Source organism: Eumetopias jubatus, unplaced genomic scaffold (genome assembly GCF_037043125.1).
Source record: "Eumetopias jubatus isolate StellerSeaLion01/CBP00866 unplaced genomic scaffold, mEumJub1_p1.0 scaffold_3, whole genome shotgun sequence".
Classification (NCBI taxonomy): Eukaryota; Metazoa; Chordata; class Mammalia; order Carnivora; family Otariidae; genus Eumetopias; species Eumetopias jubatus.
Window position 1 is genome coordinate 21,339,328 of NW_028274809.1, and position 70,713 is coordinate 21,410,040.

The following is a 70,713-nucleotide window of genomic DNA, read 5'->3' on the forward strand; positions in this document are numbered from 1 at the left end:
CACTCCAGTCCCATCTTCCCCATGCAGTCTGTCCTGCCCACTCACTCCAGCCCCTGGGGTCACACACTCATCAGAACTCTCCCTCGTGGTAACTTGCATTGACATTTAACTCTTAAGTTGATGTTTAGGTTTTGGTGGACACATGCTTTACCACCTTCCAAAAGCTCCTTCAGGACCTGTCATAATTGAGTAACATCTGCCACAAGACCTAGGGCAGGGCTCTGCACTCACTGAGTACTCAACAAAGAACTGTTGACTCATTAGCCCACCTCCTCTAGCGGGTGCTATGCAAGAGCTTCCCCTTTGTCAGCTTTGGAGAAGCTTAGCTTTCTGGGTTGCAAGATGGAGGATCCAACCAAATAATGTTAAAAATTGGCCAGTGAAGGGGAGGTTCCAGGGACTTCTTGAAGTAGGAGGGACAAGACACCTGTACTTTGTGCCAACTTTAGACAAGATCCAAAAGAATGGCATTCTACCCCAGCTGGAGATATTTGAGTTAGGTACTGAGAAGAAGTTTCTCTCTCTACTGGGGCTCTGATACACCTTCAAAGAAGGCTATGGTGTTTTCTGGACACTTCTAGAAAAGGGGGACACCCATTTCTAGTACGGTTGGTGTGAGGTGCTCACTGTGGATGAGTGGACGGATGTTCTTTTCCAGGCCTGGGGTGGAAAGAGAGCAAAGACAGCAGAGCCTTGGGACCCGAGGCCCAGAGGTCAAGACTAACTATCCAGCAGTCCCACCGCATTGCCATGCCAGCCCCAAAAGCTGTACCCAGGGCCCCACCTCTCTCTCCAGGGTGCACTGCAAGGGAGTGGTCTGGGGGAAAACCAGTGTGAGGCAGGGATGAGGCTGTGAGGAATGAGGGACATAATTCCCCTCCAGCAATCTGAGCTCATGGGAGAAAGGTATGGCATAAATACCAGGTCTTATGAATCAGAAGTTTTTCTCTTTAAATCCCTTCTTCACTTAATACTCTCAATGACGAACTATTTCTAGGAAAAGGGCATCGGAGACTGGAGAGGTGGTTTTCCAACTGAGTGGAGGGTTTTGGATGCTTTCAACCAGGCTTCCCAGATGTTTTTTTTTTTTTTTTGACTCTTGGGATCAGATGTCGTTGACTGACCGGACACCATCTTGTCTAAACAGGGAACTCCATATCCCCGACCCCTCCCCAACCCCAGCCTGCTCCCCCTACTTCTCCCCTTCTTTTATTTACTCTTTGACCTGAACACAATATAAATATTTAATCTCCTTTATTACCTGAAAATTATCTGCATTTATTCTGTTTATTTAGTGATGGTTACTTAAAAACAAAACGAAAACTATAGGATCAGGTCAGACAACCAGTCTGTCTGATTTTTCCACTGAGGTAATCCCTGCTGGTATTTAATTTCAATTATTGACCGGTTGCTCCCCAAACACAGCTCAGATTTTCCTAATCCCCTTGCTTTCGGCCTCCCCCTTCATGCCGCCACATCCCTTCTCTGCCTGGCAAAATCCCACTCACCTCTCAAAAACCTATTTCCAGCACCCCCTCATCTGTGAAGACGCCCCTGATTGTCTGCCCGCCTCTGCAGCTGGACCACGCTGCCCCCTCTGTGTTCCCAGGGCCTTGGGTATCATCACAGCCAGCCACTCCCTGGTGCCCACTGGGAGACAACACAATGGATCTGTCTCAGTAGGGTTCCAGAGCACACCTCCTCACGTCAGATACAGAGCCTACAACTTTCTAGTTCTGAGACCCATCGCAAGTGTCCTAACTTTTCTATGGACCAGTGAGTCCATCTTACTAGGTTTGCTTGGTATGCTCCTGGCTTCAAAGAGATGGGTATAATCCTCAGGGGTGGCATAGATAAGGAAGAAAAGGGAACTAACCAGAGGAATAAAGATGGGGATGGGGGAAGTTATAACAAAGGAAGAGGTGGGAAAAGGGGAGGGTTTTTCTAGAAAGGAAAGAACAGATCAATTGGAAGTGGCTGAAGCACCAAACATCTAACCCCTAAGTATCCACACCTCAACCTAGCAGCTGCTGTGGCCTATGGTTTGGGAGGCATGGGTTAATTTGTCAGCTAGCTCTGTGTTTCTGCACACCGGTGAGGTCTGGGGCTGAGGCTCAGGTGCAGTGACAGGATGAGACCTGAGCAGGCAGGTCCCAGCAGTCTGTCCTGGCATAGCTCACAAAGTCTGCCTCCCAGGAAGGACCTAGCTTTGGGACTATCCCAGCCCACCCCTGCCAAGTCAGATCTGCTTAGCTTAGCACTAGGAGAAGCCCATGGCTGTACAACTCAGGGATCAATGTACCCTCTTAACACGCAAGTCAGCCCATGCCAGTCTCTTGCTCTCAGTGCCCTGATGGCTTCCCCAGTCGCTCGGGTTATAGTCCCAAGTACTTAACATGGTCTGGCCCCCTGGCTACTTCTCTGCATTCGGTTCCCACCTGGCCTCCTTGCGGTTTCTTAAACACACCAGACCGGTTCCTTTCTAAAGGCCTTTGCACTTGCTCTTCCTTTTCTGCGTATTCACCCCTCCAGGTACATGCATGGGTTGCCCCCTCCTTTTGTCCAGGTCTCTGCTCAAATGGCAGCTCTTGGGGGATGGCTGCCACACTGACCTTATCTAAGGGAGGCCCCATCATTCGCTCCCCACTTACCTGCTATACTCACCTGCATCACACTCACTTCACCTGCATTACATCTGCTATCTACTTGCTTGCTGCTTTACTTGGTTTTTTCAGCCCCTCTCCCTGCACACACTCCGTGATTACAGAGACTGTATTTTGTTCACTGTTGTATCATTGAAGTACCTGGCACATCATAGATGGTCAAGAACAGTGGTTAAGTGGATAACAGAATGCAAAACTCCAACCCTCTCATTCACAGAGAGGAACCCAGGGCCCAGAGCAGGAAGATGCTGTTGGAGGTCACACTCACCAGCTGGCATGTCGCAGATCCTGAATTCATCCCATGTCTCCTGGCTCCCAGATGGAGGCTTTGGTGCCACTCCACGCTGTGATCTGAGGACTGGTCCTCGCACCCTCACTGTTCATAAATACACACGGCAGCCTGGACTATGAAAGGGAGGCTGAGTGTGCAAGGCACCCAGGTTGCTTGCTCTGCTGTACTCATTGAGTCTCTTCGCATCTCTTACTCCAAGTAAGTTCTGAACCTGAATGAAAAGGTGTTTCAAAAACCCAGATCAAGCTCTCTCAGGTCTTCCCTTCCAAGATGACCAAGAAAAAAAGGAATAACAGTTGTACCACAAAGAGACGAGCCATGGACAGCCTATTCGCTACACCTGCTGTGTCTATCACATGCCCAGAGACAAGGCCATGAAGAAGTCCATTATTCAAAACATAGTAGAGGCCACCACCATCAGGGACATTTCTGAGGTTAGTGTCTTCAACACCCGTGTGCTTCCCAAGCTGTATGTGAAACTCCATTTCTGTGTAAACCATGCCATTCACAGCAAGGTACTTTTGTGAGGCACAGAGGACCAAACACCCCCCACCGCAAATTAAACCCGCAGGTGCTGAAGAAAAACTGTTCTCTGGAAAAAAAAAAAAAAAGAAAAGAAAAGAAAAAAGAACCCAGGGGTTGAGACGATCATATGGCTCGGGGAGCCAGTCATGAACTAGTTCCACAGAGGGCAGGACAAGAGTCTACTGGGTTTGGTTGGACTGGAGTTTGGTTGGGTTTGGTTCCCAACAAGGTCAAGTGGAACTGGAATGGGTATCCAAGACAGAGTGTAATGGAATCAGAGCCCTATAGAGACAGGAAAAAGTCACAGCTATCCTTTCAGTCATTTAGCAAATATTTCTTGAGCACCTACTGGAGTATTTTGGTATATCTAAGGACAGGCGTATGGACAGGATGACCTGGGAGGCCTCATAGCCCATGGAACTTCATCCTGTATGACTTTGTCTTCAAAGGACCTCTTTGTAGAACAGCTTCTTCATTAACTCAAGCCCTGAGTACTAGGGACAAGAAGTATCCAACAAAAAAAGAGACACAAGCTTCTTCCTCCTCTTTGCTCTGCTTCAGCAACTTGGATACCAATGATAACCATTTCATGGAGGTGTGGATGTTGGGCTACCCAGACCCTCCATGGCTCATTTTGTCCATCCTCCTGCCCCTAAGAATGAACTGTACTTTCTTGGACCCAGGCAAGGGTGGCTTTTTTAGAGATTCCCATTATAGTTAATTCCATAGCGTCCCTTGGTCCACTTTTCTTGACTATCGACCTTTTATACATCTCTGCTATACCCATTTAAGTTCTTCTGTAAAGTTAGTCTCAGTTATCATAGGTAATTCCATAGATACCAGACCCCCCTTTGGCACCACTTACTCAAGACTACATTAAAATTTTAATCAATCAGCAGCCAGCAAACAAGCACTGGACATCAATTATATACAAAAATCTGTGGTAGATTTAGGCAGAGGTACGAAAGGAAGGCAGAAGAAAGAGCAGTGGGTCTGGAGACAGATAGTAAGTTGGAATCACAGCTCTGACACTTGTCCCCATGAGGACAAATCCTCTTCCTCATGTCAGGTTTATCATCTGTGAAATGGGGTAACCAATTCTTGCCCCATCTAACACACTGGATTGTTGTGAAGCTCAATAGAAAAAAAAATACAATAAGCAGGGGCTTTATAAACTGTAAAATTCCATAAAACTATGAGTCAGATGCAAGATGGTACAGTGGAAAAACACTGAACTTCCAGCCACAAGGCTGAGTGGGCCTGACTCTGTCACTTACTTCCCTTGGGATTTCGGCAGGTCATTTCCTGCTTTGTAAAAAATGGCTTGTTGTGCAGATGGAGACACTGAATGTAGAAACATCCATCATTAGCCCCTGGTACTTAGCAGATTCCCATCTGTATTTGTTCATTCATCTGCAGGTGACAAGGGTCTAGAAGTACATGCAAGCTGACTGAGAAGAGATTGCAATAGTGGTGAACACCTCAGTCCCACCAGGCTTGAAGGGTCAGCCTGGCAGCAATAGGAAACTAGACCATAAGGGCCATGAAGGGGAGAGGGAGGGTGAATGCCAGACTAAGGAGTCTGGGCTTGGAAGAGCCATTTATAGGCATTAAGGAGCCATTGATGGTTTTAGGACAGCAGGGTAATAGATGAAAGGTATTTCTGTTCTTTGTGGAAAGTGGTTCAGAAAGGGGGAATATTCTGGAACTGTTGGGTTCTCCTCTCCAGGGCTGGGTGGCTCACCTGCTGGAATGGAACATGGGCTTCGGAGGGGCAAGGCCTGACCAGCGCCTCTTCTGACATAGCTAGATCTCAGAGCAAAACCTGCCCAGATTACTAGAACTTGGGCCTTGTATTCATCATATATAGCTGTGTAACAAATTACTTCAAGAAGTACTGGTTAAAACTAGTAAGAAATGTTTATCATCTCACAGTTTCTGTGGGTTAGAAATTTAAGAGTGTGCTACCTGGGTGGTGTAGACTCTGGGTCTCTCATGAAGCTATAGTCAAGACATCGGCCCAGCCTGCAGTCATCTGAGGGCCTGACTGTAACTGGGCCATCCACTTCCAAGATGGCACCCATATGGCTGACAAGTTGGTGCTGGTTGTTGGCAGGAGGCCTCTGTTACTCAACCGATGAACCTCTTTACAGGGCTGCCTGGAAGGGGTCATGACGTGGTGATTAGCTCCCCAGAACAAGTGTCCAAGACAGAGCAAGGCAAAGGCTACAAAGTCTCTGATGCACTAGCCTCAGAAGACATACACACTCACTTTCATGGAATTCTGTTGGTCACACTGGCTAATTCTGGTACAGTGTGGGACGGGGCCTACACAGGGAGTGATCAAGGATCATTGGGGCCTTCTTCAGGGCTGGCTACGATAGCAGGGAGAGTGGAATGTCAAAGGGAATGATCTCGGAATCGAACAGACCTGGATTCAAATTTCAGGTCCTTGACTTACTCCGTGTGTGACTTCAAGCAAATCGCTTAAATCTCAGGCTTGAGTTTCTTCTCTGCAAAATGATAATAAAATTAAAAGTCACAGCATCACAGAGGGTCGTGAGGAGTCAGCAAGGTGGAGCACACAGGGCGCTTGGTCCAGCTCCAAGCCCAGAGTCCACATTTGGTAAATAGTAGCTTTATTTACTGGTATAACGCACAGGCAGGTAAGTAGAGAGCTGTTCTAGAAGCACAAGCCATCCCTGTGGTAGGCTGAATAATGCCTTCTCAGGGTGTCCCTGTCCTAATTCCCAGAATCTATGAATGTTACCATAGATGGCAAAAGGGATTTTACAGATGTAAGCCAGTGATCTTGGGATGGGGAGATTGTCCTGGATTATTAGCTGAGTGGAGGCAATGATGTCATCACATGGGTCCTGAGGAGAGCCAGGCAGTGGTGATACAGAAGTGAGAGGGGGAAGTGATGACAGAAGCAGAAACTGGAGTCAGGCAGCCAAAGGCCAAGAGGCCAAAGTATGCTGGCAGCTTGAAACTGGAAAAAGCAAGGAACGGATTCTCCTCTGGAGCTTCCACAAGGAACCACCCCTCTTGTCACCCTAACTTTAACCCCTTAAGGTTCATTTCTGACTTCTGACCGTGAGAACTAGAAGACAATAAATTTGTGTGGCTTGAATCCACTAAATTTTCAGTCTTTTGTTATAGCAGCAATAGGGAGCTGATAGGATCCTTTGAGGGCCTGGGGAGGACGATGGACAGGGAGAGAAAAGATAAAGGGAGCCGGAAGGAAGGGTGCATCTTCTGGAAACCATCGCTCCCTCACAAGACAGAGTGACAGCCCTGATCCTGGGGGCTCGGAGAGCTATCTGAGCAAGAGGCATGGATTTAGGACCCAAACAGGGATGGTGGCAATAGGGAGAAAGCAAGAGTAATAGAGCAGTACCGAAGATGACTGGCCTGGCCTGTCGACGAAAGTGCCTTTTGCTTAATGACGTGTCTGAGAAAGAATTAGTATCCAAAATATATAAAGAACTGACATAGCTCAACCCTCCAAAAAACAAATAACCCAATTTAAAAATGGGCAGAAGACATGAACAGACATTTCTCCAAAGAAGATACATAGCTGGCCAACAGACGCATGGAAAGATGCTCAACATCACTCAAACATCAGGGAAATGCAAATCAAAACCACAATGAGATAGTATCTCACACCCATCAGAATGACTAAAATCAAAAACACAAGGAACAAGTGTTGGCGAGGATGTGAAGAGAAAGGAACCCTCGTGCACTGTTGGTGGGAGTGCAAACTGGTGCAGCCACTGTGGAAAAGAGTATGGAGGTTCCTCAAAAAGTTAAAAATAAAACTACCCTATGATCCAGTAATCGCACTACTGGGTCTTTGCCCAAAGAAAATAAGAACACTAATTCAAAGGGATACATGCACCCGATGTTCATTGCAGCATTATTTATAATAGCCAAGGTATAGAAGCACCCAAGTGTCCATCGATAGATGAATAGATAAAGAACAGGTGGTAGATATGGAATATTATTCAGCCATAAAAAAGAATGAAAATTTGCAACAACATGGACGGAGCTAGAGAGTATAATGCTAAGCAAAATAATTCAGTCAGAGAAAGACAAATACCATATGATCTCACTCATATGTGGAATTTAAGAAACAAAACAAATGAACAAAGGGAAAAAAGAAAGAGGGAGGTAAACCCAGAAATAGACTTAACTATAGAGAACAAACTGCTGGTTACCAGAGTGGGGCGGGGGCGTGGGGATGGGGAAAATAGAGGAGGGGCATTAAGAGTACACTTATCACAATGACCTTGGAGTAATGTATGGAAGTGTTGAATCACTATACTGTACATGTGACACTAATATAATACTGTACGTTAACTACACTGGAATTAAAATTAAAAACTTAATAATAAAAATAAGTAAACAAATAAAGTACCTTTTGCCTGACAAGAAGTAAAATTGTGTTGGCCGGTTCCTGATGACTTCCGAGGACCTGCTCCAAGATGGGCATTCTACAAACTTCTTTCTCCCCTGAGAAAGGGGACAGAGAAAGGGACTAGGAAAAACTATCTCCTGAAGCCTTGGGGAGATGAGAGGAAAGGGGGAAGGAAGGAAGCCCTAATGAGGGGCTTGCCACAGACGGACAAGCACAGGATTTGGAACCCCAAACTCTTCCACTTGCTGCTTAGTGACACTGAGAAAGTCAGTTTCACTTCGAGCCTCACTTGCATCATCTGTCATATGAGGTTGTTATGAGGACCGCACAGGTGAGGCCATGTATTCTATTCTACACAACAGGCATATAGTAAGCGATCAATAAATGTCAGCTATTATTACAGAGATCCACTCCATTTAGAAAGGATTTATTAAGTTTTACTATGTATCAGGCAGTGCAGACAGTGGACAAGAAGCAGCGGGGCTCTTAATGAGTTTGTGGTCTGCTGGGCGCCCCAGGCAGGTTCCTGTGGGGCATGTGGGATGGGCCAGAGAGTCCTGGGACTCCCTGGGCTCTCTGAGTGATAAACAAAGGGTTTCTGGGGAGCACACAGACTTGCCCTGCAGGCCACTTGGAGGGGGCTAGTCAGTGCCAAAGAAGGTGATCAAAAAAGTCTGGTCTGACCTCCCCACCCACAAGGTCCCCATCTATAAGAGACACACTGCCCTGTGGTTGATGTAAAATCATCAGTAAAATAACCCATATAGCAGCTGCCCCATTCACATCAGTTCCTCTTACTATATTAAGAACTCAAGCTTTGGAATCCTACGATTCATTCCAACCCTTACAGAGCACCCCCCACGCAGTCTGTCTTTGGGTATGTAGCTTAAATTCACTCAGTATCAGCTGGTCGTCCCTGACACAGGAATGATTATCCCTTCTTGTAGGGTAGCTGTGAAGACAAGGGACATCCATCGATCGCAGTGCGCTGGGCGCCACATAGGCTCTCAGTGGTAGTATGGCTCTGGTTACTGGCCAGGCCTCTCACACCAAATGCAAGTCGATGACATCGAAGAATCTTTCTGTTCCCCTGTGACCCTTGCTGCTCACCTGGCTGACGCCGCTCACCTGGCTGACACTGCTCAGGAGCGACGGTTAGGGCTCTGCGCTCTGGCTTGCGCCAGACACGGCCAACCAGATAAGCCGGAGAGGAGTGATTCCCCAGCCAGGAGCAGTGCCAGCCGGAATCCCCACAGGGCCCTCTGCTTCCTGCCTGTGCAGCCGCCTCCAGGCAGCCTCGTCAGCAGCACCGCCCTGGTCTAATGCGGAGCAGGCAGTGCCATGGCTTCCAGGGGCCCCACCAGCCGGGTACAGCTGGAAGTTCTCACTGGCACGGAACCTCAGTCCTTGCTCTGGCAACCGGGCTCTGGGTGGGGCCGGAAGGCAGGTGTGCCCTGTCCATCAGCAAGAGCCATGCAGTTTCCTGCAAGAGTAGTAATAATAGAAGCTTATATCTCTGCTCATGACGCGCCAGGGGCTATCCTGGGCAACCTCCTGAAGGCAGTATATTACCTTATACCCATTTGACAGATGAGGAAACTGAGACACAGACTAAGTAAATGGCTGCAAGTTACTCCAGTGGGAAGCAGAGCATCAGGATTGACATCCAGCCCTCTGACTTTGGAGGCCCTGCTCTCCCCATCAGGCCATTCAGGCACGCTACCCTGTGGACCCACAGTCATAGAAGTCACCCTCTTGCTGGCCACGGACCTTGCAATGCGGCCAGTAGGCAGACGTTTGCGCGGCGCTCCCTGGGGCCACGAGAGGATCCCTGCCTGGGAGGAACGGACCAGACTGCACCTGGCCTACTGGAGCCCACCTCCCCCGCCAGGACCCTCTCTGCACTGGTCCCCCAAGACTTCTGAGGAGTTGGCTCCCAAATCACTGTTGGAGGGAATCCTGCTTCAACCAGGTCCTCCCCTGCACCTCCAGGCCAGCCGAAGGCAGAAGGCTTCTTGGCCAAGACACTAGAAAGTTTTCAACCCTTCACAAAGGCCCTCTGGGTGGGGAGTTGAAATAAAAAGACAGACAGAGAGGAGGAGCCATCTGAGAAATGAGCTTTCCCCAAACACTGAGCCAGCCTTAAACATCCTGAGGACTGGAGTCCAACAAGTTGCAACTCACCAAAACGTCTTCCCCTCCAGCGGCACTGGCTAATTACAAGAGAAAGGTTGAAAGGAAAGGTTCAAGCTCTCCATGACAGTGCGGTTTGCTCTCTCACTCTCCTTTTTCCCCTCCTCTGTTCCTCCTTCCCCACTCTCTTGCTCTCTCTCCTCTTCCTCCTCTGGCTCAGGCTCCTGGCAACATGTTCCTGCAGAGAGGTATGACTTGGCTGTGTGCACTGAGCACAGACTCATCTGCTGGACGGGCCTTCCAGAGGTCATCAATTGAATCCCTGCCTCCTTACAAAAACAAAAATCTGCTCACCTGTCAGCATAGTTCAGAAAAGGGGTAACAAAGGAGAGCCTGTACTGCTCCCCCTTAAGACAGCCTTCAAAAGTAATGTTTATTTCTCCCTGTACAAGTGATACATCCTCATGCAAAAGATATAAACACTTAAGATCATCCATCCCAGCAGCCAGAGATAACACATTATCCATATTTTGCTGTACAGTAAACCCTTGACATTCCCAAGAATTATATCTCAAGATCTTCACGAATCTCCAAATTTAAGAAAATGGATATGTGAAGGGCAATCCCCAGAGCCTTGGCAAAGAGATTCTTACTCTACATCATCGTAGGCTTCAGGAAGAGAGGCCCTAGTTTGAGACTAGGGGATGGATGAGGTACCACCACTTTACAGATGAAGAAACTGCCAAAGGGATGTATCAGTTTTTCTGTGGCCCTCAGTTAAATGGGAGTCAAAGATGTGGCAAAGAGAAGGGAACTTCTTGGCAGGGTCTGCAGAAAACTGACTGGTGCCTGCTTTGGCCAGGAACTCGGAGGTGCAGGGAAGCCAGCAGGAATCTTGTCATTCACCTGCACTAAGAGGTTGAGTCTCCAGCTTGACCAAACCCAAGTTTTCCAGGATCTGCAGCCAGGTGTGTTGGTCTGGGTCCGGGAAGTGAGACACTGGTGGGCCTGAACAGCCACCCTGTGACCTAGGCAGCTCCATGCTGAGACAGGCTGTGTGCTCCCAGGTAGTAGAGCTGGGACCATGTATCCCCAGAGAAGGTCACCAAGGAGAGAACCAGATGCCCCCATAGGATGTCACAGGAACAACTGGTTTCAGAGAGCATGTCCTACCCAGGCATTCAGGGACAACTTGCCAGGACTAGAAACCTGGGACCAGCCCGCCTCCTCACCCATCCCGCACTTAACACCACTTAACCCTGGCCAAGTCATCTGACAGCTAGCAACAAACAGTGGCAAATCTCTCTTGAACAGAAAGATCCAGACACCCCAGACTGGTGATTGAGCTTACCCCTCCATTCCAGGGCAACCAAAAAGCTCTGGGCAATGCTTTGGAGTTGGTTGCAATGTGTAATGCTGCCTGCCCCTCCCCTTCCTCCTCCAGGATCGAGCCTGGAGCTAAAAGCCCTCACTTGCCACTCCCTTTGCACAGCCCAGAGCCAGCTGTGTAGACTCTTCCATTCCTAGACCTGCCGCAGACTGACTCATCCCCTGCCAGTTTCCCTGAGTCCTAGCCCAGAGTCTGTTCTCACCGCACCCACAAAGCCCTTGCTGGATGCCCCTCTTTCTTGTGCTGGAACCTCTAAGAACAGTCCATTTATTTTTCCCCAATTGTGCCTAAGCTCCTACAGCTTCTGTCTTCATATTTCATCTCCCCAGTGGCTCATTGAGAAGAAAGAGGAGTTTAATGAGAACAATTCTAAATAATGATAAAATGAGGAAGGAAAGATCCACACACTACTCTAAGAATCCCAGCTAACTCATTCTTCCAAATGACCTAGTGGGGAAATTTAACATAGGAGACCAATTGCCCAAGTTTCACGAAGGCCTTTGGAACACTCCAAGGATCTTCAAGTTCTTGGGAAATGTTTGGAAATAGAAAATTAATAATTTTGGACTCATTCAAAAGCCAAAAACTAAAACCACTGAGATGACTTCTGCCCTAGATAGTGTTTCCTCCTGAGATACAGACACACCCTTCCTATTTGCTTTGGTACCCATGCCTTCTACATACAAACATATGTGCATACCCCCTTTACACAAACCCAGAGATGCCAGGAATTTGGCCCACCCCAGATAGAGTGGTCAGGTAAAAATAAAAACATAGGCCACCCAGTTAAATTTGAATTTCAGAGAAACAACAAATTTTAATGTAAGGATGTCTCAAATATTGCATGGGACATATACTAAAATCTATTCATTGTTTAACTGAAACTCTAATTTAACTGGCCATCCTATATTTCATCTAACATCCCTAACCCTAAGGCACCTACCTCTAGGTCCCCCACAGAAGCACTCTTACTTAGCCCCACACAGAACCTCTACCATAAACATCAACTTTGATCTGTTGTGAATTCTCCCTATTTTCATATAATCACCTGAAAATTGCCAGGGCTGAGGATCCAGGGAAGAGCAGGTTATTTTAAGGCCTTTTACCATCTACCTTCCTCCTGATCTCACTCAGGAATATGGTCAGTGACTCAAAGATTAGAGATGTGGGGGTGCTCAAGCTCGCCAAATGTGAGTTTGTTATCCCAAAAGATTAGTATCTCTCTCATTCTAAACTTTCCCTCCCTGACAGTACTGGTTTGGATTAAGAAAAGGCTGAAAGTCTTGGTTCATGTGAAGAGTTTAATTCCCAGGTGCTGGAGAAAATCAAAGAAGTGGCTTGGCTGGTTTCTAAGGTAACATCACAGAGATGTCCAGGACAACAGTGGAGCTGTCTTAGCAGATCTATTGTTAAAGGGCTAGATGTGTTTTGTGCCTATTATGAAGGGCCCCTAACCCTAAACTCCATAAGCGTGACCATGGTCTATCTCTAAATCCTTCCCCTGCTCATCACTTGGACAGCTATGCATCCTCCAATTTGATGAGCTCTCTCTCCTTGTGGAGAAGAGCAAAGATCTCCCAAATCCCTGATAGGGCTCCTTGAAACAGCTCTGTTGGGGGCCTTCCTCTTGCTGGGCACGTGTGGACAAGACTCCCTCGCGTTTTTGACTCACCCTGCAATGAGCTCTGCCCAAGGCTTAGATCTCTAGCTGGCAGCTTGGCAGTGAGCCTGTGATTGTTGGGGAAGGAAGCATTCTACCAGGGTTTCTAATGCTGACTTGCCTCAGAGATCCATACTACCAACCAGTCTTCCTCTGAGCTTCTACTTCCAGGTTGGTAGAATGGGTTTAACCTAACTAACTAGATATTGTCAGAGGGACCAAAGAGATGATATCTGTGAATATATGGTGAATTCTCAGAAGGATAGGGTCAAGTTCTAAAACATCAGTCATCTTTCAAGGATAAGATATGGCTTAAAGCTTTCAAACAGATTTTATACCTCCAGGACTTCTCCCCTGAGAAAGTCAGAGTCTTTAGGATGCAGAAAGAAGATCTCTGAGAACCCACATAATTTGTAGGAAAAAGAAAGAACTATAAGGCTCCCAGAGGGAATAAGAAGAATGATGGAAGATGGGTTCAACCTTCAGCAAGAGGACCAGTGTTGGGACTCTTCAGGAGTTTCCTAAGAGTGGAAGATTTCTGCTTATGAAAATTGACTAAATAATGAACACTGATCATGGAGCATCTTGCAGAGTCAACATGCCATAAAAATACACAATCCCAACACTCTTCAAGATGGCAGAAGAGGACTTCTGTGACAGCCCAGGAGACCCCAAAATCAGAAAATCCATGAAGATGTTTTAGTGAAAGCTCTTTTGATGCAAAAAATGGAAACCCTCTCTAACTAGTTTAAGGGGAGAGAGGGGCTGTTGAAAGGATATTAGGAATGTCACGGAATCACGGGGAAAACATCATAGGATCCTGGAACAAGAAACCCAAAAGGCTTTGTGACTTTGGGCCATTCTTACATGTCTCTGGCCTGTTGGTTGCAAATCGTCCTCACTTGCCACTGAGCATTTGTTCATCTTATTGCCTCAATAGCCTAGTCTCCTAAGACTTCTCAGCTCCCATGACCACGACTGACTGATCCTTCCTTCTGTGCCTTTCACTCACATTTATGAGAGATGATCTAATGAGCCCAGCTCACTGATGAATGAATCCTGATGGGGTCAGGTGTCCTTCCCCGAACCAATCGCTGTGATGGGGCAGGGAGGGTTCAAGGCCCTGAGTCTTGCTACCCATGAGCAGAGGCAAAACAATCATCACAATACCTGGTAAGAAGGGAAAGAGGAATACATTGACAGGGGGAGCTAAGGCTATCTTTAAAAGAGGACACACTCTCCCTTATCCACAATGAGTATGACAAATTGGGACTTCAGGTCAGAAGGCCATCCATTTAGTGGGCGGTATGCTAAGAGTTTTACATATGTTATCCTGTTTAGTATTCCCACTAACCCTGCACAGTGGGCTAATTATTCCCATTTTACAGGTAAGGAAAACTGAAGCTCGGAAAGGTCACTCACCAGGTCCCTCAGCTAATGGGTGGAGGTGCTATGGTCCAACTCAGGCCTGTAGGACTCCTGACTAGTGCATTTGTAGATACAGTTGACCACAGAACAAGGTTCTCCCTCTGTACATGGACTCAAATAAAATGTAGACAATATGAGGGATTTTTCACCCAAAATCAGCCCAAGTGAGGAAGAATGGGAAGGGACAGGAAGGCCAAGAGAAAAAAAATGACATGTTTTTCCTGAGTAAATAAGGACAAAAAAGTGGAAGAAGCCTGGCCTATCTGAGGATCTTGAGAGTGAGGCAAAGGGCAGCAGAGAAAAATGAAATCCAAGGCCATAGAAAAGTACTTACTTTAAAGGAGTGATTTTTGTTGTTCTTTGTTCCTGTGCCAGAAGTGCCTATTAAAAAAAAAAAAAAAAAAAAAAAAACACCTGCCGTTGCTTCAGCAACAGACAGAACCAGAGCCCTGCAAGGCCTTTGCCAGGTTGAGAGCTTTTTCTATTCCCCTGACCCCCAACTTTTCCATTGTCAAGATGAGGGGCAGAGGCTTGCTGAGACACAGCACTTGGAAGATATGCCAGAAACCCAGACTTCACTTGAACTGGAAAGGAAGCTAAAGAGGCCTTGGGGGGTCAGGGGAGGCCACACAAAGAGCTCTGCCCAATCCTACCTGAAGACAATGACAGAGGTTGAGGTCAAAATCAAGTCCTAAAGCTGATCCACACAGAAAGTAAGAGGAAGCGGAACAGAGAGAAATGATGAAAGCTAAAGCACACGCACCTACCCCTAAAGACCCCGAAACAGACACATAGACATTCTTAAAGAAACAGGGAAAGAGAGACCAGAGAGAGAGAGAGGAGGACTGCCCTGCTTATTCTCCTGAAAGGCATCTGGATTTCTCAGTGAGATCCTGATTTGGGTCTTTTCCTCATTTTCCATCTGGACTAAATGGTGAAATGCCTGGCATGAGAGGTGCCGTGAGTCAGCGGCAGATTCAGGCTTGGTCCCTCTGCCCCTTTTCTCTGCTCTTTGCCAGACCACACAGCCTCCTTCCCCTCCTGCCAAGCATTGGCTTAGCTCACCATCCAGGTAGCACACTTCAGAGACTTAGGGGTGAGGTGGGCTGGGCTGGGCCAGCCTCAGGATGGGAGCAGATACCACTCCCAGTCCAAACACTCCTCGTCAGTTCTCTTGAATGCCTTCTGCTCCACTCACACCCCTGACACTTTGAATAACCCCTGGAAGTTAGAGCTGGAAAACCCAACGGTTCACTGGAGCGGTCTGTCTCTCCTGCAATGCAGGTCTGTGCAGCTTTGTGACTGTGGGGTTGACCAGATGTCAGCCAATGCCCAAGCACAGCTTGGCATTAACAGTCTTTGTGTGTTTTTCCCCCGAGTTGGCCATACTCCCCAGGGCAATCAGAAAGACAGGCGGTGCTTACATGACCAGAAACCACAGGACCTCTATCAAGGTGTGTGGATTATGGTCACTATTATCAAGATGTGGTCTACTTCCTGCACCTCCTAAGATGTGGCCTTTAGACCACTTTTTATCAATTATATGTGTCTGATCCCCCAAAGAAAACTATAAAGAGCTCCGCGATTAGGAAACACACTCATCTTTGTGTCCCTCGCAACACAAAGTGAAGGACAGAGACTCGTGTTACAGTGCTCTCATTAGATGCTTGCTGACTTGCGTCCCCTAACTGGTAGCCTCCTTTGACTTTTTTGAAACACTACAGAACTTCAGAAGCGGGAAAACGTCATGTCTCTTCCTTTCTCAAATCTTTTCTCTCCTGACAATTGGGCCTATGCATGAGATTGAGCACTGGTACAGGGAATCAGAGTCCTATTACTTTACTGGTAGAAAACCGGAGGATAAAAATGTCATTGACCTAAGAAATAAAATAAAATAAAATAAAATAAAATGTTTTTTAAACTGTCATTGACCTGTCAAGCATCATGGTGGGCAGAATTAAAGATGACCCCCATGACCCATATTCTTGTAAAACCCACCCCCTCACCCCAAGTGTTGGTGGGATATGTGATTTGCTTTTAACCACTAGAACATGGCCAAGGTGATGGGGTATCACTTCTGTAATTGAGCTATCTTAAATGGCAAAGGTGAAGGGACTTCGCAGATGTAATTCATTTGCAGTTGACCGAGTAAATTCAAAGATAGATTATCCACAGTGAGCCTGAACTAATCAGGTGAGCTTTCTTTAAGAAAGGGTCTAGATGTTCCCTAAAGTTAGAAAATTCAAACCTGCAGAGGTGCTTCCCCACACACACGCTATCTCTCTGTCTCTGTCCCTCTCTCTCTCTCGCTCTCTCTCTCGCTCTCAGAGCTGGAATAGACACTTTTTGGTGTGCGTAGAGGGACTTGGTTTCTGGGGAGTTGCTGGGAGATAGATGGCGCAGGCAGCCACGCCCCCACCCCGCCCTGTCTCCCAGCAGTCCCCCCTCCCCTCCAGTCCCTCCCAGCTGTCTCAAATGTTCATGTCTCTCCATACATCCCAACCTCTTCCTACCTTGGCATAATGACCAGCTCTTGAGCTCCTTCAGCAAGATCAAATCAAACAGGTGTCCTCCACCCGCCCTTCCTCCCCCAGCACTACCACAGCAGAGGCCTTCCTGCAAAACCATGTATGATTGCAGGTAAAACTTGACTTCTCCTCCTAAGCCCAGACCGTGGGGCTCTTTTTTGCACATAGCCTTCCCTCTGGGAGATCATACTTTTATTATCACACTTGTGTGGATGGTCCCCAGGTCTCTCCCACCAGCCCTGCTGTATTGTCCGTGCTCAGAATCGCTTCCCCCGGACGTACCCTATCCACCTCCTTCTCTCCACTTTTCTCCAGTGCTTCCTCTGCCCGGATCATCTGCCTCCCACGCCATCCTCTCAGATGTCCAGATTCTAGAACCTCAAAGTCAATGTATCTTCCACACGCCCACTTTCCTCAGATATTCCTTTATTGGTCACCAAATTCTTGCTCCATAATACAGAAGAACATCATCTATCTTCCTACTTATCATTCAAGAATGTCTGGGTGAATTTTCAGGGTGTAAGAAGAAGCTCCATCAATATAATGGTGTACCTGAAACTGAAGAGTTACATTTTCACTGTAGGTTAGAATTCAGTCAGTAGAAATGGAGAGCAGGGGTGGAGCCATGTATATGGGGCAGGATGGCTGTGGAATAATGGTTGTTCAGGCTGAGGGATGCACTCATGGGGATTGTGATACTCCTCTGTCTACTTTTGTGTGTGTCTGAGATTCTCCACAATACAAATGCTTTTAAATAAAGTGAAATAACCAGTTAAATCTTTGGTAAGTCAGGGAGGGTGAGCCCACACTGTTTTAGTTGGCCCCAAATGGTACTCATGGGCTGAAAGTGAATTACTGCTTTGTTACCGCCCTTCTGGACCCATGTTTCTCCCCAGGCCCCCAGCCAGCCTGGGTCCTTCCTGCTTCTGGCTGGGGGCTGTGTGCATCTGGGACATTGGTTCTATAGCTGTGAGAAAACAACTAGGTAGATAGATACATAGGGACCTCCAAGATGCCAGTACATTACTAGTGCCTTTTCACTCATTTCTCTTTTGCGGGGAGTCGGGGATTGAGTCCCGACACCACCTCAGAGCTCCTTAGCCTATGACAGTTCATCTCTGGATCTCTAGAATACAGAGCATTTTCTGTCTGCGTTTCACACTCCAGTTCCTGCCTGAGTCCAAGACTCACACAACTCCTGACATGTTTTCAGAACCGGCGCCGGCTGATACAGGTAGCCCCATCTTTGGGGCCAGCACTGGTGGTTTGTGGACGCAGAGTCATTGTAGCAGATGAACGGGGCATCTGACACCCCTTTCTGACGACCTCATAAAGCCCCTTTACCTTTCCAGGCCTGTGGCCCCTCATTTTGACTTTGATTTTCAACCAGTAGAGCCAATATTGACCTCATTGGCTTCTTGCCACTCAGCGTGGGCCCTACACATTCCAATCCAAACCCCCAGCCCTGGACAAAATCAAACCCCAGGAAGGGTCCAGAGTGGGCTCTAGCTGTTTCCAGCACAGGCACTTCCACCCCCCACCGCCACCAGCTCCCCCGCTGCCCTCTGCCATCTGGGTGGGTTTCTAACTGGCTGCAGTGAGCACGTGATCATGGAGGATTTAATAATTACCAACAAAGGAAATTAAAATTTGTTTGGTTTCATGTCCTTTGCCTTTAATACTTTGGCAATCTGGAAAAGGTAACTAGGGAGAGAGGCTGGCTACTGAGAAATAAAAACAGTAAGTAGAAAGGAAGAGAGAAACAGAACCCATTCATTTACCCACACTCACTCACTGGGTCTGTTAGGTACCCACCGCTGCTCTAGACCCTGGGCAGCACAGTACTGAGGCCCACAGTCAAATGAGCTACTCTTGGGCCACTTTCTTTCTAGACATAATCAAAGTCTGAAAAGACAATGAGAACAGAGACGCAGACCTGGCTTTTAAAAATACCCCATGAAAAGGTGTTTGGAGAAGGTATTGTGAATAATAACTACCACTTGAGCACTTCTATGTGGTATGGGTTGAATTATGACCGCCCCCCCCCACCAAATTCCTATGTTGAAGTGCTAACCCCAAGTCCCTTACAACGTGAACGGGTTTGGAAGGAGGGACATCCATTGCAAGTGTAATCAGTTAAGACAAAGTCATCCTAGAGTAGAGTGGCCCCTAATCCAATTATAACTGGGGTCCTTCTAAAAAGGGAAATTTGGACGCAGACACACACACAGGGTGTAAGTCATGTGCAGACTGCAGTCAGGCTGCCACAAGCCAAGGAACTACCAGAAGCTACCAGAGAAGCTGGAACAGATCCTTCCCTGGCGCCTTCCAAGAGAGCCGGGCCCGGCTGATACCTTGATCCTAAGGTCCTAGCCTCCTGAACGGTGAGACTATAAACTTCAGTCATTTGTGGGACTTTGTCACAGCAGCCCTAGAAAATACACTACAGAACAGTGCTGTGCGAAGTGATTTTTTTTTTTAAGATTTTTATTTTATTTATTTGTTTGACAGAGACACAGAGAGAGCAGGAACACAAGCAGGGGAAGTGGAAGAGGGAGAAGCAGGCTTCCCGCGGAGCAGGGAGCCCGATGCGGGGCTCGATCCCAGGACCCTGGGATCATGACCTGGGCCGAAGGCAGACGCTCAACAACTGAGCCACCCAGGCGCCCTGTGCTAAGTGATTTAGAGATTATCTCATTTAACCATCGTGCCAACCCATTGATAGGTACCATAGCCCATTTTACAGAAGAATAAATTGAGCCAGGGGAAGGTCAAGTAACTTGCTTGAGGCTGAGCTGCTTTAATCTGAAAGGACAGTAGTAGTCAAAACTTGGGGCTCAGGCTGCATGATGTACGGAAGCGTTGAATCACTATATTGTACACTTGAAACTAATATAATGCTGTATCTTAACTATACTGGAGTTAAAATTTAATTTAAAATTTTTTTAAAAATAAAGTTATCATCAAAACAAAAGTGAGAACAAAACATGGGGCTCAGGGAAACCTGTCTTCCACCCCAGTGTCCCCTAACCGGGTAAACACCACCTCTCTCCCCTCAGCCTCTCAATCCTTACTCCAAATAGATGTTGTCTCTTTGGTTGGCTTATGGTGAAGATGCTTCCCTGCCCTGCTTGGTGGCCAAACTGGTGCCTTTACCTGCTCTAAGTCTATACAAGTAGAAGGGTCTAGTGAGTTGTGATATTCATGCTGTATGTGGTACCTCCACTACAGCACCTGCATTTACCAGCAAATCGGTGGCCACCTCGCTTGGCCTCATGCCATCTCTGTGTGCAACCTCCAACACACACCTCCCCGCCATCATAGTACAGACTGTTCATGTTCTTTTCTTTTTTAATTAATTTTTTTGAGAGAGAGAGAGATCATGAGCAGCGGGCTGGGGGGTTGTTAAGGGGCAGAGGGAGAGGGAGAGAGAATCCCAAACAGACCCCAATGAGCACAGAGCCAGACGAGGGGATTGATCCCAGGCCCCTGAGATTATGACCTGAGCCAAAACCAAGAGTCGGATGCTTAATTAACTGAGCCACCCGGGCATCCCTGTTCATGTTCTTTATATTTGTTTTTGTCCGAGGCTTGTCACTCACTCAGTTATGTGCAGATTCCCCACATCAGTCAGCCTTGCATGCAGCTCTAGAAAACTTGCTCCGTCTTCAAAGGCATGAGAGCCAAATGGCACCATGTTCATTGTCACTGGGCTCAAGAGTGGATGTGGGCCCGACCCTGAGACAACCCACTGGGGCCAAGTAGGGGGACACAATGCCGTGCCATGAAAGTGAAGATGTTGCAGGACCATTTTGTTTGGCAAGTGATTGAAGGAGTTCTCACGGGGAATTTTTATTATACTCAATTTTTGTATTTCCAGGGGACTTTAACCACTACATAAGCCATGACTCCACTGTAGTTTTTAAAAAAATAGCGAGATAATTAAATCATCAAACAGGACATCAAACATGTATATGCCAAGCTCAAAAAACTTGCACTGTAACAGTTAAACCATAATCATGACATGAGTGATTTCTTTTCAACAAAATATCAACCAAACATCCACACACTAAATCAATGGTATCACTTTGTGTTTTGTTGGGTTTGCAGTTTTGATTGAGTTCATTTACATATTTGTTGGATTTTACAGTGAGATAAGCTTATGGAGCTTATGCCTTAATATGTACATATTTAAGTTACACTATAATTAACATATTTTAAGTACAACAAAAGGAGTATATTGGAATTTACTGTTATTTTAAAAGATTTTAAAATACTGTTATTTAAATGATTCACATTTGAGACACAAAGTGTTGACCAGACTAGTATATAAAGGGACAAAATAGAAACACATCAACATGGACATTACCAACAGTCAGGATGATGCAGAAATAGAACTAGGTGATTAAAAAAATGTTGGAATAATTAGGGGTCAGTAAATGTTTTTCATTTCAAGAGTAATTTATTAAAGAACTTCTGTGCTAGGAACTGTTCTGGGAGCTCCCGGCCAAGAAGCAGGGAAAGAAGGAAAAGAGGAAATAAGATAAAGATGAGTAAGACCTCGGGTGCTTCAAAACATTCTATCTAAAGGGAAAGATTCAGTCTCATAGGTAATACTGAGTAAGCACTAACGAGGCTCACAGAGACTGCCTCGGTCAAGGCTCTAAACAACCATACCGGGTAGGAAATAAGTCTCCCCTTCTCCCCATTTTACTGATAAGGACAGAGGACCGTGTAGGATAAATGCTCTACATAGCTAGCTAGGTGTCTTTAGGAAATCATACATGTGAGTTGGGGAAATCTGTCAAAGTTGGGAAAATCTGTCAAAGTAGATGTGATTTCATTTGAATCTTTAGTAATGACTAGTTCACTAGTCAGAACAGAGGGGAAACGCATTCTTGTCAGAACGAACAGTTTGTGCAAAGACATGGGAGCATGGAAAGGCATGGTTTCTCTAAGGAATGGCACAAAGGTGTAGACTGACCCAGCTGAGAACAGTCAGTCAGAGTCAGGTGCTTTGAAGGGGCTCAAGCCCATTTCTCAACTCTGGCAGTGAATCAAACCATGTCACTGGACCAATCCTTTCCACGCTAGTAGAAAAAGAGTGTTTCCTGATGGTTTGGAAACCAGGGCTCAACTTTTCCAACCAGTGCCACTACATACAGTTTCACAGGTTGTGTACTGCACAATAGGAGTCCCATCTAAGTGGCACTATTTACAGCAGACATCATAGATATGCACATTCCTTATGACAATTTCCTGGAAGGGGGAGTAAGGTTTCCTATTCTAACGAAGTCTGTATTTCTTAACAATTTTCTGACAAATAGATGCAAAGGGTCTTGAGGAAGGGTATCTTTTTCTAAATCACACAAATCTGCCCTATGGGCTAGTGGTGGTAAACTAGCCCTTACGGCTTCTTTCCCTTGAATTGTAAATGGAACCTAGATTCCACCCATGCGCTGTGGTTTTATTTGGCCTTTTCAGGGCTCAACTGCATCTGCTTCAAGCAGTTAACATTCTCTCTCTCTCTCTCTCCTCCTGTCCCATGTGATTCATCTTCCCTACGTAGCCCATCCCCCTCCCTCCCAGACCTGAATCTACCAACATGGTCTTTCTTTAAATCACAACAGATCACTTTTTCTGGTTAATCTCATTTTTCCAAAATTCAAACACAGCTCTAGGGCTGTCCATTGTACAAACATGTCAGATCCCATGATCCAAGAAGGCCTCCAACCAGAAACTGTATTTATGGAGCCATCCTTATTCTGCCGTATCTCCCTGGAATGGTTCCAGAAGCCTTCTAAACATCAATTCTTAAAACTATTAACTTGTATATTGCTCACACAGAAATATAAGTCACTCTGAGTCATAGTTGGCTCCAGCTCCATCAAAAGTCAGCCCTAGGGTCAATGTGGACTGTAGTTAAATTGCCACCATAACAAGCACCACTACAAAATTAACTCTAAGTAGCTCGTGGTTTCACCCTCAAAATCATTCTAATTCTGTTCGGTAAGAAACTTCATGTAAAACCAGGAAAACGGCTGTGCAAAAGTATACAAAACTCTTTCAAAAGAGTGGCTACCTCTGCAGAGAAAAGAGGCAGGGGCTGGAGGCGGGCAGGGGGACAGGGGTGTGCAGGGTTGCGGGGGGAGCAGTTCTCTGTGACACCGTAGACCTTTTTAACGGAATCTCAAACAAGGATGGCAACATGGTAACATGTTAAATGTGTGTGGTGAGTAGAGGCTATCTGTTACACTATCTTCTGCTCTTTGAATGGTTGAAATATGCCATAATTAACACTTAAAAACTTTTAAAGGACGTTTTTTTATGCTCTTTGGCTGAAGGTCATATTCTAATTATTCATCAGAGAAGCTTTAAGGCATTCTTTGATGAACCCAAAGTAATCAAGTTCTGACCTGGCCGTACCTGTCTCCAAGGTACAGTGATCATGAATATAGCTGCTGGTGGGACTTGGAAGGTGTCCCACCTCCACTGGATCAGTGCTGTCATGGCAAAAGGCAGTGCCAAGGCCGGGGCAATGTACAGAGGACCCACAGGGTATTGATGTGGCCCTCTATTGGTGCTTTTGCTCTCCCCCCCCCCCCCCCGCCAACCCCCGTCCCTGTCCCCGTTGCTAAAGACTTTCACCAGAGTCTGCTTCTGCCCCCTTGGAGAAAGGAGGTGTGTTTGAAATGATGTATCTATTCTGCCACCTAGCCTTCAGCCCCATCACTACAACAGAGCTGCCTTTCACCATTCTGCAGAGACCTCAGTCTGGCTGAACTTCCCTTATCTGGGGAGGGACCTGATCAACCAGGTGCTTTATTTCTTAAAGGTGTACCTTAGTTTTAATCTAACTAAGTTTACCTTAGTTTTAATCTAAGATGAAGTGGCAGCATTAGTACCTCCGATGTGTGCTGGTCTCTGGAAAAGGGATTGATGTCACATCAATCTCAAGATATTTAAAACGGAGTAATTACTCACTGCAGGGAATGGTTTCAGCAAGTCTGTCTAAGGCAGTGAGGAAAGTAATGCAAAGGAAAAGAATGAAGACAAGACCCTTAGCTGACATTTTTCCTTTCCAACCAGAGGAACCCATGATACTTTATGTCCTATTAAAAGTCCAGCTTTCCCAAACCATGTTATCAGGTGTCACCCTTGCCTTGAAAATCACTTAGAAACTCAACAGAAAATGATCAAGCTTTACAAAACAAAAATGTTAGTCGCCCTTTGAAAAGTTGTCCATATAAAAGCATAAATCTTTTACCCGGTTGCATTTCTTGAAAACTGGTTTTGCTATGCAGTTGGTTTTTTAAAGGAATGGGGAGGAGTGATCTCTAGGGGATGAGACACAAGTGGATAATATTTGACTTCTTACTTCTCCAAGAAAAAATGTGGTTGAAAGGCATCAAAACTCGGGCATGCCAGGGTGGGAAGCAGAGTTGGGAAGCTCATGGCAGGGAAAACAAGTCAGCAATAAATGAGGGAAGGGAACCTGGCCTCTGACATTTGCATCTGGCAGGAATAAATGAGCCCCTCCTAACTAAATTCATTGATGCAAACTTTTTTTTTTTCCAGAAGCAATCTTCTAAAGGTGATTGTGAACACATCTAGGTCTACAGAGTGGAGGGGAGGAGGGAAAGAGAATGGAGAAAGGCCCACAGGCATGCCCCATAATCCAACATCATGTACCAGAACTTCTCCTCCACTATCTTATGTTGCCTATGGACTCGTGCAAGCAAGCCCATCTGGCCAGTCCTGTCTTTGGACCAAACCACTGTAGACAGCCCCAGGCTACTGAGAATTCTTTGTCTTGTGTTTTCAGAAGCCTACCCACGGTCCCTGGAAGAGAAGCTCTGTCCTATCAGCTCTCATCCTCTCATGACAAGCTCATTTCTCAGCAGACACATGGAATGTTCACTTAACATTTACAGAGCTGCAGAGCATGCGCTCTCCATGGCCCCTCTGCACCCTACCCCAAGGACCAGCCTCAGCCACCACCACCTCCTCCTTCTCTCCACAGGCTTTCCGTCTGTCTTCTCCATGAATCATCCCCCTCTTCCTTCTACCTGTCCTCACACATTTTATTTTCTGGCCACTGGAAGTTGGCTAGACAAAAAGACATTGTCACTGGAGGCTGTCTCTCTCAGAACTCAGGTTTCTCTGGAAGGAGCACCACAATTTCCCTATTCATCTTAAACGCTACCAGCGTGCTTGGAGTCAGCTTTGCTGCTGAGTTGGTGCAGAAATAGGAGCAAGGGTCAGAACACACACCGCACACTGTTGGGCCACTCTTCTAGTCTGAACTTGACACAAAAGGGAAAATAACAGGATTTCCCTGGTTCCTGAAATATTTCAACCAAATTTTTTGAGTGCTCATTCTCCCCCTACCTTTCCAAGCCCCCAGATGGAGGGGAAAAGCCACGCAAACAGGTCTTGCAGTTTGGGGTTTTTTTTGGGGGGGGTGTTTTTTGTTTCTAATCACTAAGCACAACTCCTCTTCCCTCTCCCAGCCAACACCTAAAACCCCTCTGGCAATACAAACAAAAGCACAACTTTAAGCTTTAGCCTCCTTTTAAAATGTGCCTTTCAGCAAACAGATAAGCAAGTAGAAAGATCAGGATCTGGGAATGTTAACAGCATACAGTGAGATGCTCCTGAACCAAACCAGCAAGAGAAATATTTTCTTAAAAGCAGTCCTACAGAAAGAATTCTTATCATAGATAAGGGTGCAGTCTAGTGGCAAACTTCATGAAATGCAGCCCCTTTTTTTCCAAAGGAAAGGGAGAGCACTTCTAAAGAGACGAAGGAAATGTAAAAGGGGTGAATCCCACCCCAGGTCGTCCCAAATGGGGCGGGCAAGGAGGAGTCATTTCTCTCTGATCTGCCTGTGAAGTCCACAGCCTAGCCATGTGGATTTCAGAGACAAAGGGAAATCACCACCTTCCTTCCTTTAAGACTTTAGCTTTCTTTCATTCTACTAAGGAAAGAAGGGATCCTATAGTGTTTGAAGAGGTTGCCTGAGGTTTCGAAAAGAATAATAATGTCCCTGGTCAGGATCTCTTCAGAGCAAGTCCTCTGGCCCTGTCAGCTCTCAGTCCTGAGATGTACCTGTGCATGCCAGTCCACCTTAGAACAAGGTGCTCCTCTGGTCTGTCATCCATTCCCTCCAGAGATGTGGCCCTATCCAATAGAAATGCTCCAGTACAAGAATATGAAGGGAACATATCGCTCCAATCTGCCTTCCTTCCATCCCAAAACTCCACACCAGGACACATTAGGTCACCAGGCAAGATTTTCAGACTTAGCATCTTCTGGAAAGCGCTAGTCTCTGTAAGTCACTGCTCCCTACAGTGCTGTTGAATGAATATCCCTTCCCACAAGTACACACAACACAGATACCCACAAGCTTGAGTAAGCGTGCAGGCATGTGTGCGTACACACACACACACACACACACACACACACACCCTCACATAGTAACTTAGACACTAGCAGACAGCCATTTCCCAAAGCTTAGGAAGAATTGTTTGGGTACTGTATATATCCACTTGGCTAGTAAGAAAATGCTTCTCCCTGCAGCCTGGGCCTTGGCTAGTTAAGGGGTGGGAGGGAGGGGGAGACCGCGTTACTCTTCATTGTGTCCACCAGCTCCTCGAATTCTCCCTTCCACTCGCGCCCCCCACCGACCCCCCCGCCTTGTAGGCATCCCAGCCCTGTCCCCCAAGCCCCTTTCTTACATTCCGGGGGGAGGGGGGCACTGTTCCGGGAGCGCAGGGGAGCCCCCGTGCGTCTAGAAGGCCTCTCCCCACCCCCACCCCGTGTGAGTTTGTACTGCAAAGCTCCTTGGCATCCTCGCCTGGGTTGGGTGTTGGGGAGCTCAAATAGCAGCTACAAACTGGCTGGCGGCCAGGGGCCGTCTATTTAAAAGCGCCTGCTCCACCGGAGCCCGTAGTCTCTTTGGAAACTTCTGCCGGGGGGAAAAGAGCTAGGAAAGAGGGGCAAATCGGTGTGGGGTTTTTTTTCTCTTTTCTTGCTTCTTTGAATTACCCCCTCTTCCGTTTGCACCCTTCTTCGAGCTTCACGCAGAACCTGCGGATTTCGAAGAGGTGCTGGCAGAGTGGGAGCAAAGAGGTGTTAGGGTTTGGGATTTGGGGGCTTTTTTTTTTAACTTCTTGATTTCAACGTTTTCCCCCACTCTCGCGGCCACCGCCGCCGCCTCTTACCTGTTCCTCGGCAGCCGCGCGCTGCAGGCAGCTGAAGGTTAGAAAGGAGCAGGGTGCATTTTAGATCTTAAACAAAATTTTTGCAGACAGACCCGTTCTTTTTCTCCCCCCACCCCCACCCCCTTCTCCTCCACAGCCTCCGAGCTCATTATTCCGGTGGTTGCTTCGGGGTGAACAATTTTTGTCTTTTTCCTCCCTGTAATTCTGAGCAGGTCTGGCCGGGGGGGTTGTTTCTCCGGCTTCCACTCCCTCCGCGTGCACCTGGCGCTGCTCTTTCCCCCCCAACCTGTTGCAAGTCCTTTAATCCTTGCAATTGGGACTTGCTTGCAGGCACCTCAGCCCTCCATCTCTCCCTACGTTTTGCAATTGTCTGGGGGAGGGCACCTGCTCTACCTGCCAGGAAAAAATTTTTTTTAATTTCTCCGGGCGCCCTCTTGGTCCCTTTCTCCCTACACGCTCGCTCTTGTGCCCCGCCCCAAGGTAAAGGGGAAGACTCGGAGAAGATGGTGCTCACCGCGGTCCTCCTGCTGCTGGCCTCCTGTGCGGGGCCGGCCCAGGGCCTGGGCTCCTTCGTGCACTGCGAGCCCTGCGACGAGAAAGCCCTCTCCATGTGCCCCCCCAGCCCCCTGGGCTGCGAGCTGGTGAAAGAGCCGGGCTGCGGTTGCTGCATGACTTGCGCCCTGGCCGAGGGGCAGTCGTGCGGCGTCTACACTGAGCGCTGCGCCCAGGGGCTTCGCTGCCTCCCCCGGCAGGACGAGGAGAAGCCGCTGCACGCCCTGCTGCACGGCCGCGGGGTTTGCCTCAACGAAAAGAGCTACCGCGAGCAAGCCAAGATCGGTGAGCGCGCTCAGTGTGCCAGTCAGTTACACGGCGCACGGTCGGGGGACACGGGACAGGCTGGCCCCGCGCGCTTGGCCCAGCAAGTGGCTTGGAGCCGGGGTGTAGCCCGGGAGGAGGGCGGGGAGGGTCCTTGCACTTCGGAATTGGAGCCGGGCGGATCCAGCTACCCCGGGGCTGCTTTCTTAGCCGAGCCTCTCCCTCTCGCGGCTTTCGCTCCTTCTCCTCGCCCCTACCCCCACCCTTCCCTACCCTCCCCCTCCTCCTCCCCCTCCGTCTGCATACTGACTCTGAGCTGCTTTCGGTCTCCAGGTCCAAAGCCCCAGGTACTCAGTTCCCAGTCTGAGAAGGCGCATGTTACATTATCAACTCCCTCCTCCACCCACCCAATACGGTTTTTTTCTGAACTTGAAAAAAAAAAAATCTCTTTGTTAAAATACTGCTTTAACTAGGGACCTGGAAAGAGAGGCGTTACCGGTCTTCTGTGGTAATTTCACCTTTGTCCCTCCCAGCCCCTGCCCCTGCCCCCCACCAGTCGGTCCTGGCGAGTCTTTCCTTCTATCCCTACACGCACTCGCGCGCACACACACGCACCAACGCTTGAAAGCTAACGCCTTTAGGGTGGGGGTTTTGATGCCCCTCCCACGTGCACACCCATTGCTCTTGACTCGGTGTGATTGTTTGCGGCACAGGGTAAAACATTAAAATGCAAAATACCTTTTTTCCTTCCAGGAAGGGAAAAATTACTTTAGCACGCTCGGCGGCGGTGGGGAGGCGCGGGGCGGGGGGGGGCGGCGAGGGGGAGCGGGGAGAAATGGGAAAGAAGGGTTTCTGTTCCCCTGTTGAGTGTTCGTCCCTGAATCTAATTCCTTTTCCCCCCCGCCCCAGTTCAGACTTTACCTAGGAGGAAAGGTGGATATAGGGGCAAGAAGGGATGTAGAACTCAGACATCACAACTTCCCCGCCAGTGCTAATCTCCGCACCACCACCACCACCACCTCAATCTTTCAAACCGGATCACAAGTGGGTGTGGTGTAAATGCAAGAGGGGCCCAGGAAACACAGAATGCAAAATCAACTAGGCGGAGACCGAAAAGCCGCGCTCCGGGAGCCTCCCCACCGCCTCCAAGTAGCCCCGCCCCCGGGTGGCCCCGCCCCCAAATTCTCTGCTTCTCGAGTCTAAGGTTTAAAAGGTTGATAGAGCTCCTTGTTCTGATCAGAACAGTTCTGCCCGCGTTCCTTAGAATGTGTTACTTTTTAGACTTACCTGATCTTTTTTTTTAAGTCTAATGAGCTGTACACAAAAATCTGGGCTCTGAAACGTCAACCTTTTATTAATCCTCTCCTAAAGGGGTTAAGACTTAGCTAAATAACGTTTTTTCAGTGTCGTTTTTCATGAGGCAATGTCTTTTTCCCTCCTACCCCGTCCATTAGGGCGCCCCAATATGAGTTTTCGTAACTACAAACTACACACTATCACGTAGGATACGAGTGCGTCAGCGCTTGAGAAGCGGCAAAACTTTCCTGGGTCCAACCTGGATCCCCGCAAACCTTGCAGGGTTTGCCTGTCGCCTTCGGCCGCCCCCCACTTTGAGAGAGGCAGTGGTCCTCCGGATTACAGCCTGCAAAAAAGGAACGGAGTGCAACGCGCAGGCCCCGGAGGCCCTGGAGGCCGGTTTGTGGAGTTATTTTTATTAAGAGCCACTTTTCAAAGGCGGTCCTGGCCGCCCTCATCTTGGGGGATGTGGATTTGGAAAAGCTTAGCAGGGCGGAGGGGGGCGGGGGGGGGGAGGAGTGGAGAAAAGGTATGAATCGATTTCCTGGCTTGGAAGAGAGCGCTCTGGGTAATAATCCGGTCACATCGAAAGTATGCAAGGTATCACTCAGCCGCTTTCTGGACCGGCTTTTATTCGCCCAACTGTGAGGTTGGTGTGATGTGGTTGGTGGGGAGGGTGTGCGCGCAGGGCGCGCGCACGCGCAATTGCTTGGAAGAGCAAATTGGCTCATCATCCAACTTTCCAGTTCAACGTAACGCGCGCGCACACACACACACACACACACACACACACCGGCTTTTCTCCCGAGCAAGATGCCCTTTAGACTTCTGCTGCCCATTCCTCAACCCCCACCTTCAAGGTGCCTCCTGGCGAACACGTAGTTGCCTCCCCGCCCCACCCCACACTTTCTTGGCGACTCCACCCCGCCTTTGGCAGGTGCCTGACCGACCATGGTTGCAGGATGGCTGCAAGAGCTGACCCCTTCCTCCCGGAAGATAGTATGGTAGTGGGCGCTCCGGGCTCCAGTCCTTCAACTCGAAAACCGTTGAGTAGGTCCCCAAAAAGTTGGAGATGGGTTCATAAAGAGAGGGAAATGAACAGAGAGAGGGAGGAGAGTGTCGGCTCTCTTGACCAAAAATCCTGCTCCCCAACAACCCACCACCATGTCCCCCTACCAAAGTTCAGCAGTGAGAAGTTGGATTTGCCTCTCTCTCCTGCGGTTGCCATACAGATAATAGATACGGATAGGGATGATATATGCATATATATACGCACACATAAGTCAAAAGATATATGCGTATATAAAGAAAGATATATAGATACGTATCTTTTTTTAACCAAAAGAAAAAGTGCATTTCCAGAATCCGAAACGGGGAGCCGAAGAGAGCGAGGTGGCAGGCAGCCAAAGCTGCTGGGAGGAAGAGCTGAGGACCGGCGGGCGGAGACTGGTGTTTTGCTGGGCGCGTTGCTGAGCAACCGGAGAGCGAGTCCGCCCGCTAACTGGGTGCTGGGAGCGCGCCGAGCCCTGCATTTTATTTTGGCCAGTTCTGGGGCAAAGATAGATATAGAAACAGGGCAGTGTGTGTGAGGCTGGAGGGAGGCTGGAGACTGGAGTTATTTATTGAGCCAAGCTCAGTAAATATGGGTGAGCTGGGTCCAGTCAAGGAAGCACCGGGCTTTGCTTGGGCATTGTTTGCAGAAGGACCCTTGTGGCTTGCTGGGCAGGAGGGCGAAATACTACTTGCCCGGTTCTGGGAGATCTCTCCTGAGCCCGTGAGACGTTAAGCTTGGGATACAGGGAGAAATGGGTTCTGAGTTTCAGTTCTGTCATTGAGAAATAAGAGAGAGAGGACAGAAAGTACACTCTGGGAACGAAAAAATATTACCTAAATAAAAATGAATTCGGCCTTTGCTTCTTTGAGGGGTTTGGCGTCCATCACCCTGTCATCCACTCCAAGCCTGGTCCAAATGCCATGTTGAAGTCAAGTTCCAGAGTTAGGTTTATTGGCCAAATTTGTGTCTGGGTTGAACAAGCTCATGGAAAACCAAAGGAGCCAGATTCCTTTCCCACCCGCACCCCCTCCCTTTGAAATAAGTCTTTGAGAGGCTGGCTGTGCTGAGCCAACCAAAGTGGGAGCAGGGAAGATGAGAGACCGAGAAGGTGCTTTTAACTTGACTTTTCTTGCCTCCTGCCCCCTCTTTCTCTTGTGTCAGCTCAGACTGGAAGGGCAAGGACAGTTGGCCACAGTGAGAACTCATTTTCTTTCCATATTTCTCTTTTCTTCTCCCTCCCTCCCACTCCCCCACTCCTTCTCCATCCCCTAGCTCCAGGGCATTCCCTGAGGGCTCGAGTTTTAGGCCAGAGCTGCTGCCAGTTAGTGTGGGGGCTTGGGTTGGATCTGAAGGGCAGGTGGGTTTGCAGCTGCAGAGGGAGGATCCGGCTGACCTATGAGGCAGAGGTCACCATGAGGGTTACAGCAAAGGGTATGGGAGCAGGAATCCCAACAGAAGCCCTGGTACCCTTAAGGGATGGGGGGAGGGGGCTAGCAGGAAAGGAAGGTGATTTTTGTCTGTATTTTTTACCTTGTACTTGAGCAATGCCTTTGAAACTTTGGGTTATTTAATGCGTAGAACATAGAACTCTGGAGGAGGGATCCACATACTCTGAGCCCACTGCATCCAGAAACTGGAAGAACTCCATAAACAGACCAGGTACCAGTGAGGGACCAATAGGGAGCAGAAGTGAAGAGGGCGGGAGAAGGGATGTGGTGAGAGATGAGGAGGCAATGTGGAGGGGTTTTGTTTGAGTTTTTGTTTTGCATTTTTACTATGTTGGTCCAAAAGTTGCAATCCCCAGAGAGCATCCTTAAATGGCAATCTGGATATGTTTTCCAAAACAATGGGATTTATTACATATTTGCAAAAATAAATAAAGAAATAAACAAGGAAGCCCGTTCTAAGCTTCTGCTTCCCACTGCCCCATGTCCAGAGGATCTCCTACTTTTGTTTCCAGTTCCATTTTTTTCCACGATTTCTATTATGATGCCTCCCCCCCCCCCACATAAATCCAGAGGAGCTACTGAAAACCTCTATGAGAGACAAAGTGGCTTTTCCTACCTGGCCACTTGGCTCAGCTCAGTCCTAGTGTCTCCCCAGGAATGGTCTAGGTATTAGCCAAAGAGTGTTAATACTGGAAAGAACCCACAGATCGTAGCACTCAAAGCGACCGTTTTACAGATGAGAACACTGAGGCGGAGAGTGCAGAGTTACTTGTCCAAAATTAGGTGCAGGATTAGCAAGCAGAGTCAGGGCTAGAACTCAGTCTTACCGTCCTCTTGATTCCACACCCATGCCCCATCCCGGCCTTTCTTCACTAGTCACTAGGGCTGTCGCCGGGGCCCAGCCTAACTTGCCAGGAAGCCTTCAGCAAATATGGCCCAAGGCTGTCTTCCCATAGTGGGGTTTGTGAAGATGAACTGGGGGCTCAGAACTTGGGAGTGCTGTCTTTTAAGGGAAGAAGTAACTTGGCCCCAAAGTGGAGAATGCAACACCCTTTTTGTTTTCAATCACACTCTGTTGCATCCCTTTTCCTACACGGTCTTGGAAGCAAGACTGGCTTAGGCTAGTGGTTTAGTGAGGGATGGGGACAAGGAGGGTGGACAGGGACGGTGCTGAGCCCAGGCTTCGGGTCCATGTACTAAACCTCCTTCCCTGAACTGCAGGGAGCTCTGCCGATGTGGGAAGGCAGGCAGGCCCTCTGGCCCACCGTGTAGAAGGAGAACATGGCCCAGAAGTAGCCAGCTTCCGCCAGCCTCCACCAGCACAGGCCTTTCATGGAGTCAGGCAAGCAGGATGAGGAGACCTGAGCTCTGGGGTGGGGGGAGGGGGAACAGGGTAGGAGCGGGGAGAGGAAACCACAGGCCCCCAGGCCCCAAGAGTTGATAAGGAAGAGAGCAAGAAAGTCACCGGGTTTGGGAACATAGGCAGGTATGTCAGCCATCTTTCCAAAGGAGAACAGAGACAGTCCTCCTGATTACAGCTGGGGTCCTCAGATGGATTCGAGGAGTTGCGGAGAGCCAAGAGCCATATGCTACTACATCCTGCAGCTGGGGCTGCTCCTCGCTTGGGGGATTCTTAAGAGGGAGGCAGATCAGTTAAGGCCCTCCTCCCAATAGGTTATACCTGCCAGGTGCACCCTGGGGGAGTTTTAATATAAAGAGGTTAGTTTCCTCATTTTTCATCCCTCCACCTCAACCATCAGACACGGGCCTTCCCTTGCCAAATCCTGAGGCAAGGTGCAGACCAAATTTGTACTCAGAACCTGGCGTCCTTTGACCTTTGCTGGTTCACACAGATGATTTAGGTGGGCTCTAGTTATCCTGAAGCATTCAGATTGTACCATCACACCTGAACTGAGTATCCTCCACCTTCTCTTTGTCACCCCACTGAAGAGGACTCTCATCCCAGACCCTTTAGAACAGCACTGGCCAGCGGAAATCCAAAACAAGCCACACATATAATTTCAAATTTTTTAGTCACCACATTTTTTAAAAAGGCAAAAAGAAACAGGTGAAATTCATTTTAACCATATTATTTTAATTCAATATATCCAAGATATTATCATTTCTACATACACTCAAGCAGTTACAATGAGATATTTTACGTTCTTTCTTTCATATGAAGTCTTTGAAATCTGAGGTATAGTTTGCATTTACAGTACATCTCAGTTTGGACACTAAATTTTCATTAAAAATACTTGATCTGTATATTTAAGTTTCATACAATTTACAGTTGAAAAACTAGATTCATACACCTGAGTCGTTCCAAACACACCCAAAAAGTTTCCAATGACCACACTGAGTATTAGTTTTTAAATTTAAATTAATTTCAATGGAATAATTTTTTTTAGAGTTGGGGGCAGAGTGAGAAGGAGAGAGAGAATCTTAAGCAGGATCCACACCCAGCATGAGCCCGACGCGGGGCTCGATCCCAGAACCCTGAGATCATGACCTGAGCCGAAATCAAGAGTCAGATGCTTAACCGCCTGAGCCACTCAGGGGCCCCTAAATGAAATAAATTTTTAAATTCAGCCCCACTAGCCACATTTCAAGCTTGAATGGCCACATGTGGCTAGTAGCCACCCAACTGGAAAGCACTAGACGCCACCAGCAAGCACCCCCTACACCTGAGAAAGGAAGTAATGTCTGCTCTCTCCTCCTGCCCTGAAGAGTCCAAAAGGAAGAGTCTGAATCTGGATTGCCAGACACCACAAGACATGTTTGACCCCCAGCAACTCTCTTTTCTTAGGGGGACTTTGGAGAGTTCTGGCTGCCTGCTCCCTGACACCTCCTTCTGGTCATCCTGGACTATTCTCAGGGAAGGTGGCTGCCTAATTGTAGTGTTCTGAATGGACCGCGATGAGTCATGAGTTGGAAACGTAGCCAGTTCCGACAAAGGGCCAAGTGCTTCCTCTCCCTCTCTCCCTTCTCCATTCAGAGGCTGCTTTCCACCTAGCCCCTCCATTCCCTTCTGGTTTGGGGTATATGTGAGGAACAGATAGAGACGTTTCTACCGAGCATGCTCTATCTTCCCCAGCTCTAGAGAAACCCAGCCAGAGATACTCATCTTGGGAGTCGGTACGTACGTGTGTATTTCTCATGTGTAAATGTATCACCAGCTGCCTCCCAGAGATCAAGAAATGTGTACCGGAGTCGCAGCCCTCAATCCTCCTTTGGCCCTAGGGGAGAAAAATGAGGGGGATCCTTTCTTTACCTCTGTTCCTAGGACAGTGGGAGATGTGTGAGCAAGACCCCAGCCTTTCGATCTGGGGGAATGTCACCAACTTGACAGCAGCCCTATCTATGCCATCAAGGGCAGTGGGTCACCTTTTCTCTCTCCATCTTTTGGAAGGAAACCTAGTGCCTTAATGCAGCATGAAGGAATGCCATTAGATAGGGAGATACTTCTGGAGGGAGCTCTCTAGGTGGGCACTGGTTCCTCTCACCTGGGGTTGGCAATCCGACTTGCTGGTAGTCTCTTATTCTGACTGTTTACCCACCATGCTATATGGTGTCTCTATTTCTCTGCTTAGGATAGAGATGTTACATACCTACGTTGGCCAACTTCGCTGTTGGTTTAGAGCACCTGAGTACATTAGTTTTCCTGGCCTGAAACGGGATGGGGGCTGGAAAGGAGCTCAGCAGGGTAAGCCTGTTGTCCTCATTGTCCAGTCACTGAGGCTCTGCACCTGCTCCCCGCCTCTGCCATTCACCCCAAGTCAAACTTCCCCTCCAGTGTCTTCTTGCAACTGATCCTTAGGATCACAGTTTTTGGGGTTTGTTTTCCTCTTAAAAAGACAGGGCCCCTTTCCTTCTCATCCCATAATTCGTGTTAAAAAGAGCCCAGAACATGCATATCTGTTACTGACCACAGAGGAAAAGAAAACAGTGTCTTCCAAGAGAGACTGGGGAAAGGCAGACACTGGCCAGGGATGGAATGGCTAGGAGGAGGCACACGGCAGTTCCCCTGGAAGGCTCAGCAGCCCCTCCCTACCACCCTGTGCCCATTCTCTTTATGCAAAGGCATGCACACACCATGTCATTGATTCATTTGGCATCCACAGCTGGGAAACGGTCAGACTTCAGGAGACCGGAACACGTCTCACAATTTAAAGAGTGAGCAGCCGATCCATCATTTCCCCGTAAGCTACATGTCCTAGCAAAAAGCAGAAGGATGCAGGTTGGCGGGGAAGCAGGGCAGGGTGGGGAGGGGGCGCAAAGCATCTAGCCACAGCCTGGCGTGGATTAGAGCCCTCAGACCAGCTGTCCAGCAGGGCTTTCTGCAGGGATGAAAATGCTCTCTATCTGCGCTGTCCAACTCAGCAGCCGCTCACCACTGTGGCTATGGGTCCTTGAAAAGTGCATAGAGCAACTGAGGAGCTAAATTTGTAATTTGATTTCATATTTATTCATTTAAGTGGCCACATGTGGCTAGTGAGTACTGTAATGGATAGCACGACCTTAGATCAAAGAAGCCCTATAAACCCAGGGGAGCTCCACTTGTTGGCGTACCCCTGAGACCCGTTCCTCTGGTTCCCGGCTCCCTCTGCAGCAGCCACAGGCTTACAGGCAGGGGCATGAGTGAGGTGTCCTCTCAAGGCATCCATGTAACTGTGATGTGCCTGAGTTTATGTTACAGATGCACTTCTAGACCCACTTCTCTTTATCTCTCGAGGAAATCTGTGCATCTCTCCATTTAAAGATTATATACTGAATACCATACAATGGAGAGAAAAAGATAAATGACAAAGCTCTGCCCTTAGGAAGTTTACTGTTTAAATTCCACTGAAGGAGTAAGAATGAGAGCCGGAGGAAACCCAGCTCCCCTTTTCATTCCTTGTAGAGAGATTCTGGGCAAACCCATCTTGTCTCCTGGCTAGAAAAAGAGACTTTCCTCTCCCCAGGTCCAGGTGGCCTGGCAAAGCCCAACATTCTTCCTGAGCTGTGAATTCCGAGTACGCCTCTGTTTCTTCAATTTCCGTAAGCAACGTCGCAATATCTGGGCCACCCTTAGTTCTCTGAAGTTCGATGATGAGGTTAAGGTAGAGTGGGAAACTACCACCAGCCCGGGACCAGGGTGTTAATGGTGCCAGGACATGACTAAGAGCCCCAGGATGGAGGGTTAGATGGCAGGGGGCAACAGGTCCCCAACACCTCCATCACTGGGCTGGGGAGCAGGATGGAATCAGAAGGCTTCTTAAAAGCATGTGCCTGCGCCTACCAGCGCGCCATAAGGCACGCCCGCAAGAAAGCAGCGACAGCCAGAGGGTGCGTGTGGACAGCATGGTGGCCCTTGGGTGGGAGGCATGCATTGTACGCTCTGCTGTGAGCGGCGCTGCCCACCCTAGGACGCCTCCGGGTCCATAGCAGCTGGGCCTACAGCCAGACACCCTCTGTGTTTGCTGGGACAGGAAAATGGCATAGTCCTCAAGCAGGTGTTCATGTGTACCTGTGTGTGCCTCCGTGGAGGTTGGTGCAGCAGCGTGACCCGGGAGTGCCTTATGAATGAAGGAGGAACTGAGTTAGCCACCCCGACGTGGCAGGGGCAGGGGCCATCAGAGAGCGGCTCGGAAGGCGGACCAGACTCAGAACCCACCCGAAAGGCGACCATCAGGACATTGTGGTAGCCCTCACTTCCTTGGTCTTTGGATGAGATCGCGGAACTCACGGGCCCTTGGAGGAAGGAACAATACTGAGCATTCCACATTTTCCATCTGCTGCCGAATCCTTTCAAAATGACATCTAGAGATGGGAAGGGAGGCCCAGACAGGTCTCTCTTCTACCCCAGATCACTTTTCAGCTGCAGATTAGAGAAGCGGCAGGGGGCTAAGGCACAGGTCTGCCTTGTCCCCGCCCCCCCCATAAGCCTCCGGCTCTCACACCTGCCTTCACCCTCCCTGTATGTGGGTTTTTTCCAGTCGTCACCTGTCCATCCCCCTGACTCTTGAAATGCATGCTGCAGACACACAGGAGAGGATTTGGGTAGCTGTCGGAGAAGTCTGGGAGGGCATCACGTAAGTCCCAGATCTTAAAATTGCCTACAGTCCCTAGAATAAGCACTGGGGACATGTTGCATGGCCATCAGTCTAGTCCACCACCTACTGGCCATGGGAGGTATTGACCTGTTTGTGCGACGGCTTCCAGAACCTCCTGCACTTTGAAGTTCCTTTGCTGTGTGCAGGGCAACTTCACCAGGAAGTCCTCCCTTTTCATCCCACCTAAATCCCCTCTGCAACCTTGGTCCATTTTCTCTCGATGAAAGAGCACAGGAGCCGCCTGTCCACATGCACCTGCTTCTCTTATCTAAAATGTAAACACTGCCCAAATTGAAAGCCTATTTATGACTTGGCCAGGAAGCAGCGGAGTAGGCCTCGCTGGCTCTGGCATTCCAACTCTGGTCTTAACTTTCCAGCCATTTAGTCGTCGTAGTTCTGCACTGGCTTTGTGCTACGTTTCCACTGTCTCTGGAGCCTGCAGGGGACCACAAGACCCTGATGAGTATCCTCGATACTCCTCTTTCCTGCCGCCTACATAATAGGTCCCATGGGGTCAAGTGGCACCAAAAGCCAGGAGGTACATCAAAACTTTAAGCCTGCCCTTCGGAAGCAGCCAAGAAGCCTGTGAACTGGGGAAGGTATGCCCTCAGGAACCCCACCTCTGTGAGGGTGGGGAAGGAGAGAGGGTTTGCAGAAGTGCTTTGAGTTCCTTAAGGAACATACAAGAATCTACATCATTTTCCAGCATCAACATGCGCTTAGCCCCAAGGCCATACTTAAACACTTTGAGAGAAAAGAATAAGATCAAAGAAAATTTGCTGCCAAGTTTACTGAACCACTGTTAAGAGCCCCATCCTCCTCCCAGGAAGAGTGAGTCAAGGTTAAGGGCAGCCCACAGCATTTCTTAGAAAAGGTCCTAAAAGATGGAGGGTCTTGAGAAGAGCTGTCAGTATGTGGAGAGCTGTGAGCCAGCATGCCTCCATCCATGTCCCCGGAGGCCAGAGAGAGAAGCCCCGTGAGAGGTGACGCCACATCTGGTGGATGACACCCTCTGACCAGAGAAGGAGGGGTAGCGCCCCCATTCCAGATGTCTTTAAGAACTAGAAAGAGCACCCTGAGATACGTTCATGGACTATTCCTGCTTGGACACAGGGAGATGGACCCGACGGTCTATTGGAAGGATTCCAGGAGCTGGTACAGCCTGCTACTGGGAGTATGCAGCTTCCTGGGGTCTCCCCCATGGAAGAGGGGACTCCTGGAGCCCAGCCGCACAGGTGCCCCTGAGGACAATTTGCTGGCCCTCCAGCTCCTCTAGGGGAGCCGCTCAGCTCTCTCACAGGTGCTCGTCAGCCCCTGGGCTTCCCACCCCCCCTTCACTTCATCTGCTTACAATCTTAATTAGGGAAGGGGCGTGACCACGCACCACCAGAATGCCCCCCACCTTCCAATGGCAACCATCTCTTGCCCTCTCTTCTACCAGTGGTCAACCACTTTTTCAGAGTCAGAGTGCTTGGTGATGCTCAGAGAGGTTGAGTGAAGCATCTCAGATCACTCAGCAAGATGGGCTCGGCAGCCCTTCCATGCCACAGTTGGATTTCCTCTCCACGCACCTTTCCCCAGAGCCTGAGCCTTGGGTTTGGGCCTACGTGCTAGATCACAGAGCCCTAGCTTTTCAGTTTGTACTGAGTCCCCCAAGCCAGCTCTGCTCCTCCCTGCACTCCACCTCATGCTAGCTTGTCCCACAACCAAGAAGAGCGGCTTTACTCTAACCCTTGAAGGCTCTCGTCCACCTACCAGGCACTTCGCCACGCTGATTAACAATCACAGTAGGTTTCCTGGAGTCAAGGCGAGGTGGGAGGAGGGAGGGAAAGACCACAAGTGGGGGATGGATCCTGGCACTGAGTTTTGGTCAGAGAAAGCCTGCCCATTTCTCTGCCATTTGTTCTCTCCGCATCATCAACCTCTCCGGTGACTACTTCCCCTCCTCTCTGTGGAGAAATATCTAAATCAGCTAACCACCCAAAACACTGCAGACCTGTGGAGGCTTCTTCAGGGCGGGGAACTTCCCTGCCAGGGCCTTAAAGACTGGATACCTGTTCAATTAAGTTTGACAAATCCCAAGCCAACAGACAAACAGGTGCTCAGGTGTTTCCTGCCACCTGCCATCCTGACCGGCTTAGGCCAGGTCCCCAAATGCCTCCCTTACCCTACACCTGGAACTTCCCCTAGAGAGAGGGTTCCTGCCGCTGGGGACACAAAACAGGGTCTTCTCACCAAGATCCTCCTTCCCTGTGCAACCCCTCATCCCCACTTCCTTGGATCCCTCGCCTCCTCTTCATTCCCCATCCCAGGGCCTTGTCATCGTGGCTCCTGGAGAGCCCGGTGACAGTGGAGTGGGTGGAGAACAGGATTTTCCTTCATCTCATTTGGGCGATTCGGGGTCACTCCAGAGCCCTTTTCTTCTCTTTCTAAAATTTGAAAAGAAAAGAGGCAATGAACACAGGCTGCCCCGCCCCCGCCCACCCCACCTTGCACCTGGCCTCACTGCGGGCATCCTGGCCACGTCCTGCCCACCTGGGAAGAGCAGTGGAGCCCTCCCCGCTCGGTCTGCCAAGGCCGGCGGGTCAAGGAGCTGAGAGGAGAATGGGGGGCCCAGAGAAGGGTGCCCAGAGATAAGAATGTACCGGACGTCTGTGGATGGAGAAAAGGCCAGGGGGTAGAATTTTCAGATCAACCAATAAATGAACCAAGTCCTACTTCTTTAAAGGTCATAAGTCAGCTAAGTATAGACTGTCACCAAGTCTCTCCTATATATAACTGCTCCAGCACCAGCCAGCTGCCAGCCTCTCTTGGCCTGGAGCTGAGCGCTCTTCCAGCCTCCCAGGGCCCAGAGCACAGAGCCAGCCTTGCGCCAGAGCAGGGCCTTGGGGTTCCAGGTCCCTCCACCCACACTGCACCCCTCCAGGCCCCACGTGTCTGGCTCTCTCAGGTCCCCTCCTCTCCATGATGCTCCCCACCACCCTGCTAGTCTAGATCCTGAGGACCCTCCTGCTCCCCGTTTCCCAAGTCAAAATCTATCTCAGCTCCAACAGTCCTGGAAGCACGAAGACCCCACTTGGGGATAGACTTGGCCTCTCCTGGCCACGCTGGGCTGTCACCTATTTTCCTCCATCAGCCTGCGTCTCTAGCTCGTGCTCTTCTTGGCAGCCCCACCCCAGCCATCGCCCCGGCTATCTAGCCAGCCCCACAGCAAGCAAGCCCCTCACCAGCGGCTGAGCACCCCCAGAGGCCACTCCCCTCCCACTGTCCCCTTCCTGCCCCCAGAATGTCCTGTCCCCCCGTCATACTGGCCCTCGTTTATCAGCCTGACCTTTTCAACCCCATTCCACTCCGCAAAGTCTTCCTAGATTTGCTCCACTGGACTCCAGTCATACCAGCAACTCTCCAGCACTTGTACGAGTGCTGGCTCCTACGTCTTCCTTCTTTCCCTGCTTTCCCCCAGTCTGGGAAGCGAAGCTCCCGGAGGGCAGACACCCTCGAGCCTCAGGCTCTGCCCTTGTGGCTCAGCCCCAGACGCTGACCCTCTGCCCGCTTCTCCTGCAGAGAGAGACTCCCGTGAGCACGAGGAGCCAACCACCTCCGAGATGGCAGAGGAGACCTACTCACCCAAGATCTTCCGGCCCAAGCATACCCGCATCTCCGAGCTGAAGGCCGAGGCCGTGAAGAAGGACCGCAGAAAGAAGCTGACCCAGTCCAAGTTCGTGGGGGGCGCTGAGAACACTGCCCATCCCCGGGTCATCTCTGCACCTGAGATGAGACAGGAATCTGAGCAGGTAAGTCTCACGGAGTTTGCAAACTTTGCACACTTTCTACACCCAGAGTGCCTGACCGGTACAAAGGAGGAGAGAGCTTTGGGAGCGACTAGCTGGAACAAAATTCTCCATAGACCCTCAGCCCCCAGTGCCCTGGGCCACGCATTCTGCACATAGAGGTGCTTTCCCCTCGGGTCCTGCCGTGTCTCTCACCCCTGCCGTACTCACACAGGGCCCCTGCCGTAGACACATGGAGGCTTCCCTGCAGGAGCTCAAAGCCAGCCCGCGCATGGTGCCTCGTGCCGTGTACCTGCCCAACTGTGACCGCAAAGGATTCTACAAGAGAAAGCAGGTATGCCCCCGTCCCCCGTGCCCAAGTTCAGAGGGCTCCTGAAAATGGCACTTGCCAGAAAACCTTTACCTCTAAATGCTTACAATTTCTATCATTAACAATAGTGTTTCCTGAACCTCCAATATCCACGCAAGTACCACAATCAGGAGTTTCCCCATTCCCTCCTGTACTATACTCTGCTTCCATTTTAGTGATCCACCTTACTTACGTGAATTCATTTAAAAAGGAAACTTTATATCACCGTGTCATTTCACATGTTGTATGCGCTATTTTCTGATAAACACACACATAAATATATGCACAGAGATAATGACTTCAAAACAAATTTTCAGCAGGTACCACCTGAAATAATCTACCTCCCATTTACAGCCAGGCTACCCTTTGGGCAACACTACTGTAGATTGACCAGTAATACTTAGCCTATTTGAGTGGTACCCATTACCTTAGGCCAGTGGTTCTCCCAGTTCCGGAAGCATCAGAATCACCTGGAAGGCTTGTTAAAACACTGATTGCTGAGCCCCACCCCAGAGTTTCAGGGATGGACTCTGAGAATTTTGCGTTTCTAACAAGTTCCCTTCCAGGTGACCCTGATGCTCCATAAGGATACCCTTCATCTAAGTTGGGGGTCAAGAGCCAGATGGCCTTGAGTCATTTGTTGGCTCTCCCACTTATGAGCTGCGTCCTCCTTACCTAGTTATGTAATGTCTCTGCCTCCAGTCTCTCATGCAAAATGATAATTGTACCTGTTGTCCTCATGCAGTTATGAGGGATTATGGATTAATCTTTGTAAAGCACTTAGAACAGTCCGTACTCTGTAGGAAGTGTTAAGTAGTGTCTGGTACCTGATAAAGCTGTAGAAATGATGCATCATCATCATCATCACCATCATCATCCTCACCATCATCACCAGATCGCGTAGCTATATGGAGAATACCAAGTTGGAGGACCCCGAATGGGTGACATAAAAGAGATTGTAAGAGCTAGCCACGGGCAGACTGTCTAAGTGAGTATTTCCCCCTGGGGCCATCCCCCGTGCAGGGGGCATACCAGAACCCCGATAGTTGGGGCGGGGCAGACAAAGAGCAGGGCCAGAACAGGGGCCAGGCAGGAGCAGGGTCCAGGGGGACCCAAAACAGGGTCTTCTCACCAAGATTCTCCTTCCCTGTGCATCCCCTCATCCCTACTTCCTTGGATCCCTCCTCACTGCCTATCACTCTCCTCACCGCAGTGCAAGCCTTCCCGTGGCCGCAAACGTGGCATCTGCTGGTGCGTGGACAAGTACGGGATGAAGCTGCCGGGCATGGAGTATGTCGATGGGGACTTTCAGTGCCACACCTTCGACAGCAGCAACGTTGAGTGACGCGTCCCCTCCCCATCCTTCCCCCGCCCCCTCCCACCCCCAACCCCGACTCCAGCCAGCACCTCCCTCCACCCCAGGACGCCACTCGTTTCATCTCATTTAAGGGAAAAAACATACATATATCTATCTATTTGAGGAAACTGAGGACCTCGGAATCTCTAGTAAGGTCTCAACTTTCAAACCGGCAACAGCGGAGATGCAAACAGCTAAGGAGACCCCCCCTTGAAAATGGTTTTCTTTTTGAGGCAAGTTGAATGGACAGGGAGGGAAGGGAGGAGGAACGCGAAAGAGAGACAGAGAGAGAGAGAGAGAGAGAGAGAGAAGGGACACGTGTAGAGGAGAGGGGGAGACAAACCGAGTTTCGAAGAAGGAAAGAAGAATGTGGGCAGGAAGGAGAGATCCCCGGGACCATGGCTGGACCCACCTTGCGGTGTCCAGCCCCGGCCTGAGTTGGGAGATGTTTGGGCACTGGAAGGTATGGCCCAAGGTGTGGCATTCTGTGGCACCCTCGAGGGTTTTGGTGGATTGGTCGCAGGGGGAGAAAGGAAACGACGGAAGGGGTCAGTGCCTCTCCTGGACCTATCTCCACCTCCAGCCAGCAAGCTGCCCGGCTTGACCCCGCCCCTCCTCCCCCTCCCCCGGCAGAGGGTTCTCCCTCCCCAAAACTTATGAAAACTAAAATGCATTCCATTCCTCTCAAGACAAAGCAAATGAATAACCGAGTGCTATTAGATAGATAGGTTTTCCGAAGCAGATACACAAAGATGATGTATGTGTGCATACTTCAGTCCCCATGCAGACTTTCAGAAAGCAGTACGCTCCCTGAGTGGAGAGACTTGCTCTTCCGAGGTGACGAGATCACGTCCACATGGGTGGTTCCAGCCCCTCGTGGCACTCCGTTCGCTACTAGCACGGCCTCTCTGGGGGAGGATAGGCTGAAATAAATGCAGCCTCGTACGGACTTCTCTACGAGGCTCCATGTAGTCATATATAAGGCATATACATCTATGTTCTTTCTTTTTTGCTTTCTCCCTTCCTTCCTTTCTTTCAAAGGTTTGCATTAACTTTTCATAATTCTTCTGGGGGCACTGAGGAGCTTCCTCATTCTGGGAAAACCAAGAAAACCCATATTCTTCTAACACACTCCGTAACTGCGGTTTTGTCAGCCCCCCAGGAGCGGCAGACCCAAGCCCTCGGCGGGCCACGGTGTTGGACTCCTTTACAATTTCCCGGGTGCAGGTGCGTCCATAGGAACCACCAGCCAGGTAGATGAGGGCGCTCCGTGACACACACCCCCCCACGTCCCCTGCACCTCTCGAGTTAGCCTTTCGACCCTCTGGAAGTCACCGGCTCTGGGCCCTGAACCAAAGGAGCACATCAGGTCCAAGTTTGACCCCCAGGTCCTGCCCAGCCTTTTCCTTTCAACCAGGCAGAACCTGCATTTTGAAGCCGGCAGAGCAGGAGAGAGACTGAAGTGAGAGATGGCAGTGAGCAGGATGGAAGTGAACAGGTTTAAATACAGGGAAATGGCAAAAGCGCTCACGAAGGCCAGAGTAGGAGGAGTGGAGGGACGGGGCTGGAGGGACGGCGGGGGCCTGTCCCATTCTAGCTTTGGAGCAAAGCAACAGAAAGTGGGACAAAGCCAAGAGCGACTTCCTGCCTCCCCACCTTCTAAGCCCTTTGGGATTCAAGAGGAGAATGGGGGTGCAGTTTCTCAGAGAGAAATGAACTGACACCAGGCCTGGGAGCTGGGGAAGGTGGGTAACGTTAGCTGGGTTCTAGAACCTAGCCACTGGACAGGAGCAAGAATCAGCACAGGCTGTCTGTGCCTTTGGAGGGACAAGACCATGCACGCAGGTGGCCACCTTCACCCTGCAATGAAGGACTGAGGACAGAGCCTTTCAAGCTCTTCACATCCCCCCTGGCCAGTGTAGGCTTTCTCCCTGGGATAGAGGATGGGAGAAAGGCCCAGGACAGATGGATGCCTTGAGGGCGCTGTCATTTGGCAGCCAGATTCTGAACCAAGAAAATTCCCGACCCCACTGACTTCCTCAACAAATCGGCAGCTGCAGGGCTGTCCTCGGAGTCCAGAGATAGCCTGCGAGGGAAGGGCCTTGGACACTGGCAAAGGAGACCTCCCTCCTCGCTGACAACACAGCTCTCTCCACTCTTCCCCGATGGCGTGACACCGTGGAGACCACTCCAGCACCGAACTTGGGGCCATGAGGAGGGATAGCGGAGAAGAAAACAGATTTCCGCTGGTGGGAAACTTGCAGCTGTGGAACTTGGCCGGGGGAGTCTTCTGCCCCCACGACAGGACAGTTGGCTGGGACAGGAGAGTTGGTCGATTGTTATAGGACAAAAGGGCCTGATGGGGCTGGCAGCCACGAGGACTTGCTCGACCTGCTGCATCCGCATGCCCCATCTCTCTGCACGACTGTCCCCAAACCCCCGACTCACATTTCTGTGTCTTAGGCCAGTATTGTAAACCTTTCCCACTTCACTCTTCTGTTTGCCCATTCTTTCTGTGGACCTTGAGCAGTCATCTAACTGGGATCTGCCACGTGGATACTGGGGTGCCATTCCCCCTAAGAAAAGACTGAGCCAGGAATCGCATACCCCACCCCAAACCCCTCCCAAGGCCCCTGTTCCTGAGAGGGGCTCTCTCTTTTCTCCCCTGCTGTTTACTGGACTCTGAATGGGTGTCTGCCCCTTCCTCCGGCTCTTTGCAGTCAGCCGTGAGGTGGGGAAGAGTAGGGCTGGTGTAACTCCACCAGTGTCTTTGGGTTTCCAAAGTTCATGCTGACTCCCCCAGATCTGTGAGTGCAGTACTTGCAGTGACTCTGCTCAGCTCACCACTCCCTAGAGGACGGTGGACCTTCATGATGGATGAGACTAACCTCCCAAGAGGGAGGCCTGGCCTGGGGAGGGAGTCCTGGAGGAAGACGGAGCGTCCCTGGGGCAGGGCGGAAGGGGAGGCTGGTGGGAAGCGCTGCGCACTGGGATCCTGACCAAGGATCTTCTTGACTCCAGGCCTTAGGCTCTGGAGCTTTCTGTGGCCTCAAGACTAGATGTTGTCCCACCCACCCAGCCAGCCAGCAGTAGGCCTCTTCCCATCTCCCTTTGACTCATGCCTCACTCTAGCAGGGAGCCGATTACCTGTCCTTCCCACTGCTGCCAGGCGATTGAGGGAGGCCTCACCAGGACTGACCCTCCATCCCCCAGAGCTTCCCTACCCACCTGGGCAAAGTAGGGCATCCGGGACAGAAGAGACTCTAAAGTTTCTCAGACAGCCAGGCCTGGACAGACAGGCCTGGGGACATTCAACCCCCCCACAGGGGAGGACGGGAGGCCCAGGAGGTCCCATGTGGTCTACCTCCTGTCTCTTCACCCATTTTCCCATCACTGTCTCAGTGGTCTCCACGGTAATCCTGCAGGGTCAGCCCCCTCCCCTGGGGAGGTGGGCCTGACCACGGCTCGCCCACCACTTAGCTTGTCGGCGGCCACGCGGCTACCACGCCCTTCTCAAGGGGGCCCGGGGCTGCCCCTCTCCATCTGTTCAGCCCCCTCACCCCCAGAGGGCTGCGGTGCAGGTGGGAACTTCAGAGGGATGTGAGCCAAGGAGAAGCAAGCCTTGGACTCAAAGAGGACATTTTTGGAGAAAGGAGGCTAAATTTTGAGAAGTGGTGGCAAAGGGGATGGGGACTTGCCAGCCAGCCACCTGGGCGTTGTACTGTCTTTATTTTTAAAACCACTAAAGTGCAAGATTTACTTTTGCACTTTTCTCCACTTTTGTTTTCCCCTAGGTTTTTGTTTCTTTTTATAAACGTTATTTTCTTGGTTTTCTAATGGAGTATATCTTTTAGCCCTTCTCACAGACTCTGGCCCCCTCTCTAACTCCTCGCTCTGGAAGGGGAAAGGGAAGGTGGAGAGCCTCAGCCGCCTGCGCCGTACCCCCCCCCAACTTCTCTGGTTCCCCTCGCCACCAGCCTGAGTCCCGAATCTCCCACCGCCACCACCACACAGTAGCCCACACGGATAGACAGTCGTCAGACAAGATTCCTTCAGATTCCGAGTTGCCTACCGGTTTTTTTTCTCGTTTTTGAAGACAGCAATAACCACAGCACATATTACTGTAGCTCTCTGTAGTCTTACGTACATACGTATCATAGCTCTATTCTCTCTCCCTTTGTTTTGTTTTTGACTTTTTTTTTTAATAAATGCTCATAATCTTTACTGATGAAAAGGATGAAAAAATGAATCGACAAATAAAACCAGTTTGTGGGGAAAAAAAAAAGCAGAAAAAAAAAAAATCACCTGAATGCAGAGGGGCTCGCCTCCTGTTTAGCATTTTGTACCTGAGGAAATAAAAAAAAAAAAGAAAAAAAAAGCCAGAGGATCTCACGTTTTATTAAAAAAAGTGAAGATTGCTGTATACTATTTATTCAACTTATAATTTATGTTACTCCTTGATCTTTGTCTTTTGTCGTGACAAAGCATTTATTTAATAAAGTTAATGCATTCAGTTAGCCTGCGTCAGCGTCCTCCGAGGGCCCAGGGAAGGCAGGTGAAGGGCGAGAGGCATGTGGGGGTCCACTCAGGCCACACTCCAGAGGGCAAGGAGAACAGACCAGGCAGAAGCAAGGCCAAGGGGAGCCCCCAGACCCGGCCTCCCACCCAAACCTGGGTGCCCCCTTCTCCATCCATTCAAAATATCCCATTGAGTTAATGTACGCAGCGTGCTTACGGCCGCAAGTGGTCAGTGCGTGCTCAGCGACTGCTGTCACTAACAGCCCTGCTATTAAGTAGAGTGGCCTTAATCTACCCTTCAGCCCATGATGGGTCTCCTTTCCTTGGAGAGGATTTTCAGGAAGGCATTTCTAGAACATTCCTCAGTTACTTATTCTAGTGCTTCATAAGCTCTTAACTCCTGGGAACCTCTGGGCCAGTGTGCATCCTACCACCCGCTCCTACCCAGCCCCCAGCTGTCTCCGCCCAGTGAAGAAGAAACCTATGAAACACCCGGTGACTCTGACTTTAACCTTCCAGCCATTGTCCTACGTCTGCCTTTCCTTCCTCCTGGGCCCCTTCTTCCCAATCTCCATGTGTCCCCTTCACGTGTGGGGTGCACAGCAGCACCCTGCCCTTTATGCATCCCCCCGACGGCACCCTACAGGGCCTCCCAGTCCTCGGGCCCAGCACCCCCACTCTGCCCAGCCCAAACCCCAGCACCCTGCCCCATCCAAGGCATGGGGCCGGTAGAGTAATTGGGAGCATCCCAGCCTGGCAAGCGGTTGGCCTGTCGCTGGGCGTGCATCTTTCTGAAGGGGTCACTGAAACTCTCTTCCCTGAGACCCTTCAGCAGTGCGGTCCCTCAGCCAGCGCCCAGCAGTAAAGGCAAAGACGGAACAGGCCCCTTGGCCTTGCCTCTGCCTCGCTGCACTAGGACGTACAGAGAAGGATCCGGAGTCTTCCCACTTTCCTTTGCAGGGGGGCTTAATGGGGGGGCTCAGGAAGAGTGGCATTCGGAAGGCTATGCTGGTCCAGCTACCTGGCACCACCTGCCGCGCGACTATCTCCTGGCCTTTCCATCGGCAACTGCTCAGCCTACTGCCACCCACGTGCTGCTGGGGTGGGTGGGAGCCAACCAGGCATCTTCTCCCCACTGCTCCTCCCTTAGGGCCCACTCTCCCATGCTCCTCTGCTGCCCTTGGGCCTCCTCTCTGCCCTGACAGCCCTCGACTGTGAACTCCCTGCTCACCCATGAGGTCATCTAGGATTCCAGCTCTTGGCTGATGGGCCCCGGGCCCCACCCTACCCCACACAGCTCAGGGGTCATCAGAACAACCCACGCAGCACTCCGGTGATCAGACCCTCACGGGGTCTTTGTGACCCAGGAGGACTGGGCTGGCACCTGCAGCCTGCTCATATGCCACCCTCCCCATCCCCAGCATGCCAAGCTGGTCCAAGGCTAAATTCCAGAGACACTGCTCCTTATGCTCTTGACTTCACCAGTCTCGTCTCCATCTCCTCAAAGCTCAGAAGCCACACGCTGAGCCTCAGCGCTCCACGTGGAGAGTCTGAACAGCCCACTCTCCCACTCTGATTGTAGTCTATATTATGGCAAGAAGCCTGATGGGGGCTGCAATGTCAGCATTTTACTGATGGGAGAATGAGTCTTTGGCCTCCCCATTCTATTTTCCAACCCATCAAGTCTCTCTGGCTTTGCCCCCTTCCCTAGGGAGACGAGACCCAGGGCTCCACTGTCTGGGTCTCTCCCGCCCTGCAGCACCTCAACCCTGGAGAAGCCTCACCAGCCAACCCTGGCACTCCCGCCCAACCCTGCTGAGCCCCGATGGAGAAAGTCTCACCACAGTGAGGGCTTATCATCACGGAATCCTCAAGCTCCAAATCCTGCCTGTGGAACCTGCTAGAGTTGTCTCGCTCCCACATTCCCTCGTGTGTACAACACCCTTTCATGCTTCTCCCCATACTGCCTTCTCCCCCTCAGAGAAATGCAAGACCTGCCCGTGAAAGTCTCCTACCTTCCCATCCAAACCCCTGAGGAGTCAGCCAGAAAACCACCACCCTGTTCCCCTCTCCCGAACCCGTCTTCCTGTTTCCAAAGGACAGCCCTTCCCACCTGCCGCTCCTGCCCCTTCTCCAACAACTCCCCTCTCCTGCTGTGTGGGTGATGGAGAGGGAGTGAAGGGGGCACATAGGAAGAGCATCTTGTGGATAGAAACATTGGGTCTTGTTCTTGAACCTAGACGTCAGCATGAGGGTGATGGGGGAGCATCCCGTACGCTCAGGGACCTTGCCTATCTTATCTCACACCTTACAAACTACAAGTTCAACAACAAGAACAACATTTGAACTCATCACTTTTCCTCCTAAACTCTCCCCTCTTCTCTTCCCATATCCCTCCTCCCCTTCTGGTTGCAATCCCAGAGGATGGTACCAGCCAGCATCCACCCAGCAGCAGCCTGACCCCTACTGTCATTGCAGCAGCAGCCTGACCCCTACTGCCATTGCAGCAGCAGCCTGACCCCTACTGTCATTGCAGCAGCAGCCTGACCCTGACCCCTACTGTCATTGCAGCAGCAGCCTGACCCCTACTGTCATTGCGGACTCCTCATTTACCTGCTACATCCAGCGAGCGCCCAGGTCCCAGGAATCAACCGCCTCGTGGAAAACTCTCCCATCTGACCTTGCTCCCCACTTGCCCTGCCTCGTCCAAATCACACTCCTTTCTCACCTGGATCACTGCCATTCCTTCCTGCCAGGTCCTCCTCGCAGATATCACAGTAGGGATTCGCCGTCTGAAACACAGATCCGGCCAGGTCCGTCCTCTGCTTAAATGCTGTCTTTTCAGTCCAAAGCGGAAACCTCTCAGCAAGACCCCCAAAGTCCTTCCTGACGAGCTCTCCTCCGCCTTCCTCTCCAGCTGCTTCTCTATCCACACCCTCCCTCCATCACAGGGAGCCTCAGGCCCGCGAGTGGCTCGTGCTCTCTCTGCCTGAACCCCACCTCCCCCACACACATCCCAAATCCTCCCCTTCCACGTCCCTGCTTCCCCCTTACAACTGTCTTTGCAGCCCCTGTGGGACAATATCTGTGCAGATATTCCTCCTAAGGGCACCTGGGCACACCTCTGTCCCCTGGTCAGGGTGGACTTCCATGGCTGTTTTGTCCACTCCAGTGTCAGCCCTTCAGGACGGGGACCACAGTCTACTTCATCTTCACATCCTAAAACCCGACCACGGACCCTAGGATGCAGGACTAATTCCATTGAGGCAGCACTTACTATATCACAGAAGTGATTTTATATTCTCAAAGCAATTCTTTGAAATAGAAATTATCCCAATACTTAAAGATGAAGTAGATGAGGCTCAGAGGTTAGGAATGTGTCCAAAGTCGAGTAAGTCATAAGTAGTAGAGCCCAAATTCTGTCCAAAGACTGCCCTACCTCCAGGTTCATGCTCTCACCTACCACATCAAATGGAGCCAGTACTCAAGATGCGTCTAACACCCGTGGTCACTGCAAGTGGTGGCCCTCCAAATCCAGAGGGCTTAAGAACAGGGCCGGCTTCCCAGGCATGCATCCCATGCAGTCACGCAGGACCTGTGCTTGGCTTAATGCTCTGCTGTCGCTGTCTTGACATTCTTAATAATTTCTGAACAAGGGGTTCTGAAGGTGCCCTGATTTCTACAAATTGGGTCACAGAGAAATTGGGTAATTCCATGCTTTAGAATTGCCCAGAGGGCATGCCCCAGTGCAGATTCCCAGATGCCTTCCCAAGCTTCTAGCTCAGGCAGCCTGCAACGACAGGTCCCCTGCTTCTGCAAGTTTAACACCCACAGTGGACTCCTGGGACCACGGCTTGAGCAAAAATGACCCTCGGAGGGCCAGGGTAAACTCAGCTGCAGTTCCCTGTGCTGCCCCAAGGTGGCAGTATAGCTCCAGTGTTTGTCCACAGCCAGGCAGTTCCAGAAGGCTCCAGCGGGCTTGACATCCTCAAGATCCCTGCCCAGCCATCTTCCCACTTGGATGCAATATTTTCCGTCAGCAAAGGTTTCGAGGGCATACTATCCATCCGTCAGTGGGGTTCCTGTAGGTAGAGCCACCGCGGAGTGCTTGCTCGCACACCCACAAAATCCTCCTCTTCAGAGGGTTTAGAGGACAGGGAGGCTGTGGGCAAGTGACATAGAAACGGGCAAGGAGGTTGTGATGTCCTCAGAAGCACTCTGCAAAAATATTACAGAGATGACCGAGTCGGAAGCCTTGGGGCATGGGGGCTGGCATGGTGTTTACTCCTGCAACGGCCCCATGATACCCCTCCCATTTTATAAGGTCCTCTAGTTTTCAAAGCACATCCACAGTCTCACATTGATATCACCCTGCTATTTGAGGTTGAGATCATCCCCATTAGACAGATGAGGAAAACTGAGTCTCAGATAAGGCGAGTTATGTAGCTCCAGGGCCATAAAACAGCAAGCGGTGGGACAGGATTCAAAACCAGGTGTCCTGACTCCAGCATTTCCTCTTGTCCAGCTCGGCATGAGAATCACCTGGGAACCTTAAAACCAACCAGCCAACCAACCAACCATCCTACCTGGGCTCCACTCCAGGCCAGTCAGATCAGACTCTCCGATGGTGGGGCACTGACATGAGTATTTTAAGTGCCCCAGTCAACTCCAGTGTCAGCCAAGGTTGGGAACTGCTGCACCTGCGGGGTGAGCCAGCACCAGCTGCCCCGTCCCCAGACAGCAGACACCAGCTCCGGGCTACAGCTGAGGGGCACAGAGAGGGGTGGCAGGAGCACCCTCACCCATGGATGAAAGAGAATCAGAGCCCAGGGAGGGATGGCTGACCCACAGGGGGCAGATCCAACCCATGTCCAGAGTGCCCTACGCTCTCTCCAGGCAGCCCGCCTTGCTTCCGCCCAGAGAGGGCAGCATAACTCAGGGTTGAGCAGCACCCACACTCTGGAGTTAGGGGTCCCAGCCTGGGCCATGGAGGTTGGGCACCTCTGTAGACTTTTCTCTTCATCTGTAAAGTAGAGCTAATAGTGCCTCCTTTATGGATTCATGGGGAGTAACTGAATTAACTCACTTCCAGAGCAGCAGACCAAATGGCCTAGCTAAATGACCAAATGGCCGGCTGGCCTTGGCCTTGGCCTGGTGCGACCTAGAGCACTCTGGCTAGGGCAGGTCTGCTTCGGGGGACCTGGTTTTCTTCTAAGGGGAGAAGCTCATCCCCCACCGCCACCACCACCATCACCACCACCCGTGAGGGCCCCAAATGTCTCTCTCTGCCTCTAGAAGGAAGGTCAGGAGGATATGGGTGGAGCAGAGCCACCTTCCTTTGCCTCCCCGGCAGAAAAGGGTCAGACTCCAGACACGGAAGAGGGGCTACCGTGAAAGGTGGGGCTCTGTGCCCTGTGCTAGGGAGAGGAGGGAGTGGAGCACTCCTTTCCCGGTGGCCCACCGCACCGTCAGGGAGCCCCCTGCAATTCGCCAGGGGTTAGGGGCCCCCGGAACACAGTGGGTTGAGCTCTCACATAGAAGTCTGCTTCAGAAATAGGGCCTACATCTGCGCATGTGTAGTCCGTCTTTGTTAACGTTGCTGTTCTAGAAGCCAGTTACTCGGGCCCCTTGGAGCAGCACCTGAATTCTCAGGCAACGCTGTCGTGAACACGCTGGTGCACACCAGCCCCGCTCCCTTTCCTTGAGGCCCTAGGGCTGTCATCCCCCCACCCCCGCACAGAAGGGAGCTCTCCTTATTTTAGGGGCCAGAGGACCACAATTCCAGGGTCTCCCTGTTCTGCCTCCCTCTGCCATGCACCTGAGCTTGGGAGAGAGAAAGGCACTCGCTCTACCTCTCCTCCCTCAGTGCCCACCCAGGGGCAACCCAGGGGCACGAGCTTCATTCAGCTGGGAGTCCAGGGGGAGACACCAGATTCCTGTGGTTTTACTGGAGGATTTCGCCTGGACTGGGGTCTTTTAAGTTTCCCTAGGCCAAGGCCACTTGAGGGAGGACATTCCCCTTCCTCCTGACCCATCCTTCTCATTCCCAACCCAACCAAAGCCATGCCTGCCCCTTCCCAGGCCCTGTTCCCAGGAGTCGGGGACAGAGCTGGACAGACGAGACAGGCAGGCCCCGGATCTCTTTCCCAGGGAAGCCCCAAAGACTCAGGCAAAAGACACACGGTTTATTTTTCCTTCCTTTAATCTTAAGCAAAAGAAACACGGGGGTTCAAAAATAAAAATTTCTTTTTCCCCCCTCCCAAGCCTTTCCCCCAGCTCCACCCCTGCAAGCACCCTTCCTCCCCAGCTGGGACAGGAGAAGGCGAGGGTGCAGGCAGCTCCCGCTGGGGTGGGGGAAGGCGGGGGTGTGCCGAGCTCGGTGCTGGTCTCTTTCCAAATATAAATACACGTGTCAACACTCCTGGAAAACCCTCCCCACCCACCACGCAAGGCTCTCCTCTCTCTGCCAGTGTTTGCAGAGGGGGTGGGGGCGGGGGGTGCCCGGCACCGGCCGGCTGGGGGTTACTGCATCCGCTGGCTGTGCACCCCACGGGCCTCCTGCTGCTCGTTGTAGAAGAGATGACACTCGGGGTCCCCCCGGATGGTGGGGGCTCCCTGGATCAGCTTCCCAGTGTTGGGGTTCACACACCAGCACTCCCCACGCTGCCCGTTCAGAGACATCTTGCACTGAGGAGAGAAGAGAAGGACGTGGAGGACAGCCCTGAAGCCAGCGCCTCTCCTTCCCTTCACTCAGCCCGAGGTTTGCTGAACAGCTCCAGGGCGTGCAAACTAGCCCTGCAGGGCGGTGCTGCGAAACCCTGACCGAAATCCTGACCATGCACCAGGGATCTCGCTAAAATGCAGATTCCCCTTCAGTAGGTCTGGAGCAGGGCTGAAACCACTGAGGAAACAAGCTCCCACGTGACGCAGGTGCTCCTGGCCCACGGACCACATTAGCTAGGTGTTGGGGGATGCCCCGAGTTGAAAAGACTCCATGCCCGCCCGCAGGGAGGTCTCACCCAGTGCGGGACCCAGCAGACCGGGGTTTAGTTATAGTGTGAAGTGAAAACCGCATGTAATGGTAGAAGTCAACACCAGCACGGGCCCTAGTGTGGGCCCTGCACTGTGGGAGTCATCTACACGCTGCTCACTTACAGTCTCTAGCTCTCATTTTTTAAGTTTATTTATGTATTTATTTAAGTAAGCTCTATGCCCAACGTGGGGCTCGAACTCACAGCCCTGAGATCAAGAGTAGCATGCTCTTCCGACTGAGCCAGCTGGCATCCCCTACCGTTTTTATCTAGCATACACGTTCATTTAATCCGCACAACTGCCTTGTGGATCAGGTACCATGATTTCAGCACTTTACAGAGGATCAGAAGGAAGCACAGATGGGTTAAGTAACTTGCCCAATGTCACACAGCTAGCTGAGATGCAGAACCCAGCCAATTCCTGTCCCAGGGTCCCTGCTCTTCCCCATAAACTAATTAATGACCATGGAAAATCCCTCTAGCGACCAGGAAGGGACAGGGCACAGCCTGTTCTTCATTAGCAGAGACCACTACTTCTTCTTTTGAGCTCCAAATGCAGTAGTTGGCTTACACTTAGAGGGCACGTGTACACACGGCTTTGAACTAGACTGATATTTCGAGGGGCAAGATGCCTGCCTGGGCTGAGGGAGGTAGGGAAGTGAGACCCCTCCGCCCCGGGGGGGTCAGCAGAGGCAACATGTCAGTGGTTTAAATCAGTGATTCGGGAAGTGTGCTCCACGGATCATCAGCAATCCCTGGGAGTTTGTTAGAAACACAAACTCTTGGTTCTGGAATGGTAAGGCCCAGGAGTCCCTGCCGGGCGATTCTAATGCTCAATAAAACAGTAAGAAGCATCGCTTCTCCCAGGGGCTCCCGCCCAAGCTAGACACCAAGGGCTGATGGCAGACAGCCCAGGAAGTAGAGTCAGCCTCCGACAGGCCTGGTAGCTGGTATCCCCACGCCCCGCTCAGCTCTCAGACCCCAGGGGATGATGGGGGGCGGGGGTGCAGGAGCAAGGTACAGCCGGGGCTCAGGCCCCGGGGCCCGGGGCCAAGGATCTCCTCCCTCACCTGTTTGAGGTTATACAGGCCATGCTTGTCACAGTTGGGGATGTGTAAGGAGTAGAGGTGCTCCAGAGGGCCCCGCTCATCTGGAAGGTGCATGGTGGAGATCCGCTCCAGGACTTGGTCCAACTCCTGCTGGCAGGGGGTCTGTGGGCGCAGACAGGGACAGACGGGCAAAGACGATGCTCAGAGGGAGACTGCGCTCACGGAACACTGGCCCTGGGTACCACCTCAGAAAGCAGCTCATGCGCAGGGAAGAGATGTTCCCACGGCCACACAGCTAGCTGGTGGAACCAGGGACTCCCGACAGTGCTAACATGTCATCGTGCTACACCCCAGCCCCTAAAGAAAGCCACATGGATGGGCATTTTCACCCGTCTTTCATTCTGTGTTAATGGCTTTCGGGGGCCAAAATGGGATCTACTTGGAAAGGTGAATTCAAGTGGCGGTCTCTGGAGGATCTCTACCCCGACCCAGTGGGCCAACCTCCATTCCTTTCCATCAGCCCAACCAGGACCAAGACCCAAGACAACAGAGCTGAGCTGGGGGCGGGGGGGGGGGGGTGGCAGCCGAGTGAGAGGAACACATCCCAGCAAGCTTGAGCAAATTCAAGTGGGTCCACGTCCATCTCTAGCATCCGTCTCCTTGCCTATGTCCTGAAGCCAAGCAGAAACGTGGAGGTGTCAGAAGGACGGGACTTCAAGAACCCAGATACCCAGTCTCTTTCACAGCCAAAGATACTGAGGGCCCCGAAAGAGACCCTGATGAGCCTGAAGGTCCCTGAACATGCCAGTGGCAGAACCAGAAAGGAAAGTGCTTTGCCTACAGTAGGACACGGATGGAACTGGGTGCCCTCCCCCACCGAGAGACCTCCCACCCCTCCGAGCAGACTCGGCCCCTCTGACCCTGGCAGGTGGTGGCCGCAGCTTCTTGGGCTCATCCAGACCAAGGTGATGCTTGCCCCCCTTGCCCATCTGCCGGTGCTGCTCGGTGACCTTCTCCCGGAACACCGCCAACTCCTTCATGCCTGACTTGAGGGGCTTCCGGCCAGCGCCACCTCCACCGCCCAAGAGGTTCACGGTCCCATCCACGTGGTTCTCAACCAGGCCTCCTTCAGAGGGCTCGTCGCCGTTGTCTGCAGAGAAAGGAAGGGAAGGAGAACTCTAGGTGCTGTTTCCAGAGCGGTGGGGCCCCCAGGGACGGTCCGAAGCCCTGAAGATGGAGATGACGGATACCCACGCAATGGTGCTAAGCAATTTACAGAGACTACCAATTTCAGTTTTGCGGCAACCCATGGGTGGGGTGCTACCCCAACTTTGACAGATGCGCAAGTCAGGGCACACTGAGACGGAGACCACAAATCTGGCATGGGAACACGGGCCCTCTGACTCCAGCAAAACTCCTAGGAGGTCTAGTGGGTTCTGCCTCCATCCGGAGCGGTGCCGAGGAGCACGGAAGGAGGAACGTGTCTGCAAAGTTCTCACCACGGAATGGGCTTAAGTCCTTCTGGAGCCATCATTCTCCCCTAGAAAGACCTCCCAGCTTCACCCGCCAGAACCTCCAGGTGAAGGTCTTCATCATCTGTGGCCTAAAATGGCACAGATTGGGTCCGTTTTTTTAAAACTACTGCCAGAGATCCCCGAGCCAGGCCACGTCTGGTGAGGGAGTGAGAAGTGGGGAGAGCCACCACCAGAACCTGCAGTTTCTGACACCCCTGCTATTACTCTTCATCTATCCACCGGCCCCCTCCTCGTATGCCCTAATGACTCAGGCCTAAAGCCACTCCAGGACTGCCCCCAGCGGCCCTGACTCATTCCATGTCTGTCCACGCAGGCCACCACCAGCCACATTCCAGAGTGCCCCGAGAACAGGAACTGGCTGGACTCTGTACTTTCCGCTTACCGCAAAGCAAAGAGCCTCTCCCAGATGCTTGTCCAAGGAGCACCTGTTAAGTCTCTTTCAACCTCCCTAAACCACCAGTCCCTCAACAACAGGGAGAGGCTTCTGCTGAGTGCACAGCTCAGGTGGAGGGGGCCAGGAGAGCAGCCCCCAGCTACCACGGGCTCACGCTGGTTCAGGTAGGTCCAGCCAGGTAAGCCCCGCAGAACAGAAGGGTGTGGAAGAGTCGTAACCAGGGAGACAAGTCTTCACGGGCTCTAGGAGGGCCGGGACTCAAATAGCCCCTGTGGACACAGCAGAGCCAACAGGGCCTCGGACCATGGCACCTGGAAGCCACTTCCCTGCAGGTGCCAACAAGACCTAGAGGTGCGGAGGGTGTGTCTCTAAACAAATTTTGCACGTTTTCTCTTCCCTTTTGTGTGCTTTCAAACACTTACAGTCTCGATAACCTAACTGAATGGCCCTTACAATATTTCTACACAAGGGTTTCAGGTGAGGCACTTAGGACCCAGTGGTCTCCTCCGAGTTCGGGCACAGCATGGTGCACTCAGATGGCCACTATCCTGGGCAGTGTTTCACGGTAGAAAGAGCTGACCTGTAAAAGGGGGGCTACGATGCCCGCTCTGGGTTGTCGCAAGCTGTGGCGTTCATGGACTCCCTCGCCGACTACGGGATGGGGACACTCTTGCACGCCCTGGGGAACTGACATGTGCTTTCACAGGGCATGCTCCAGAAGACCCAGGCGGAGTCTGGCCACCTGACCCCTGGGGCCAGTCCTCACCAGCTGCCGCTGCATTCCTTTAGAAAGCCAGCATGTGATCTCCAGACTAGTGAGCCCTGGTTGGTAAGACATGCTCGGGTTAAACCCCAGCTCCCCGACTTTTTATACCAGCTGTCTTTGTCGAGCACATACAACGTGTCCGTGTTTCCATTCCGTTATCTGAACTGTTAGATACAGGACGGCTGAGAGTATGTTACATGTAAAGCAGTTAAGACAAGGCCTGGAACACAGAAACCCTGTGTCCTGTTGGTGATAGTACTTTGATGATGACGAAGATGGCAACTGCCTCAGTTATCCCTTATCTGCTCCCTCGACAATGCGGAACCCGACCAAGAACCAGGAAGCAGAGGAAGAGAAGCTTCTGAGCATCAAAACAGCGGTCACTACATCTATGCGTCGTCAAGTTCAAGTGCTTTCCTCACAAGGTGCGGGGACACTCAGCCCAGGAAGAACACTGCCAGTTCACAGGAGCACGGCTCCAGCAAGCCTGGTCTCTGGATGTCTGGTTTCCAAGGCCACCACAGAATAAAATCAACAAAAGTAAAAGGAGAGAGGAGGAAGGCTTGTGGACAGTGGCGAGAAGTATCAAATGGCAGGGAGAAAAGAGGACACTAAAACAAACAAACAAACAAACATAGGAACTTCGGGGATATTTAGCGCATCATAAACAGCTCTACACCCGATGACCCCTGAGGACTTCCATATCATGTAGCCCAAGACAAAAGTTGTGTGGATAATGACGATGACCTTGGGATGTCCAGAAAGGGGAGAGGATTAACATGTCAAGTATTCAGCATTAAAAAAAAAAAAAAAAAAAAGACTTCAATCCAAAATTGTTAAACTTTAGAAAAATAAAAATTGAAATATTTAAATGAGTAAGCCCTCTGAAACCTGGAAAATTCTCTCTAGAATGGCTATTTCTCCAGGGGCTCTGGGTAGCCTGGATTTTACCATAAACAAACCAACCACAGATTAAATCCTGTTCCAGAAGCCCCAGCACCACCTGCAGGGGATGGCCTATTTGAAGCATCTGCCACCAAGCTGGAAGGGAGTTCTGTCCCCCCATGTTCGATTAGACCCATCCACCCACCCCAAACTTTCATCAAGCACCCTGTCTCCCGACTTGAGCACTACAGACACTGGGACCAGAGGATTCTTCACTGGGGAGCTGTCCTTTGCATTGCAGGATGCCAAGCAGAATCCTGGGCCTCCACCCACCAGAGGCCAGGAGCCCTCCTGAAGTTGTGACAACCAAAGATACAGCCCCTGGGGGGCAAAAATGCCACCCCCCCCCGAAAACCACCCTTCAGAAGTCAGGCTTTATCCAGAGGCCTGGAAGTTCCCCAGCCCTGTGCTGAAGACCCCAGACCCCGCATAAGGCAGATCTGAGCTCTACTATATTCGCCTCCCTCAGCTAAGACCCTCCACCGCAGTTCCATCCCCAGCACACCTCTGGGGCCCACTAGTCCACCTTCCAGCCGGGGGGGGGGGGTGCGGGGGGCAGGAGGTCTTCCCTAGGCATCCAGAGGACTCCCAGGATGCTGTTCCCCCTTCCCTGAGCTCTCCCGGCACTCGGACCACTGGCAGGGGACAAAGCAGCATCCCCTGGCTGAGTCCCAGAGGTCAGCCCACCTTTAGCGCTCAGAAGAAGGTATCTGAAAACACGTGAACGAGATGCACCCGGGTAAATCCACATCAGGCCTGCAGGCTCTAGGCAGGGCTGGCTTGTCATTAGGCATAGCGCCCACGGGCCTGGGGAATGTGGGGGTCTATTTTAAAATCAAAAGGAAGGGGCACCTGGGTGGCTCAGTCATTAAGCACCTGCCTTCGGCTCAGGTCATGATCCCAGGGTCCTAGGATCAAGCCCCACATCGGAGCGGGAAGCCTGCTTCTCCCTCTCCCACTCCCCCTGCTTGTGTTCCCTCTCTCGCTGTGTCTCTCTCTGTCAACTAAATAAAAATTTTTTTTTAAAAGTTAAAAATTAAAAAAAAAAAATCAAAAGGAAAAATATGCTTTTAGGTAATTTTTTTTTAAAAAGTCAATCTACGATATGGATACATGCACAGTTATAAAATGCAGTTATCAAATATGATTTAACATGTTTTCATAGAAGAAGGGCCACAAACGCCCAGGCGTCCAGGGTCCACAGTCTGAACACAGCCCTGCGCCAGGCCCCAGAAGATGGGGGCCCATGGGGCAGTCTGCTCCCAGGAGGACAGAGTTGGCTTCCTATCCTGAGATAGCCCCGATCTCTCTGAAGTCAAGGTCAGTTTGTCCGCCCTCACGGAGGCCACCTGGATTCCAGGCTGGGTTCTGTCCCGTTCCGTTATTGATCCCAACACTGCCAATGAACATGCCAATAAGATGAAGAAATCCATGGGTCCGGTTTGCTGACGCACATGCTGACGCTCCACACCTTGAGGTCCAAGCCCAGGGAAGGGCCTGAGACAGCTGCCTGGGTAGAGATCAGACAAGCTTGCAGACTGAGAAAAGCCTTGATTGCTTGACTCTTCTATTCCCAGCCAGAGAGGCTCAAGAATTCAGGCTCCAATGTCTAATCGCCTGAATCCCAGGTGTCCACTCAGCTGTGCAGCCGCAGATACGTTACTTAAGCTGTGTCTCCACTGCTCATCTATAAATCACGGACAAACAGCACCCACTTCCAGGGGGCAGCCAGATTCCCAGAGATGCTGCACGCAGACACAGGGCCAGGCACAAGGAAGGAGCACACAGAGCCAGCTCTCACGGGCCCCCACTTCCCCGCCCCCCTCGGGGGAAGTACCCACGCGGCAGCCCGACACTCAAGGGCACAAGGGCACCGCCATATTATTACCTAGTGCCTCCCATACAGTCTCCTGTAGGTGACAGGAGCGGTACAAAGGAAAACATTCCAAATGAAGAACTCCAACTAGAGATGGAATTTGCCCTCAGAACAAAAATACCAAGTTGCCTGTTTTTTTCCTGCCCAAGAGTGAGGTTCAGAATATTTATTATGCAACCACTTATGTATGCAGCTCCGTGGGCCACAGGGCAAAGGTCAGTCTAAGAAATGGTTCTTAGCAGCCCAAATCTCATAACTAGAAAAGGCTTAGGGCTTAGAGATGACCTCCTGGGTCCCCAGAGATCTTCGCCTAAGGATTAGCTGTTCTCTACATAGCGCCCCAGGAAATGGTTCAACACTGAAGCACGGAGTTTGCTGACTATATATGGAAGGTAAAGCTTTTCCAAAGACAAGTGGGGGAAACCACAGAGGGCCTGGAGCGTGAGAACTCCCGTCCTGCGTCCTATGTATACTGCCACACCTCTCAACCTCATGCACCTGGAGGGGAGCTCAGCTGAGAAAGGCAAGGACGAGAGGCAAGGGACGAGTTGCCCCATTTTACAGACAGCAAACCCGAGGCCCAGAAGGACTACTACCCGGTCTAGAGGAGCACGTACCACCCCTGTGCCATCAACAGAGGTGCTTCACAATGGGCATGGGGTCCCGACGTTGTCCTCTGACCCAGCCTTACTAGGCGGCCCCGGAGGACAGCTGGAAGCTACCGCTCCAGGAGAAAGAGCTTTGCACCTTCATTCTGCATTCCGGACTATGCGTTAATACCCTGGTTTTCAAATTTAATTTTGGCTTAGCCTTTTTTTCCCTGACATCATCTTGTTGGATCGTAGCACCGACGACCTGACTCAGTGCATGAAAACCCTTGTGTTCGACGGATTCTTACTCTTGTGAAACCACATTTCCTCCTAGTGCAATGCTCTGACCTCTGTGCTCCAATGGACAGTCGGTGATTCCTGATCCACGGAAAACCTTAAAGTCTTCTTAGGAAAATAGGTCCCCCAAATCTAAAAGCAACCCCTTACTCCTTCTTGCTTAGAGTGTGACTGAGGCTCTGTCCTTATGCAGGCCTGGCAAGAAAAGGGAACTTTCCCCCAGAACATGCCACATCTTCCTAGCAGATGACTATGCCCCCCTGCTTTCTTCTTGTCTTTATTCTGAAGAAAACCTAGCCATTTCCCACCTTCTCCTTAGCCTACTTCCTGACAATCTGGAAATCTAAGAGCTGGGAGCCCCACAGAAAGAATCTACTCTGACCCCGAATCTGTCATTCCCTCCTGTGGATTCACCTCCTTCCACAGGTACCGGCGTTCCAGACCCTGTGAGAATGGGATTCCCTTCCGAGCAATGGGCCAGCAGGAGGCTGGCCGCCTGCCCGGTTCCACTCTCGCTGGGCACAGAACTCACGTGGCTCCTGCTTTGTTGGTTTCTCCCCAAGTGCACTTAATCTTGACACATGTTGGGCAAAAGAATTAATGCTAACTCCCATCTTCCTCTTCCCTCTTGGACAACTTCTCCGTTAACATCCATATGGCAGTGGACAATTCATTAACAAAGCCAAACGGGCAAAGAACTCCAGGAGTCAAGAGGCCTCCCCGCATTGTTGCTTCTGCTTCACCCGTGACATTGGCCAAATCCTTTCACCTTTCTGAACTCTCACTTCTCCAGTGTGAAAAATGTGAATAATCATCCTACTCGAGCGAGGGCAACGACTTATCATTACCATTTGCCCAGTGTGGGCAAAAATCAAGCTCCGGAAGAAATGTGCAGACTGGTGATCTATTTCTTAAATTGGGTAAATGGAAGATACATGCACCAGGCAAGGGTGGATGAGACCCCATCTGTAGGACGGCCATACGCATAGGGGGAAAATGAGTTATGAGAAAGTTCTGCAATACCGTCTATCGGCATGTTCCTTCCAAAGCCTGATGTTGTTGATCGTATAAATTCTGGATGTCGCTAAACATCACAGGTCTCTGCCATCTGATGGAAGTCCTTGGGTAAGCGTGGATTTGCCTAAATTACTTTAACTTCACAGAATTTATGGGAAGGAAGGAGAGGAAGGGAAGGAGGGAGAGAGGGAGGGAGGGGAAGGGGCTCATAACGACCACGCATGCACAGGGGAGAGAAGGCTTGTCAGTACTCACCAACACGCAAGGGACCCAGCTTTCGTTGAAGAGAATTTGAAGCCAGTGCCTTTGGATGGCTGACTGTGGCCCCCATGCGCAGTAACACAGGCCACCGAGGCTGGGGTGGATAATTCAGGCCACGTGGGAAGTGGGGGGAGGGAGGCAGGCAGCAGTTAACAGTGGGTGGGGAAGCAAGGGGAGCTTCTTTGGTATTTTTCTGCTGAGGTCCTTTGTCTCTCTGGGTAAGTGGCCTTGTTTATGTGTCTCCCTCCACCCTTTCTTCTAAAGGTCAGAGGCGGCAGGCCACACCGGCCTCTCACGGGGGAATTCTGAAGAGTGCGCACATGGACGTCTGCTGTGGTGGAGGCTGGCACCCAGGGCACATTCCAGCTCCGGGAATGACGTTCTCCTGGTCAGCCCATCTACCCCCTGCTGACACCCAGCTCCCTTCCAAGCTCCCTTCCCATTCTCTCCCACCCTCGGAGGCCCTGCTCCGTGCACAGCGCCAGCAAAACAAACCTGATGGCTCTCAGATGCCACCACGTTCGGCGAGAAACCCTCTTGGCAACAGACCAGGAGCCCCTCAGCGTGGCTTTCGCACAAAAGGAATCCCCTTGTTGTAGGAAATAGCTGTGAGCAGCCTCTTCAGATGTTCCCAATCCAGGCGTCATCCAGGCTGTGTCCCACAGGGGCAGGCACTGGTCACTCTCACCTAGGCATTGTCATCCTGCACTTGGAACAGTGGCAGGCCTAGCACCCAGTGAGCCGTGGCTGAGCCCTGAAACTCCGGGGAGGGGAATGGCCAGTGGCCACGCTCACGCAGGGAAGGAATGGATGCCACTAGAGATGATGCACGAGAGCAGGGCATTGAGCCCACTGCTGGCCAAGCCACCCTGAACTCTTTCTGGGTTCCCTTCAGAAGGCCAGCTCTTGGGTTCAAAACTTTGGCCAACTAGTTCTAGCCCAGCAGGAAGAAAAGTGCTGGTCTGAAAGCCAGGGTGGGGTGTGTGTGTGCAAGGTTCTGATCCCGATGCTAGCACCCTGCCCAGGATTCTGAGTGATGCCCGACAGGGGTTTAAGATGTGTAGGCTTCAATATATGGGGGCACCTGGCAGGCTCAGTTGGTAGAGCACGTGAGTCCCGATCTCTGAGGCATGAGTTCAAGCCCCACGCTGGATGCAGAGATTACTTATTAAAAAAAAAAAAAAAAAAAAAGCTTGCATGGTCAAGATGTGTAGGGTTCAACATGCTCATCTATAAATTCAGGCAGTTATATTAGGGGAACGGTGCCCTGTCATGACTATTTATCAGAAATCATCTGAAGATCTTGGTCCTGGACTCCAGCCCCCTGGGGTTCACAGCAAGCCTGGGCAAAGGTCAAGGACTCTGGATTTTTAACAACCCCCTCCAAGCTCTAGCATTTCCGAGACCCCATTCCTCTGCGTTTCTCACTCTCCTGCCTCAGTTTGCTGAGGAACTTCCTGGTGATGGGAGAAAGATGACCCTTCTTTTCAAGAGATAGGACGTCACATACACACTCTGGGAAGATACAGCCTCGAGAGCTCTTTCCATCCGTAGACTCATGGGTTCATAAACAGACACATATGCATGCTTGGATGCACACAGGGGGCGCTTTCTTGGCCAGGCATCATGGAGATTTCTGGAGCATGCCTTCACGACGCCGTCTCCTCTCGGGCTCCCCCTGAGTGAGCAGAAAGCACAGCCTCTACAGAGCTTCCCTGCCTGGGTGCTCTCTAATGGGCTGCTTTATAAACACCAGGGTCATTCCTGGAATCACAAAGACCTGGGGCGGGTCAGCGCTGAGGCACACCGTTTGAGAAAACAAAAACAGGCTCAAATTCAGCCAAGGTCCCCTGGGACTCTGTGAGCCAGGCTGTCCTTGAAGAGCCAGAGAAATTGAAAGCAAGAGGGCAAACAGCACTATCAGCTTTCACCCCTTTCCACAGGTCCCAAACGTGTCTCCTCTGGCTCAACTAAAGCCGTCCAAGAACCTGGCAAGGTGACCTAGCCGCGGAAAGCCCAAGGGAGTAGAGTGTGTGCTTCGGTGCAAAGTCGGGGCAGGAGCTACAGGAACAGGAAGAATGTGCCTGACCCAGCAACTCTACATCTTCCCGACATGTGCACAATGTGCGTTACAGCATTACTGCAATGGCAAAACACGAACGGCAACCCGACCCAGCCTTTCAGCAGGTGAACAGAGAAATAAATTCAGTAGGGTCAATACAGTGGAATAATACACAGCAGTTGACAAGAATTGCTCAGACCTGTGATCACTCCTGTGATCTATCCAACATGAACAGATCTCCAGACCTAATATCGACAGAGGGAAAAAGTTGCAGAAATGAGACCTTTTTGCACATGTAACTTAGTTTCAGAGAACAACTCTAGATGTTGGCCATCTATTGACAAATCTGTTTGGCCAAGGAACAGAAACACGAAGAAATGCATGCTGGTGGCTGCCTCTGGGGACAAGGGACAGCAACAAGAGGCTGGTAGGGAAGGCCATCGGGAAACATTTTTTTAAAGAGACGTGAAGCTGGAACGCCTGGGTGGTTCAGTCGGTTAAAGAGACGTGAAGCCAACAGGACAAAATGTCCACCACTCCCAGTTCTGGGGGGCAGACTGGTGTTATTGCATGATTCCTATTACTTGTCTGCATTTTTACCATTTTATTTGTTTAAAGATTTTATTTTTAAGTAATCCGAATCTCTACAGCCAACGTGGGGCTCGAACCCACAACCCAGGGATCAAGAGCTGCACGATCCACTGAGCCAGCAGGCACACTGCAACCATTTTCTTTTAAAAGTCACTTCCCTCATCACACTCACTCCTCCCTCTCCTTGCCAAGTAGGGGTATCAGTAAACTTGGGGTGCCTCTGAAAGCCCAGTGGGGTGCAAGAGGGCCAAACATGAGGGACATGGCCAACTTCACTGGCACTCTGAGGCCAGCGTGGTGTCACCAGGGTCACCTGCCTGCCAGAAACTGACCCTGGGCTCCTGGCCAGGTCTCTGTGGCATGAAGAACTGGGCAATGAGTCAGAGCAAAGACCCAAAAGAGAAGGGAAGACAGTCACAGGGTCAAAGAGAGGACAACGAAGAAATCAAGATGGTGCAGGTCTGAGAATGGAAAGCCAAGGGGACGAGCTTATCCTGGCACCGCCTGCAGGGCACTGGGGGTGCCCACAGGTGTGGCATGGTGCAGGTGCCCAAGGGCCAGTCATGCCCAGTGGAAGAGAGGCACCTGTTCCAGGTCCTTGAGGCCCAGAGAGGTAAGAGCCTTAAACTGAAACAGGAGCGATCCAGGGTAGAAGCCACCCAAGAGTTCCACGGGAAGGACTAAACCAGGTAACATACTGCAGATGGGAAAGAACTGCAGACTTGGTCCAGTAGAGTTTAGGAGGAACCTTTCAAGGAGGAAGGACAATATGGCTTCCAAGTGTCCAAAGGCCACTGGACCGAGACTATGAAGGCATCCCTGGGCAAAGCACTCCTTTATTTGACTCAGCTTCCCTCACAGCTCCCTAACCAGAGTGCACTGGCAAAAAGCCTGGGTCCCTGCTTTCTCTTCTTCCTCCAAAGGATGGAGCTTCTTGAAGATGCAAATTTGGCCTTCACTTCCACAGCGCTTTAAAGAAAAGTATGAAAAAATGAAAGGAGGGCAGGAAGGACATTTGGTGCGCTCCATTTGCTTTTCTGGAAGAACGAGATGGTGCCTTCTTCTTCTGAGTCGGAAGGAGATACCCGTCAAACCTGATTCTCTTCCTTCTGTGACTCTATTCACCAGCAAGGGCTCTCATTATTTCACCTTGAGAACTTCCCAAAAGCCTTGGTCAAAAGGCTAAAAGAACTGCCCCGTTTACTTGCATTAAATGTATATACACCTCTACTGATTTAGTTTCTTCATAGTTAATATTCAACTTTTTAAAATGCTTCTCTTGGGGCATCTGGTAAATGGCTCAGCCGGTGAAGTGCACTACTCTTAATTTTGGAGTCGTGAGTTCGAGCTCCATGTTGGGTACAGAGATGACTTAAAAGAATAAAATAAAATCTTAAAAAAAAATTGTTTTAAATAAAATGAAATGCTTCTCTAGCTCCCCTCCAGGATGAAAAAGCATGGTTACCAGTAGCAGGACAACTACGTCTTTACATTCTCGCACCCTGCACGCGGTATGCGCTCAATCTGTGTGTAAACATCAGGACAGCTGACTCCCCGAAGACCATCTCACCGCTCTCCAGCCTGGAGTATCGTGTTGTATTTAAGTCTCACTTTTCTGGCCTCTCCCTCACCATCCAGGCCCCACAGCAGCGAGACCAGGAGTTTAAAAAAAAAAAAAAGCAGTCAGCAAATGCAATAAGGAGGTTAAGAGAGCAAAGACGCTTCCCTCTCCTGGGACCCACATTCAAAACAACTGTCCCTACACTCCGTTCCGAGGCTATGACCCCACAGACCAACTCCCAGAGTGATAGAGACTGGGTCCTACCCACCCGTCTCCTCCCACCCTCCCCTTCCTTCCGCCCACCTCTTCTCCATCCCCAACTGTTCCCAGAGACTGCGGGCCTGACAAACTGAACCCAGAGGGTGCAAACAGAAACTAAAAACCTGTGAAGATGTCCAGGATTGCCTGCCACACTCTCAAAACCAGCACAAGAAGTGTCCTGAATATAAATAAGTGTCTTTAAATAGGTCACCGTGCTTTTCTTTTTCTTCAACTAAAAGTTCACTAATTGTGTCTGATAGAAGATGGCATCACATCTGGGTTCTTCCTTGGTTCTGCTCTCTTGGCTGGGAGGCAGCAAACAGAACCAGACACAACCCGCAGAGCTTCAAGGGAGAATCCTCACCTCTGGGGCATAAACGGGCCATGCTCTCAACCACTGGTAGAACCATGAGTGACTGTGGCATCAAAGGCCAGGACTGCCCACTGGAAAACCCTCTACCACTAACCCCATTTTGGACTTTCCAAAGTCAAGGGCTGCCATCCAAGGAAGCCACACCCCACAGAAGAAGCCATTCCTCTGAACTGGATCCTTCAGTCCCTGATCTTAATACACTTGGCAAATCAGAACACACGGGCAAACAGGACTTCTCCTTCTGTTCTGTGTGTTGAGGTTAGAGGAAGAAGGAAGGAGAACCGATATGACATCATCTGATTATCAGAGTTTCTGTGCTAAGCGCTTTGTGTACAGAACTTTGTTTTATCATCAATCACATGAGGCTGATAATTTCTTATCTCCTCTCACCTTGACCATAAAAAAAAAAAAAGCCATAGTGTTCAAGGTCAACTGCACCAAGTCACGTCGTCAATGGCAAAGCCAACACAAATCCAGGTTGTTCGGCTTCATAACTCTTAACCAGCCAGGATGGTGTCTGGTCATTGGCATCATCTAGGGCAAGACTCAACTGGAAGCTTTTAACCCCAGGGCTTTATTCCTTCTGTTCCCTGTCACCTCGTCCCCTCATCATGGGACCTTGTCTTCCCTGGGAGGGAAGTTGCCAGTCAGATACCAGCCCACCCCACCCCGCCTGGAAAGCCTTTCTGATCCCGTACACCCATCCCAACCTGGCTCACCTTCCTCCTGACTGCCACACCTCCTGCCACTGTTGCTATAGAAACTACCCAGCCTTATCAGGCAGCTGCTGAGGCAGGGACCAGGGGACGGCCATTTTCATTTTATCTTGGCCTCAGGCACTTTAGAAAGCAACTGCACCATCCAGAGGCAACTTGGCACCTCCATCCATAAGTCAAGACAATAGCCCCGAAAGAAACTTCCTGGGGAGCTGCATAAAGGAACATTTTTGAGAAGTTATGCCTTAATTACCAGCTCCTGGGGCAAAGGAGCTTTTCCAGCAGCAATATATAATTCGCAGCTGCTTTGCATGCGTGAGTCTGAGGGAATGGGGCCCTGGGCTGAGCATCTGGAGACCCAGACTCCACTCCGGTCTGTGCTTGCCTTGCTCGGCACTGGAACCGGAATGCAGACTCGATTTCTTCATCTGTCAAGTGGGGAGAATCCTGAGGCTAAAACAGAGCTGGAAAAAACAAAACCAAAAAAACCCTATGGGCACTTTGGTCAAAATAGATGATGTCTAGAAGAAAGCACTTTAATTACCATTATTTTGTCCTTTACCCCTTGGGGCAGACCCTTTGCTCACTGCAGCCCACAATCCAGCTCAGATCCCTCCAGCAAGAAGGCCCCACCTCCTTGACTCCTTTCAGGGGTTCAACACGCTAAGCCCCCCCGCCCCAGTCCCACCTCCCCAACTTGCTGAGGCCTTCCTGGGCTCTGAGGCCCTCCCTTCCTGGCTTCCCGCCTCCCAGGACTCAGCTCCTTGAATGAAACACAGGTTGACACACCTATACCCATCCACTAATTAGAAACCCCAGGCTCTGCTCCGCTCAGGCCAACTGAACGGGGGGCCCGTGGGCCAATTCTCCTGCCCTACAGCTGGAGGCCAGCCAGGCCCTGCCCCTTCTCCCCAATCTCCTCTCCTGCCCTGCCTCCCAACAGCCAGGAAGAGATGTGGGGCTGGCGGCCAGAAGGGGCCCCACAGGCTGCCAAGTGCCCCCTCCCCCCACTAAAAAAAAGGGGGGGAAGAGAAACAATTTCTGACTACAGTCGACTCTATTTCTTTCCGGGGGAGCCAGCTTTCTGAGCAAGGTCTCCCTCTGCGCCCTGACTGACACCCAGGAGCTGAGCCAGAGCAGATCTTCCCTGGCTTTGTTAAATAAAGGACAGGAGTGGCTGAGGAGGGGGAGGGGCATAGGGGGATGGTCCATTTTCCAGGAGGAAAAAAAAAAATCCACAGCCCAGACACTCTACTCATTGTGGAGGTGGAGGTGGGGGTGGGGGGCAGTTACCCTGGAACCTGAAAGCCAACAAGTTTCTCTGAACTGACTACCCCATCTGTAAAGTGGGCTTCTCTCCGTGCCCCCCTCCCCACAATCCTGTAGGCCCTCAGAGTCTAAG

General features: G+C 50.8%; 2 protein-coding genes and 1 pseudogene across 2 annotated transcripts in view; 2 read left to right on the plus strand and 1 right to left on the minus strand.

Annotated features, from left to right (window-relative positions):
- The first annotated feature begins 3,225 nt into the window (after positions 1–3,225).
- Positions 3,226–9,223, plus strand: LOC114215951 (putative ribosomal protein eS26-like pseudogene; annotated as a pseudogene).
- A 17,696-nt stretch (positions 9,224–26,919) lies between these two features.
- On the plus strand, positions 26,920–43,456 carry IGFBP5 (insulin like growth factor binding protein 5). The gene is made up of 4 exons (XM_028112219.2): positions 26,920–28,102; positions 41,536–41,765; positions 41,977–42,096; positions 43,325–43,456. Exons 1-4 carry the CDS (start codon positions 27,769–27,771, stop codon positions 43,454–43,456), a joined length of 816 nt encoding a protein of 271 aa, XP_027968020.1. The 5' UTR covers positions 26,920–27,768.
- Positions 43,457–54,508: 11,052 nt separating this feature from the next.
- Positions 54,509–70,713, minus strand: part of IGFBP2 (insulin like growth factor binding protein 2) — a 23,748-nt gene continuing 7,543 nt past the window's right edge. Inside the window, exons 2-4 of the mRNA XM_028112238.2 lie at positions 56,987–57,216; positions 56,088–56,228; positions 54,509–54,673 (exon numbers count right to left, since the gene is read on the minus strand). Of these exons, the coding sequence (XP_027968039.2) occupies positions 54,509–54,673; positions 56,088–56,228; positions 56,987–57,216 (536 nt within the window). The remainder of the gene's footprint in view (positions 54,674–56,087; positions 56,229–56,986; positions 57,217–70,713) is intronic.

Bases quoted from the DNA above. Each gene is read 5' to 3' on its own strand.
- IGFBP5 (XM_028112219.2), top strand. From the start codon at position 27,769: ATGGTGCTCACCGCGGTCCTCCTGCTGCTGGCCTCCTGTGCGGGGCCG. The intron at 28,103-41,535 runs GTGAGCGCGCTC...CTTCTCCTGCAG, and splicing joins CCGCGAGCAAGCCAAGATCG to AGAGAGACTCCCGTGAGCAC. The intron at 42,097-43,324 runs GTATGCCCCCGT...TCCTCACCGCAG, and splicing joins GATTCTACAAGAGAAAGCAG to TGCAAGCCTTCCCGTGGCCG.